The sequence below is a fragment of the Amblyraja radiata genome, unplaced genomic scaffold (assembly GCF_010909765.2).
Source record: "Amblyraja radiata isolate CabotCenter1 unplaced genomic scaffold, sAmbRad1.1.pri scaffold_420_ctg1, whole genome shotgun sequence".
NCBI lineage: Eukaryota > Metazoa > Chordata > Chondrichthyes > Rajiformes > Rajidae > Amblyraja > Amblyraja radiata.
In genome coordinates this window covers 53936-126024 of record NW_022630528.1, presented here as the reverse complement: position 1 = coordinate 126024, position 72089 = coordinate 53936, and the positions used below count along the sequence as shown (strand labels likewise).

At 48.1% G+C, this 72089-nt stretch overlaps 1 long non-coding RNA gene across 1 annotated transcript; it reads right to left on the bottom strand.

Annotated features, from left to right (window-relative positions):
• Positions 1-33980: 33980 nt before the first annotated feature.
• Positions 33981-48408, bottom strand: LOC116969933. The gene is made up of 3 exons (XR_004410963.1): positions 48399-48408; positions 47490-47494; positions 33981-34183 (listed from the first exon to the last, which is right to left on the bottom strand). It is a non-coding gene; the product is annotated as an uncharacterized LOC116969933 (long non-coding RNA).
• Between the last annotated feature and the right edge of the window lie 23681 nt (positions 48409-72089).

Sequence of the window (72089 nt, the reverse complement as noted above, 5' to 3'; positions counted from 1 at the left end):
ATAATGGACTAAGATGATGTGAAGGATGGAGGATTACTGGGTTTGATTACTCCACAAGCGTAATCCACGGAACACAGGGCATTGCTTTAAAATGAGAGGGGTGAAGTTTAAAGGAGATGTGTGGTGAAAGTTTTTACACAAAGGGTGGTGAATGCCTGAAATACGCTGCCTGGGGTAGTAGTGGAGGCAGATATAATCGTGGCATTTAAGAGACTTTTGGATAGGCTCATGGATATGTTGGGAATGGAGGGGTGTGGATTATGTGCAGGCAGATAAGAGCTGGCCTTGGCATCATTTCCGGCACAGATTTGATGGGCTGAAGGGCCGGTTCCTACTGTTTTATAAAGTATAATTACGTGGTATTTACAGGTTGGCACAGCGGGAGAGTAGCATCCTCAGAGCGCCAGAGACCCGGGTTCAATCTAGATTACGGGTGCGACTTGTCTGGAGTTTGTACCTCTCTCTATGACTGCGTGGGTTTTATTTCCGGGTGCTCTGATTTTCACATTCCAAAGTGGCACAGGTTTGTTGGTTAATTGGCCTCTATAAATAGCCCAGAGTGTGTAGGATACGAAACCAGGATAACATAGAACTAGTGTACGGGTGATCATTAGTTGGTGCGGACTCAGTGGGCCGAAGAGCCTAATTCCACAATGTTCCTCTAACATGGAAGCTTCCTCCCACCCTTCTTCACCTTGTTTTTACTTTCGAAAATAAACTTTTTCTCTTAAAAATATACATTGGAAATACTATACAATCAGTTCATTTCTATATTTGCATTAAACGTACCATCAAGCCAATACATTCTATTTGCAATGAATCAATTCCATTCGTGTGCACTCTTTAAAGAATACCCACAAAATGTTTGAAATGCCATTTTTTTTTTTTCATTTAAAAAATAAACTTTTTTATAAATATCCTCTACAAAAAAATACACTGCAAAGAGTTCTTGTCTTTACATTCCTGGTGTCAGAAAGTCTATGCATACATGGCATGATCCTGCCGCAGACTTCTGTATCTTACACAGTCGGGAGTTTATCATGAAGCCTTTAAATAAATCTCTGTTATTCATCATTGGGTGGTGTTGAAATTCACTTGCTCACAAGCTTTGCATGATTTTTTTGCAAGGTCAGTATCAGTAACGGTTCCCTGTGAAAGATATCACCTTTAGTGTAGGAACAAGTCTGTGTTGCTTTCCCTCTGATGGGTCTTGCGCACAGTTTATGCGCAGTGCCCTTGTGCACACGTGTAGCAGTCTGCACTCCTGCATGGGTGGGGAGTGGGATTAAGGCACTTTGTTTACTTTGGCACCACATGTCACAGTAGCACATTAGTTTAGAGATACAGCATGGAAACAGGCCCTTCGGCCCACTGAGCCCATGCCGGCCATCGATCATCATTTCACACATTCTATATTATCCCACTTTCAATTCACTCCCCACACAGTAGGGGCAATATGCAGAGACAAATTAAGCTACAAGCCCGAACGTCTTTGGGATGTGGGAGGAAACCTGAGCACCTGGAGCAAACTCACGCAGTCACAGGAAGAACGAACAAACTCCACACAGACAGCCGCTGACATTAGGATTGAACTCGAGTCTGGTGCTGTGCAGCAGCTGCTCTATCAGCAGCGCCATTGTTCTGCGCATTACCCACTGCAGTAATATATTAGTCCTGTGTTAGTCTGCTGCCAGGGTGGATTGAAGTTGGAATGGATAAAAGATGTGATTCAGATCGTAGAATACCTGTTAAGGCCTCTGGACCAGATTAGATTCAATCACTGCACTGAGCCGCTTGAGAATACATGAGACGTGAGCTGAAGGAAACGATGGATGGCGATCCATAAGAATGGATGTATGTGCAGTCAAATGTGTGGTTGGCGTTTCCATGACAACAAGGGGATATGGTCTAAAAATTAGAACCAGACCTTTCAGGAATCCAAAATCCAGAAACAAAAACTGCAGATGCTGGTTAGTACCAAAGATAGACACAAAGTGCAGGATTAACTCAGCGGGCCAGGCAGCATTTCTGGAGGAACAGGCCTTTTCCACTAGATATGTTGCCTGACCCGCTGAGGCACTCCAGCACATTGTGTCTTTCTTGTGCAAATCCAGTTGTGAAACATTTCTACATAGTGAAAGATGGCATTCTTTTACCCAAAATACCTTCTAAACTGCGCAAAATAACTTCTAAATCTGATTTTGATAGATTTCCCCCTCACTATTAGATGTTTTCTAATTGTGTTTTGCATTAATATCTTGTTTTTTGCTCTATTTTATCTCTTTTCTTACGGTATTTGCAGGTTTTATGTGTGGTTTATGTATAATTATGTTGTGTGTGTTGTCTGAGTCTATTGTGCCTGTGATGCTGCAGCAAGCAGTGTTTTTGTGGTACCTCTATCTCACGGTACCTGTGCACGCAACAATAAACTCAGCTTGATTGTTATGGGGTAGAGGCAGGAAAAGGGAGTTAGTTTGCATGTCCACTGTGGTCATAGGTTTACAGGGCTGAAGAGTCTCCCTCCTCCTGTTCCCATTTGCCACTGTAACATCCACACAGTCCGACTGAATGTCGGTGCACCTTGAATAGCTCCATCGACGTTGGACACAAAATGCCAAACTAACTCAGCGGATCAGGCAGCATTTCTGGAGAAAAGCAGTAGGTGACATTTCAGGTCGAGACCCTTCTTCAGACTCCACCTTCTTTGGTCTCGGCACGCAAATGTCACCTATTCCTTTTCTCCAGAGATGCTGCCAGACCTGCTGAGTTACTCTGGCATTTTGTGTCTGTCTTGGGTGTAAACCAGTATCTGCAGTTCTTGCTCACACAGAATATCTCCATCCTCAGCCTGTAATGACAAAAGTAATGCTTTGTGAATACCATAAAATGAAATGGAAGGATTGCACTCGAAATCCGTTGCTCCAAGAAACAGCTTTATATTCTACTTGAACTTTCAAAGTCCCTGCTCACTTGAGGCATTGAATTAACAATAACAGTCCTCCTGACCTGCATTTATTTATTCAGTTCCACCATTAGCAATTTCAACAGCTCAGAGGGAAGGGCAGTCTTTGCATTATTAAACTCCGTTAATCATAATTACAGCATATTGTGAAGCATTAGACGGCTATAACTACAGCTCGCAGACGTGCTACCGAAGATATATTCCTGCACCAAATGGCAAAAGCAGGCTGTTAAGAACCATCCAGAACCTTCTAATTGGAGCATAAGTTCGAGGAGGAGAAATTAAAGTCAGTTCTAACCTTTACAAAACTGAATGCAGCTCTGATCCATCCTGAAACCTCACCATTATTTAACGCTGAGATTGTCTCAATTCATCCTCCAATTTCACACTGCAACATATCTATAGAACGAGAGAGGCTGACAACAGGCTTTTCAGCCCACCTTGTCCAAACTGACCATCAAGCACCCATTTTCACTGGCAGATTAGCAAATAAAACACATTGAACAGTGCAACACTGGAACAGGCCCTTTGGCCCGCAATGTCCATGCTGATCATGATGTCGTTAACATATCTCCTCTGCCTGCATGTCATCCATATTCTCCACTCCCTGCATATCCAGGTGCTTATCTAGAAGCCTCTTAAATGCTATGATCATATCTGCCTCCACCACCACCCCTGGCAGCACAGAGTGTAGGAATGAACTGCAGATACTGGTTTACACCGAAGATAGACACAAATGCTGGAGTACCTCAACAGAACAGGCAGCATCTCTGAATAGAAAGATCAGGTGACATTTCGGGTTGAGACCCTTCTTCAGAGACGGTTTTGGTCTGAAGAAAGGTCTCGACCCGAAACATCACCATTCCTTCTGCCCAGAGATACTGCCCTTTCCTGTTGAGGTTACTCCAGCATTTTGTGTCCATGGCCATTATTATTGTTGTATTCTATTACAGAAAGGATTATTTTTGGTTGCCTCTATTATTAACATATTTATCATTGCTTTTATTTTTTAATAACTGCACCAGACTTTTAATTATGCCGTAGGTTTGAGGTTGTGGGTTTAAAAGGGAAGTTGTTCACAACAGGAGGATGGGTTTTTATCACATTTTTGTTACTTGGTCAACAGCTGTTTGTAGTTTGCTCCATGGGGATGGTTGACCCATAATCAGGATCAAGGTGGAAGGGTTAAGTGGTTGGGTCACAGTATTTCTGGCATTGCCACCTCCACCTAGCGGGAGCTTTCACAGCTCAAAATGGAATTGAATTCCGATATAAATAACATTGTGAGATTGTGCGTCAATGATTTGAAAGACAATGTCTGTGACTTTAGGCTTTAGTCTTTAGAGATACAGTGTTGAAACAGGCTCCTCGCTCACACAGTCCACGCCGACCAGCGATCCCCCCACCCCCCCCCCCGTACACGGACTCTATCCTGCACACTTGGGACAAGGTACAATTTACAGAAGCCGATTAGCCTCCAAACCTGAACGTCTTTGGAGTGTGCGAGGAAACCTGAGCACCTAGAGAAAACCCACATGGTCACAGGGAGAATGTACAAACTCTGTAACAGACAGCACCCGTAGTCAGGATCGAACCAGGCTGCTGGCGCTGTAATGCAGCAACTCTACCACTGTGCCGCCCCTTACTGTTTGGGTGGAACAGGTGATTTGCATGTGGTTCCTCAGAGTGCCTCACACCTGCTGGAGACTAATTGATGGAGATTGATAGCACTCATTAATCCCAGGACTTGATTACCCTTGGATTACATTTTATGTTCTGCCGGGATCGTATAAAGCCGTCACATAACCCTTGAACACGGGAACAAGAGTAAGGCTTCATCTCCCGTGAATCAGCCCCTAAATGAGCAGCTCACTCGAGAGTCAAACACAAAATAGCCTCGACCTAAATTGTAGTGCAGTCACAAAATAATGCCCCCTTTGACCCAACTCGTCCATGCCGACTAGGTTTCTACCCCATGTCCCTCTAACTCTTCCCTATCCATGTACCTGATTGAATGCCTTTTAAAAGTCGCCATTGTATCCACATCTACAGCTTCTTCCTGCAGCACCACCCTATTCATCAAAGATCTTTGCTATTCATGAAGAAATTGCCTCTCAGTCTCTTTTAATCTTTCTCCTCTCACCTCAAACATGTGGTCTCAAGTTCTGGACTCCTCTACGCAGGAAAAAGATTGAGCATTCACCTCATCCATTCCTCTTATGATTCTGTATGCTTCCATCAGGTGCCCCTCAACTCCTGCGCTCCAGGGTAAACAGTCCCCATCTATGCAGTCTCTCCTTGTAGCCCTTGCGTCCAGGTAATATCTTGGTGAATCTTTCCTGCACTGTTTTGAGCTCAGTGACATCCTTCTCATTGCGAGGCAACCAGAACTGCACAAAATGTTCCAAAGGTCTTATCAGCAAGGTATTGTACATGACATCCCGAACTCCGTACTCAGTATCCTGACTGATGAAGATAAGCGTGCAAAATGCCTTTCTCACCACGCTGTGTGCATCGTTCACTCTACTCCACACCACTCTCCAGGGCCCTGCCATTTACTGTTTAAGTCCAGCCCTGGCTTGATTTAACAAATGCATCACCTCACTTTTGCCTGAGGTAAACTCATCATCCATTACCCAGTTCATTCAGATTCCTTTTGGAAATTTAGATACCTTCCTCATTCTCCACTATGTCGCCAATTTTGATGCCATCCCACAGACTTGTCATCCAATGATTCATGTAGGTGAACAAACACCAGGCGATCCAGCACGGACCTCTGCGGCACCCACTGGTCACAGGCCTCCAATTAGAAAAATAACCTCCACCACCATCCCCTGATCCCGGTCCACCAAGCCAGTTTTGCATCCATTTGTCGAGCTTTGCCCTAGATCCATGGGATCCTTGCAGGTCCTTGCAAAGACCAGGCTGAAGTCCGCGTGGACAACATCCACCGCCCTGCCTGCTTTTGCAGTCCTCTTGGTGACCCATCAAAAAAGCTCTATCTGGTTCGTGAGACACGTTTTTTCCACACAAAAGGCCACTCCTGACTATCTCTAAACCAGTCCTTTTGTGATATGTAGAAAGGAACTGCAATACGGGTTTATACCAGAGATAGATGCTGGAGCAACTCAGTGGGTCAGGCAACATCTCTGGAGAAGGATATGGGTGACGGTTTTGGGGTGAGACTTATGTAGATGGGGCATGTTGGTCGGCGTGGGACTAGTGTTGATGGGGCATGTTGGTCGGGGTGGGACTTGTGTAGATGAGGTGTTGGTCGGGGTGGGACTAGTGTAGATGGGGCATGTTGGTCGGGGTGAGTCTGGTGTAGATGGGGCATGTTGGTCGGGGTGGGTCTGGTGTAGATGGGGCATGTTGGTCGGGGTGGGACTAGTGTTGATGGGGCATGTTGGTCGTGTTGGGACTAGTGTAGTTGGGGCATGTTGGTCGGGGTGGGACTAGTGTTGATGAGACATGTTGGTCGGTGTTACTAGTGTTTTACTTAATGCAAATTGAATTAATTTGATATAAAGTTGTTTGAAGCATTGTAATTGATTACCTTTAATAAAAAAATATATTAATAAAAAAAGAATTGTTTTGTGTTTCAACTCATCGTTGTCACTGATCAGTCCTACCACCGTGGTGTCGTCAGCAAACTTAATGATGGCGTTGGATCCGTACTTAGGGATGCAGTCGTGGGTGAAGAGGGAGTAGAGGTGGGACTAGTGTAGATGGGGCATGTGGTCGGGCTGGGACTAGTGTAGACGGGGCATGTTGCTTGGGGTGGGTCTGGTGTAGATGGGGCATGTTGGTCGGGGTGGGTCTGGTGTAGATGGGGCATGTTGGTCGGGGTGGGATTAGTGTTGATGGGGCATGTTGGTCGGGGTGGGACTAGTGTAGATGGGGCATGTTGGTCGGGGTGGAACTAGTGTTGATGGGGCATGTTGGTCGGGTTGGGACTAGTGTAGTTGGGGCATGTTGGTCGGGGTGGGACTAGTGTAGATGAGACATGTTGGTCGGGGTTAGCCTAGTGTAGATGGGGCATGTTGGTCGGGGTGGGACTAGTGTAGATGGGGCTTGTTGGTCGGGGTGGGACTAGTGTAGATGGGGCGTTGGCCGGGGTGGGACTAGTGTAGATGGGGCATGTTGGTCGGGGTGGGACTAGTGTAGATGGGTTGTGTTGGTCGGGGTGGGACTAGTGTAGATGGGGCATGTTGGTCGGGGTGGGACTTGTGTAGATGGGGCATGTTGGTCGGGGTGGGACTGGTGTAGATGGGGCATGTTGGTCGGGGTGGGACTAGTGTAGATGGGGCATGTTGGTCGGGGTGGGACTAGTGTAGTTGGGGCATGTTGGTCGGGCTGGGACTAGTGTAGATGGGGCATGTTGGTCGGGGTGAGACTAGTGTAGTTGGGGCATGTTGGTCGCGGTGAGACTAGTGTAGATGGGGCATGTTGGTCGGGGTGAGACTAGAGTAGATGGGGCATGTTGGTCGGGGTGGGACTAGTGTAGATGAGGCATGTTGGTCGGGGTGGGCAAGTGTAGATGGGGTTTGTTGGTCGGGGTGGGACTAGTGTAGATGGGACATGTTGGTCGGGGTGGGACCAGTGTAGATGGGGCATGTTGGTAGCCGGACCAACATGTCCCATCTACACAAGTCTCACCCTGACCAACATGCCCCAGATACACAGGCCCACCTCGACCAACATGCCCCGTCTACACTAGTCCCACTCCCACCAACTGGACCCATCTACACTAGTCCCACTCTGACCAACAAACCCCATCCACACTCGTCGCACCCCGACCAACATGCCCCAACTACACTAGTCCCACGCCGACCAACATGCCCCATCTACATTAGTCACACCTCGACCAACATGTCCCATCTACACTAGACCCATCCCGACCAACATGCCCCATCTACACGAGTCCCACCCCGACCAACATGCCCCATCTACACTAGTCCCTCCCCGACCAACATGCCCCATCTACACTAGGCTAAACCCGACCAACATGTCTCATTTACACTAGTTGGGGCTTGTTGGTCGGGGTGGGACGTGCCCCATCCCACCCAAGTCCCACCCCGACCTACAAGCCCCATCTTACAGCACCGCCCCGCGCGGCTTGGAATGGGGCATGTTGGTTGGGGTGGGACTAGTGTAGATGGGGCATGTTGGTCGGGGTGGGACCAGTGTAGATGGGGCATGTTGGTCGGGGTGGGACTAGTGTAGCTGGGACATGTTGGTCGGGGTTAGCGTAGTGTAGATGGGGCATGTTGGGAGCCGGACCAACATGTCCCATCTACACTAGTCTCACCCTGACTAACATGCCCCAGATACACAGGCCCCACCCCGACCAACATGCCCCATCTACACTAGTCTCACCCTGACTAACATGCCCCAGATACACAGGCCCCACCCCGACCAACATGCCCCATCTACACCAGACCCACCCCGACCAACATGCCCCATCTACACCAGACCCACCCCGACAAACATGCCCCATCTACACTAGACCCATCCCGACCACATGCCCCATCTACACTAGTCCCACCCCGACCAACATGCCCCATCTACACTAGCCCCACCCCGACCAACAAATCCCAACTATACTAGTCCCACCCCGACCAACATGCCCCATCTACACTAGTCCCACCCCGACCAACATGACCCATCAACACTCATCCCACCCCGACCAACATGCCCCATCTACACTAGTCCCAACCCCGACCAACACCTCATCTACACAAGTCCCACCCCGACCAACATGCCCCATCAACACTCATCCCACCCCGACCAACATGCCCCATCTACACTACTCTCACCGCGACCAACATGCCCCAACTACACTAGGCTAACCCCGACAAACATGCCCCATCAACACTAGTCCCACGCCGACCAACATGCCCCATCTACACTAGCCCCACCCCGACCAACTTGCCCCATCTATACTAGTCCCAGCCCGACCAACGTGCCCCATCTACACTAGTCCCACCCCGACCAACATGCCCCATCTACACTAGTCCCACCCCGACCAACATGCCCCATCTACACTAGTCCCACCCCGACCAACATGCCCCATCTACACTAGTCCCACCCCGACCAACATGCCCCATCTACACTAGCCACACCCCGCCCAACCTGCCCCAACTACACTAGTCCCACCCCGACCAACATGCCCCATCTACACCAGTCTCACCCCGACCAACATGCCCCATCTACACTAGTCCCACCCCGACCAACATGCCCCAGCTACACTAGTCCCACCCCGACCAACATGCCCCATCTACACTATAACCATATAACATAAAACCATATAACAATTACAGCACGGAAACAGGCCATCTCGGCCCTACAAGTCCGCGCCGAACAATTTTTTTCCCTTAGTCCCTGCATGGTGCCTGCACTCATACCATAACCCTCCATTCCCTTCACATCCATATGCCTATCCAATTTATTCTTAAATGATACCAACGAACCTGCCGCCACCACTTCCCCTGGAAGCTCATTCCACACCGCTACCACTCTCTGAGTAAAGAAGTTCCCCCTCATGTTACCCCTAAACTTCTGTCCCTTAATTCTGAATTCATGTCCTCTTGTTTGAATCTTCCCTATTCTCAAAGGGAAAAGCTTGATCACATCAACTCTGTCTATCCCTCTCATCATTTTAAAGACCTCTATCAAGTCCCCCCTTAACCTTCTGCGCTCCAGAGAATAAAGACCTAACTTATTCAACCTATCTCTGTAACTTAGTTGTTGAAACCCAGGCAACATTCTAGTAAATCTCCTCTGTACTCTCTCTATTTTGTTGACATCCTTCCTATAATTGGGCGACCAAAACTGTACACCATACTCCAGATTTGGTCTCACCAATGCCTTGTACAATTTTAACATTACATCCCAGCTTCTATACTCAATGCTCTGATTTATAAAGGCCAGCATACTAAAAGCTTTCTTTACCACCCTATCTATATGAGATTCCACCTTCAAGGAACTATGCACGGTTATTCCCAGATCCCTCTGTTCAACTGTATTCTTCAATTCCCTACCATTTATCATGTACGCCCTATTTTGATTTGTCCTGCCAAGGTGTAACACCTCACATTTATCAGCATTAAACTCCATCTGCCATCTTTCAGCCCATTTTTCCAAATGGCCTAAATCACTCTGTAGACTTTGGAAATCCTCTTCATGATCCACAACACCCCCTATCTTGGTATCATCTGCATACTTACTAATCCAATTTACCACCCCTTCATCCAGATCATTGATGTACATGACAAACAACAAAGGACCCAACACAGATCCCTGAGGCACCCCACTAGTCACCTGCCTCCAACCCGACAAACAGCCATCCACCATTACCCTCTGGCTTCTCCCATTCAGCCACTGCTGAATCCATCTTGCTATTCCTGCATTTATACCCAACAGTTTAACCTTCTTAACCAAGTCTTAACTAGTCCCAACCCGCCGAACATGCCCCATCTACACTAGTCCCACCCCGACCAACATGCCCCATCTACACTAGTCCCACCCCGACCAACATGCCCCATCTACACTAATCCCACCCCGACCAACATGCCCCATCTACACTAATCCCACCCCGACCAACATGCCCCATCTACACTAGCCCCACCCCGACCAACATGCCCCATCTACACTGGTCCAACCCCAACCACCATGCCCCACCTACACTAGTCCCACGCAGACCAACATGCCCCATCTACACTAGTCCCACCCCGACCAACATGCCCCATCTACACTAGGCTAACCCCGACCAACATGTCTCATCAACACTAGTCCCACCCCGACCAACATGCCCCAACTACACTAGTCCCAACACGACCAACATGCCCCATCAACACTAGTCCCACCCCGACCAACATGCCCCATCTACACCAGACACACCCCGACCAACATGCCCCACCTACACCAGACCCACCCCGACCAACATGCCCCATCTACACTAGACCCATCCCGACCACATGCCCCATCTACACTAGTCCCACCCCGACCAACATGCCCCATCTACACTAGCCCCACCCCGACCAACAAATCCCATCTATACTAGTCCCACCCCGACCAACATGCCCCATCTACACTAGTCCCACCCCGACCAACATGCCCCAACTACACTAATGCCACCCCGACCATCATGTCCCGTCTACACTAGTCCCACCTCGACCAACAAACCCCATCTACACTAGTCCCACCCCGACCAACATGACCCATCAACACTCATCCCACCCCGACCAACATGCCCCATCTACACTAGTCCCACCCCGACCAACACCTCATCTACACAAGTCCCACCCCGACCAACAAGCCCCATCAACACTAGTCCCACGCCGACCAACATGCCTCATCTACACTAGTCTCACCCCGACCAACATGCCCCATCTACACTAGGCTAACCCCGACAAACATGCCCCATCAACACTAGTCCCACGCCGACCAACATGCCCCATCTACACTAGTCCCACCCCGACCAACATGCCCCATCTACACTAGGCTAACCCCGACCAACATGTCTCATCAACACTAGTCCCACCCCGACCAACATGCCCCAACTACACTAGTCCCAACACGACCAACATGCCCCATCAACACTAGTCCCACCCCGACCAACATGCCCCATCTACACCAGACCCACCCCGACCAACATGCCCCATCTACACCAGACTCACCCCGACCAACATGCCCCATCTACACTAGACCCATCCAGACCACATGCCCCATCTACACTAGTCCCACCCCGACCAACATGCCCCATCTACACTAGCCCCACCCCGACCAACAAATCCCATCTATACTGGTCCCACCACGACCAACATGCCCCATCTACACTAGTCCCACCCCGACCAACATGCCCCAACTACACTAATCCCACCCCGACCATCATGTCCCATCTACACTAGTCCCACCTCGACCAACAAACCCCATCTACACTAGTCCCACCCCGACCAACATGACCCATCAACACTCATCCCACCCCGACCAACATGCCCCATCTACACTAGTCCCACCCCGACCAACACCTCATCTACACAAGTCCCACCCCGACCAACATGCCCCATCTACACTAGGCTAACCCGACCAATTTGCCCCATCTACATTAGTCCCACCCCAAAACGTCACCCATTCCTTTCCTCCAGAGATGTTGCCTGACCCACTGAGTTGCTCCAGCATCTATCTCTGGTATAAACCAGTATTGCAGTTCCTTTCTACATATCACAAAAGGACTGGTTTAGAGATAGTCAGAGTGGCCTTTTGTGTGGAAAAACGTGTCTCACGAACCAGATAGAGCTTTTTGATGGGGTCACCAAGAGGACTTGCAAAAGCAGGGCAGGGCGGTGGATGTTGTCCACGCGGACTTCAGCCTGGTCTTTGACAAGGACCTGCAAGGATCCCATGGGATCTAGGGCAAGCTCGACAAATGGATGCAAAACTGGCTTGGTGGACGGGATCAGGGGATGGTGGTGGAGGGTTATTTTTCTAATTGGAGGCCTGTGACCAGTGGTGTGCCGCAGAGGTCCGTGCTGGATCGCCTGGTGTTTGTTCACCTACATGAATCATTGGATGACAAGTCTGTGGATGGCATCAAAATTGGCGACATAGTGGAGAATGAGGAAGGTTATCTAAATTTCCAAAAGGATCTGAATGAACTGGGGAATGGATGATGGAGTTTAACTCAGGCAAAAGTGAGGTGATGCATTTTGTTAAATCAAGCCAGGGCTGGACTTAAACAGTAAATGGCAGGGCCCTGGAGAGTGGTGTGGAGTAGAGTGAACGATGCACACAGCGTGGTGAAGAAGGCATTTTGCACGCTTATCTTCATCAGTCAGGATACTGAGTACAGGAGTTTGGGATGTCATGTACAATACCTTGCTGATAAGACCTTTGGAACATTTTGTGCAGTTCTGGTTGCCTCGCAATGAGAAGGATGTCACTGAGCTCAAAACAGTGCAGGAAAGATTCACCAAGATATTACCTGGACGCAAGGGCTACAAGGAGAGACTGCATAGATGGGGACTGTTTACCCTGGAGCGCAGGAGTTGAGGGGCACCTGATGGAAGCATACAGAATCATAAGAGGAATGGATGAGGTGAATGCTCAATCTTTTTCCTGCGTAGAGGAGTCCAGAACTTGAGACCACATGTTTGAGGTGAGAGGAGAAAGATTTAAAAGAGACTGAGAGGCAATTTCTTCATGAATAGCAAAGATCTTTGATGAATAGGGTGGTGCTGCAGGAAGAAGCTGTAGATGTGGATACAATGGCGACTTTTAAAAGGCATTCAATCAGGTACATGGATAGGGAAGAGTTAGAGGGACATGGGGTAAAACCTAGTCGGCATGGACGAGTTGGGTCAAAGGGGGCATTATTTTGTGACTGCACTACAATTTAGGTCGAGGCTATTTTGTGTTTGACTCTCGAGTGAGCTGCTCAATTTAGGGGCTGATTCACGGGAGATGAAGCCTTACTCTTGTTCCCGTGTTCAAGGGTTATGTGACGGCTTTATACGATCCCGGCAGAACATAAAATGTAATCCAAGGGTAATCAAGTCTGGGATTAATGAGTGCTATCAATCTCCATCAATTAGTCTCCAGCAGGTGTGAGGCACTCTGGAGGAACCACATGCAAAATCACCTGTTCCACCCAAACAGTAAGGGGCGGCACAGTGGTAGAGTTGCTGCATTACAGCGCCAGCAGCCTGGGTTCGATCCTGACTACGGGTGCTGTCTGTTACAGAGTTTGTACATTCTCCCTGTGACCATGTGGGTTTTCTCTAGGTGCTCAGGTTTCCTCGCACACTCCAAAGACGTTCAGGTTTGGAGGCTAATCGGCTTCTGTAAATTGTACCTTGTCCCAAGTGTGCAGGATAGAGTCCGTGTACGGGGGGGGGGGGGGGGGGGGTCGCTGGTCGGCGTGGACTGTGTGAGCGAGGAGCCTGTTTCAACACTGTATCTCTAAAGACTAAAGCCTAAAGTCACAGACATTGTCTTTCAAATCATTGACGCACAATCTCACAATGTTATTTATATCGGAATTCAATTCCATTTTGAGCTGTGAAAGCTCCCGCTAGGTGGAGGTGGCAATGCCAGAAATACTGTGACCCAACCACTTAACCCTTCCACCTTGATCCTGATTATGGGTCAACCATCCCCATGGAGCAAACTACAAACAGCTGTTGACCAAGTAACAAAAATGTGATAAAAACCCATCCTCCTGTTGTGAACAACTTCCCTTTTAAACCCACAACCTCAAACCTACGGCATAATTAAAAGTCTGGTGCAGTTATTAAAAAATAAAAGCAATGATAAAATATGTTAATAATAGAGGCAACCAAAAATAATCCTTTCTGTAATAGAATACAACAATAATAATGGCCATGGACACAAAATGCTGGAGTAACCTCAACAGGAAAGGCAGTATCTCTGGGCAGAAGGAATGGGTGATGTTTCGGGTCGAGACCTTTCTTCAGACCAAAACCGTCTCTGAAGAAGGGTCTCAACCCGAAATGTCACCTGATCTTTCTATTCAGAGATGCTGCCTGTTCTGTTGAGGTACTCCAGCATTTTGTGTCTATCTTCGGTGTAAACCAGTATCTGCAGTTCATTCCTACACTCTGTGCTGCCAGGGGTGGTGGTGGAGGCAGATATGATCATAGCATTTAAGAGGCTTCTAGATAAGCACCTGGATATGCAGGGAGTGGAGAAATATGGATGACATGCAGGCAGAGGAGATATGTTAACGACATCATGATCAGCATGGACATTGCGGGCCAAAGGGCCTGTTCCAGTGTTGCACTGTTCAATGTGTTTTATTTGCTAATCTGCCAGTGAAAATGGGTGCTTGATGGTCAGTTTGGACAAGGTGGGCTGAAAAGCCTGTTGTCAGCCTCTCTCGTTCTATAGATATGTTGCAGTGTGAAATTGGAGGATGAATTGAGACAATCTCAGCGTTAAATAATGGTGAGGTTTCAGGATGGATCAGAGCTGCATTCAGTTTTGTAAAGGTTAGAACTGACTTTAATTTCTCCTCCTCGAACTTATGCTCCAATTAGAAGGTTCTGGATGGTTCTTAACAGCCTGCTTTTGCCATTTGGTGCAGGAATATATCTTCGGTAGCACGTCTGCGAGCTGTAGTTATAGCCGTCTAATGCTTCACAATATGCTGTAATTATGATTAACGGAGTTTAATAATGCAAAGACTGCCCTTCCCTCTGAGCTGTTGAAATTGCTAATGGTGGAACTGAATAAAATAAATGCAGGTCAGGAGGACTGTTATTGTTAATTCAATGCCTCAAGTGAGCAGGGACTTTGAAAGTTCAAGTAGAATATAAAGCTGTTTCTTGGAGCAACGGATTTCGAGTGCAATCCTTCCATTTCATTTTATGGTATTCACAAAGCATTACTTTTGTCATTACAGGCTGAGGATGGAGATATTCTGTGTGAGCAAGAACTGCAGATACTGGTTTACACCCAAGACAGACACAAAATGCCAGAGTAACTCAGCAGGTCTGGCAGCATCTCTGGAGAAAAGGAATAGGTGACATTTGCGTGCCGAGACCAAAGAAGGTGGAGTCTGAAGAAGGGTCTCGACCTGAAATGTCACCTACTGCTTTTCTCCAGAAATGCTGCCTGATCCGCTGAGTTAGTTTGGCATTTTGTGTCCAACGTCGATGGAGCTATTCAAGGTGCACCGACATTCAGTCGGACTGTGTGGATGTTACAGTGGCAAATGGGAACAGGAGGAGGGAGACTCTTCAGCCCTGTAAACCTATGACCACAGTGGACATGCAAACTAACTCCCTTTTCCTGCCTCTACCCCATAACAATCAAGCTGAGTTTATTGTTGCGTGCACAGGTACCGTGAGATAGAGGTACCACAAAAACACTGCTTGCTGCAGCATCACAGGCACAATAGACTCAGACAACACACACAACATAATTATACATAAACCACACATAAAACCTGCAAATACCGTAAGAAAAGAGATAAAATAGAGCAAAAAACAAGATATTAATGCAAAACACAATTAGAAAACATCTAATAGTGAGGGGGAAATCTATCAAAATCAGATTTAGAAGTTATTTTGCGCAGTTTAGAAGGTATTTTGGGTAAAAGAATGCCATCTTTCACTATGTAGAAATGTTTCACAACTGGATTTGCACAAGAAAGACACAATGTGCTGGAGTGCCTCAGCGGGTCAGGCAACATATCTAGTGGAAAAGGCCTGTTCCTCCAGAAATGCTGCCTGGCCCGCTGAGTTAATCCTGCACTTTGTGTCTATCTTTGGTACTAACCAGCATCTGCAGTTTTTTGTTTCTGGATTTTGGATTCCTGAAAGGTCTGGTTCTAATTTTTAGACCATATCCCCTTGTTGTCATGGAAACGCCAACCACACATTTGACTGCACATACATCCATTCTTATGGATCGCCATCCATCGTTTCCTTCAGCTCACGTCTCATGTATTCTCAAGCGGCTCAGTGCAGTGATTGAATCTAATCTGGTCCAGAGGCCTTAACAGGTATTCTACGATCTGAATCACATCTTTTATCCATTCCAACTTCAATCCACCCTGGCAGCAGACTAACACAGGACTAATATATTACTGCAGTGGGTAATGCGCAGAACAATGGCGCTGCTGATAGAGCAGCTGCTGCACAGCACCAGACTCGAGTTCAATCCTAATGTCAGCGGCTGTCTGTGTGGAGTTTGTTCGTTCTTCCTGTGACTGCGTGAGTTTGCTCCAGGTGCTCAGGTTTCCTCCCACATCCCAAAGACGTTCGGGCTTGTAGCTTAATTTGTCTCTGCATATTGCCCCTACTGTGTGGGGAGTGAATTGAAAGTGGGATAATATAGAATGTGTGAAATGATGATCGATGGCCGGCATGGGCTCAGTGGGCCGAAGGGCCTGTTTCCATGCTGTATCTCTAAACTAATGTGCTACTGTGACATGTGGTGCCAAAGTAAACAAAGTGCCTTAATCCCACTCCCCACCCATGCAGGAGTGCAGACTGCTACACGTGTGCACAAGGGCACTGCGCATAAACTGTGCGCAAGACCCATCAGAGGGAAAGCAACACAGACTTGTTCCTACACTAAAGGTGATATCTTTCACAGGGAACCGTTACTGATACTGACCTTGCAAAAAAATCATGCAAAGCTTGTGAGCAAGTGAATTTCAACACCACCCAATGATGAATAACAGAGATTTATTTAAAGGCTTCATGATAAACTCCCGACTGTGTAAGATACAGAAGTCTGCGGCAGGATCATGCCATGTATGCATAGACTTTCTGACACCAGGAATGTAAAGACAAGAACTCTTTGCAGTGTATTTTTTTGTAGAGGATATTTATAAAAAAGTTTATTTTTTAAATGAAAAAAAAAAAAATGGCATTTCAAACATTTTGTGGGTATTCTTTAAAGAGTGCACACGAATGGAATTGATTCATTGCAAATAGAATGTATTGGCTTGATGGTACGTTTAATGCAAATATAGAAATGAACTGATTGTATAGTATTTCCAATGTATATTTTTAAGAGAAAAAGTTTATTTTCGAAAGTAAAAACAAGGTGAAGAAGGGTGGGAGGAAGCTTCCATGTTAGAGGAACATTGTGGAATTAGGCTCTTCGGCCCACTGAGTCCGCACCAACTAATGATCACCCGTACACTAGTTCTATGTTATCCTGGTTTCGTATCCTACACACTCTGGGCTATTTATAGAGGCCAATTAACCAACAAACCTGTGCCACTTTGGAATGTGAAAATCAGAGCACCCGGAAATAAAACCCACGCAGTCATAGAGAGAGGTACAAACTCCAGACAAGTCGCACCCGTAATCTAGATTGAACCCGGGTCTCTGGCGCTCTGAGGATGCTACTCTCCCGCTGTGCCAACCTGTAAATACCACGTAATTATACTTTATAAAACAGTAGGAACCGGCCCTTCAGCCCATCAAATCTGTGCCGGAAATGATGCCAAGGCCAGCTCTTATCTGCCTGCACATAATCCACACCCCTCCATTCCCAACATATCCATGAGCCTATCCAAAAGTCTCTTAAATGCCACGATTATATCTGCCTCCACTACTACCCCAGGCAGCGTATTTCAGGCATTCACCACCCTTTGTGTAAAAACTTTCACCACACATCTCCTTTAAACTTCACCCCTCTCATTTTAAAGCAATGCCCTGTGTTCCGTGGATTACGCTTGTGGAGTAATCAAACCCAGTAATCCTCCATCCTTCACATCATCTTAGTCCATTATTTGGAACATTACTTGGTTATCAGGCTTACAACCCAGTGGTATCAAGTAACCCTTGCTTCCCCTCTCTCTCTCCGTCCCTCCCCCACCCTCGTTCTCTGACTAGTTTCACCATCCTCCTGAATAATTTTGCTGATTGCATACTTCATTGGGCACCTTCCCCTCATCTAACAATGATCTCCATTCTACATGTCCTTGGTTATCATCTGCTTTGATCAGTCACTTTCACGCCTTACGCTTCCACATATCTTTCATCTCTCTCTCTCCCCTGACTCAATCTGAAGACAGGTCTTGACCCAAAACATCACCCATTCCTTCTCTGCAGAGATGCTGCCTGTCCCGCTGAGTTACTCCTGAATTTTGTCTATTTCAGTGTAAACCAGCATCTGCAGTTCCTTCCTACCCATTATTTGGGATGTGGTTTAATAAAGAACAACAATCCATTTACCTGATTCCTATCCAACCACTGAAACTTACAGGGGTGCTTCTTAACCCAGTAATGTGTGCAGAGAGTGTAGGAAGGAACTGCGGAAGTTGGTTTCTATCGATGAAAGACACAAAATGCTGGAGTAACTCAGCGGGCCAGGTAGCATCTCTGGAGACGCGAGCTGACCTGAAACGTCGCCTATTTCATTTCTCCAGAGATGCTGCCTGACCCGCTGAGTTACTCCAGCATTTTGTGTCTAATGTGGTAAGAGAGAAAGTGTTAACACTGTTAATGAGACTTTACTTTAGATTCTAGAACATAGAACAGTATAGTACAGGAATTTACCCTTTGTCCCACAATGTCTTAAATGCCACTATTATATATGCCTGCACCACCAGCCCCGGCAGTGCATTAGAGTGATAGAGTGATACAGTGTGGAAACAGGCCCTTCGCCCAACCGGCCAACAAAGTCCCAGCTACCCTAGTCCCACTTGCCTGTGCTTGGTCCATAACCCTCCAAACCTGTCCTATCCATGTACCTGTCCATCTGTTTCTTAAACGATGGGATAGTCCCAGCCTCAACAACACCCACCTGTGTGAAAAAGTTACCTCTCAGATTCCTATTAAATCTTTCTCCCTTCACCTTGAACCTATGTCCTCTGGTCCTCGATTCCCCTACTCTGGGTAAAATACTCTGTGACATCTACCTGATCTATTCCTCTCATGATTTTGTATACCTGCATAAGATCCATACCTCATCCTCCTACACTCCATGGAATAGAGACCCAGCCTACTTAACCTCTCCCTATAGCTCACACCCTCTAGTCCTGGCAACATCCTCATAAATCTTTTCTCAACCCTTTCAAGCTTGACATGGTGCCCACAAAACTGAACACAATATTCTAAATGCGGCCTCACCAACGTCTTATACAACTGCAACATGACCTCCCAACTTCTATACTCAATACTCTGACTGATGTAGGCCAAAGTGCCAAAAGCGTTCTAAGCACATTCTAAATCAATTAGTTTTCTCTCTCTCTCCACTCCTGCGCCTATTGTCTATGTTTCTATGTATAACTATACAGACACACAGACAGAAACTCATTGTGAGGGGAGACGCTGAAGACGGCAGCTTCACCCCCGGCCTGCCAATGGGCACCAAGGTAGCGGGACGGGGACGGGGCCGCGGGGGGAGACAGAGACACAGAGAGGTACACACGTACACACACAGAGACAGAGAGGTACACACGTACACGTACACACGTACACACAGAGACAGAGAGGTACACACGTACACACGTACACACACACAGAGACAGAGGTACACACGTACACACACACGTACACACACACACACACACACACAGAGACAGAGAGGTACACACGTACACACGTACACACACACAGAGACAGAGAGGTACACACGTACACACACACGTACACACGTACACACAGAGACAGAGAGGCACACACACACACACACACACGTACACACACAGAGACAGAGAGGTACACACGTACATACGCACACACACACACACAGACTCACTGTAGCGTGGCCGGGTGGGGAGAGACACACACAGAGACAGAGAGGAACACACGTACATACGCACACACACACACACAGACTCACTGTAGTGTGGCCGGGTGGGGAGAGACACACACAGAGACAGAGAGGAACACACGTGCACACACAGACAGAGAGACAGAGACTCACTGTAGCGGGGCCGGGTGGGGAGGCAGAGACACACACAGAGACAGAAACTCACTGTGAGGGGAGACAGACAGAGCGGGGATATATATATATACACAACTATATAAACTATACACAGCCATTCACTGTGAGGGGAGACGACGGTGATGATGACGGCAGCTCTTCACCCTGGGGCCCCGGGCGGACACAGACAGTGAGGGGGATAGAAATATATATATATATACACAATTATATAAACTATATATAGGGGACACTCACTGTGAGGAGACGACGCTGAAGATGGCGGCGACTGCTTCACCCTGGGCCCTTGTAGCGGGGAGAGACACAGAGACAGAGGGGGGATCTATACACAACTATATATATATATACACACACACACACAACCACTCACTGTGAGGGGAATCTATACAACTATACACAACTATATTGTATTGTATTGTATTGTATTGTATATCTTTATTGTTATTTTCCTGAGTACTCGCATACCCAGAGGAAACAAAAAAACGTTACTCAAACCAGTGTCCATTCAGTGTGCAGTAAAAAATAAATAAATAGAAATAAAAATACATATATCATGAACAAGTTTAACACTACTCTCAACTAAACATCAATAGGCGTTCCGATCGGCAGCGGCACGACAGTGGCTCTGTCCAGGTTGGTGGTTGGTGTGCGATACTTTGGCAGGGGGCAAAGTCCGTTTAACAGTGTATATATATATATACACACACACACACACACAACCACTCACTGTGAGGGGGAGACGACGATCAAGATGGCCCCGGTCCCGGACGGCAAGGTAGGGGGACACGGGGTGAGACAGACACACACACAGTGAGGGTGTCTATACACAACTATACACAACTACATATATAACTCACTGTGGGGGGAGATGGCGATCAAGATGCTCCCTGGTCCCGGGCGGAGACAGACACACAGTGTGGAGATCTATATACAACTATATACACATATATACATACATACACACATATATAACTCACTGCGGGAGGGAGACGGCCCCGGTCCCGGGCGGGGGGTCTATACACAACTATACACAAATATATAAACTACACAAACTCTCAAGATGGCGGCGGTCCCGGGGCCGCGGGCGGACAGAGACCCAGTGGGGGGGGGGGGGGGCTATATACACAACTATATATAAACTACACAAACTCACTGTGGGGGGCCGGTCCCGGGCAGGGACACAGTGTGTGGGGGGGGGGTCTATATACACAACTATATATAAACTACACAAACTCACTGTGGGGGGCCGGTCCCGGGCAGGGACACAGTGTGTGGGGGGGGGTCTATATACACAACTATATATAAACTACACAAACTCACTGTGGGGGGCCGGTCCCGGGCAGGGACACAGTGTGTGGGGGGGGGGGGGGGGAGTCTATATACACAACTATGTATACTATGTCGGGGTGGGACTAGTGTAGATGAGGTGTTGGTCGGGGTGGGACTAGTGTAGATGGGGCATGTTGGACGGGTGAGACTAGTTTAGATGTGGCATGATGGTCGGGGTGGGACAAGTGTAGATGGGTCATGTTTGTCGGGGTGGGACTAGTGTAGATGGGGTTTGTTGGTCGGGGTGGGACTAGTGTAGATGGGACATGTTGGTCGAGGTGTGACTAATGTAGATGGGGCATGTTGGTTGTAGTGGGACTAGTGTAGATGGGGCATGTTGGTCGGGGTGGGACTAGTGTAGATGGGGCATGTTGGTCGGGGTGGGACGAGTGTGGATGGGGTTTGTTGGTCGGGGTGGGAGTAGTGTAGATGGGGCATGTTGGGGTGGGACAAGTGTAGACGGGGCTTGTTGGTCAGGGTGGGACTAGTGTAGATGGGGCTAGTTGGTGGGGGTGGGACTAGTGTAGACGGGGCATGTTGGTCGGGGTGGGCCGAGTGTAGATGGGGCATGTTTGTCGGGGTGGGTCTAGTGTAGATGGGGCATGTTGGTCGGGGTGGGACTACTGTAGCTGGGGCATGTTAGTCGGGGTGGGGCCTGTGTATCTGGGGCATGTTGGTCAGGGTGAGACTGGTGTAGATGGGACATGTTGGTCCGGCTACCAACATGCCCCATCTACACTAGGCTAACCCCGACCAACATGTCCCATCTACACTAGTCCCACCCCGACCAACATACCCCATCTACACGACTAACCCCGACCAACATGTCCCATCTACACAAGTCCCACCCTGACCAACATGCCCCATCTACACTAGTCCCACCCCGACCAACATGCCCCGTCTACACTAGTCCCACCCCCACCAACATGCCCCATCTACACTAGTCCCACATGTTGGCTGGTGTGGGACTAGTGTAGTTGGGGCATGTTGGTCGGGGTGGGATTAGTGTAGATGGGGCATGTTGGTCGGGGTGGGACTAGTGTAGATGGGGCATGTTGGTCGGGGTGGGGCTAGTGTAGATGGGGCATGTTGGTCGGGGTGAGACTAATGAAGATGGGGCATGTTGGTCGGGGTGGGACTAGTGTAGACGGGGCATGTTGGTCGGGGTGGGGCTAGTGTAGATGGGGCATGTTGGTCGGGGTTGGACTAGTATAGATGGGATTTGTTGGTCGGGGTGGGGCTAGTGTAGATGGGGCATGTTGGTCGGGGTGGGACTAGTCCCACCCCGACCAACATGCCCCATCTACACTAGTGCTAGTGGGACATGACTCACATGGCTATCTAGACGTCTTCCCACCCTGCCCCCTGTAAAGACTCCATCCCCTACTCCCAATTCCTCCGCCTACGCCGCATCTGTTCCCAGGATGAGACATTTCATACCAGGGCATCGGAAATGTCCTCGTTCTTCAGGGAACGGGGATTCCCCTCCGCCACCATAGATGAGGCTCACACCAGGGTCTCATCCATACCCCGTAACACTGCTCTCTCTCCCCATCCCCGCACACGCAACAAGGGCAGAGTCCCTCTGGTCCTCACCTTTCACCCCACCAGCCGGCAAATACAACACATAATCCTCCGCCATTTCCGCCACCTCCAACGTGACCCCACCACTCGCCACATCTTCCCATCTCCCCCCATGTCTGCCTTCCGCAAAGACCGCTCCCTCCGCAACTCCCTCGTCAATTCTTCCCTTCCCTCCCGCACCACCCCCTCCCCGGGCACTTTCCGTTGCAACCGCAAGAAATGCAACACCTGTCCCTTCACCTACCCCCTCGACTCCATTCAAGGTCCCAAGCAGTCGTTCCAGGTGCGACAAAGGTTCACCTGTATCTCCTCCAACCTCATCTACTGCATCCGCTGCTCTAGATGTCAGCTGATTTACATCGGTGAGACCAAGCGTAGGTTGGGCGATCGTTTCGCCGAACACCTCCGCTCAGTCCGCAATAACCTACCTGACCTCCCGGTGGCTCAGCACTTCAACTCCCCCTCCCATTCCCAATCCGACCTCTCTGTCCTGGGTCTCCTCCATTGCCAGAGTGAGCAACAGCGGAAATTGGAGGAACAGCACCTCATATTCCGTCTGGGGTCCTTGCGTCCTTATGGCATTAACATTGAATTCTCCCAATTTGGCTAGCCCGTGCTGTCTCCTCCCCTTCCTTAACCCTCTAGCTGTCTCCTCCCACCCTCCCATCTGCCCGCCCTCATGCTCCTCCTCCTCCTCCCCTTTTCCTTCTTTCTTTCCCCACCCCCCATCAGTCTGAAGAAGGGTTTCGGCCCGAAACGTCGCCTATTTCCTTCGCTCCATAGATGCTGCTGCACCCGCTGAGTTTCCCCAGCATTTGTGTGTACCGTAGATGGGGCATGTTGGTCGGGTTGGGACTAGTGTAGTTGGGGCATGTTGGTCGGGGTGAGACTAGTGTAGATGGGGCATGTTGGTCGGGGTGGGACTAGTGTAGATGGGGCATGTTGGTCGGGGTGGGACTAGTGTAGATGGGGCATGTTGGTCGAGGTGGGACTAGTGTGGATGGGGCATGTTGGTCGGGGTGGGAGTAGTGTAGATGGGGCATGTTGGTCGGGGTGGGACAAGTGTAGATGGGGCTTGTTGGTCAGGGTGGGACTAGTGTAGATGGGGCATGTTGGTGGGGGTGGGACTAGTTTAGATGGGGCATGTTGGTCGGGATGGGCCTAGTGTTGATGGGGCATGTTTGTCGGGATTGGTCTAGTGTAGATGGGGCATGTTGGTCGGGGTGGGCCTAGTGTAGATGGGGCATGTTTGTCGGGTTTAGTCTAGTGTAGATGGGTCATGTTGGTCGGGGTGGGACTACTGTAGCTGGGGCATGTTAGTCGGGGTGGGGCCTGTGTATATGGGGCATGTTGGTCGGGGTGGGACTAGTGTAGATGAGGCATGTTGGTCGGGGTGGGTCTAGTGTAGATGGGGCATGTTGGTCGGGTGGGACAAGTGTAGATGGGGCTTGTTGGTCAGGGTGGGACTAGTGTAGATGGGGCATGTTGGTGGGGGTAGGACTAGTGTAGATGGGGCATGTTGGTCGGGATGGGCCGAGTGTTGATGGGGCATGTTTGTCGGGGTGGGGCCTGTGTATCTGGGGCATGTTAGTCAGGGTGAGACTTGTGTAGATGGGACATGTTGGTCCGGCTACCTACATGCCCCATCTACACTGGTCCCACCCCGACCAACATGCCCCATCTACACTAGGCTAAACCCGACCAACATGCCCCATTTACACTAGTCCCACCCCGACCAACATGCCCCATCTACACTGGTCCCACCCCGACCAACATGCCCCATCTACACTGGTCCCACCCCGACCAACATGCCCCATCTACACTAGTCCCACCCCAACCAACATGCCCCATTCCAAGCCGCGCGGGGCGGTGCTGTATGTTGGGGCTTGTAGGTCGGGGTGGGACTAGGGTGGGATGGGGCACGTCCCACCCCGACCAACAAGCCCCAACTAGTGTAAATGAGACATGTTGGTCGGGTTTAGCCTAGTGTAGAACCAACATGTCCCATCTACACTAGTCCCACCCCGACCAACAAACCCCATCTACACTAGCCCACCCCGACCAACATGCCTCATCTACACTAGTCCCACCCCGACCAACATGCCCCATCTACACTAGTCCCACCCCGACCAACATGCCCCATCTACACTAGTCCCAACCCGCCGAACATGCCCCATCTACACTAGTCCCACCCCGACCAACATGCCCCATCTACACTAGTCCCACCCCGACCAACATGCCCCATCTACACCAGTCCCACCCCGACCAACATGCCCCATCTACACTGGTCCCACCCCGACCAACATGTGCCATCTACACTAGTCCCATGCCGACCAACATGCCCCATCTACACTAGTCCCACCCCAACCAACATGCCCCATCTACACTAGGCTAACCCCGACCAACAAGCCCCATCTACATTAGTCCCACCCTGACCAACATGCCCCATCTACACTAGTCCCACCCCGACCAACATGCCCCATCTACACTATGGACTAGGTGAGAGATTGTGCCCTCTCCTCTATCCTCTCCTCTCTTGGTTCTTGGTTTCTTGGTCCTCCAAAATATTCCAACGGGAATTTAAACTGGAGGTGGTGAAGGGAGGGGTTAAGCCAGAAAGGGTTATTGGGAAGAAAGTGCTACTTTAAATTTATTTGCATCTGGTTGGGTAACTATAGTTTGGTGGAGATTATTCCATGCTTTAATTGTGCGTGGGAAGAATGAATTGTTGTACACATCTGTCTTTGTAGCTGGGATCACAAATTGGATCGAATGCCTTGAATCTATTCTCATCTCCTCCCCTCACATTTCCTCCACATACCCTCCTCTCTCCCCTCCTTTCCTCTCTCCTCATTTCCTCTCCTCTCCTCTCCTCTCCTCTCCTCTCCTCCCCTCTCCTCTCCTCCCCGCCCCTCCCCTCTCCTCGCTTCCCCTCTCCTCTCCTCTCCTCTCCTCTCCTCTCCTCTCCTCTCCTCCCTGCTTCTCTTGTAAATCCTGGCCATAATAGAGCCAAAATAGAGCAGAGGATTCATGCATTCAAAAGGCGTTTTAGCCATTTGTGTATAAGAAGCCACATGCTGCTAGCTGGTGCCAGGAAGTCTAGGTCCCAGATCAGTAGCTCACATGAGGAAGGTCCAAGAATCTTTGTAATTGTTAGTATGTATGAGAATCTTGCAGAGGAACTCCAATGTATTGTAAATGCATGAATTTGATTGGACTGCTGCAAAGGGATTGTAAATAATGTAAATAATGTTGCAAGACAGTTACTCTGCTGTTTGTTGCTTGACCAGAGTGTTAAAACCTGGCAGAATTGTTTTGTGTTTCAATTCAATTCAATTCAATTCAATTCAACTTTAATGTCATTGCACAAATACTGAGTATGGGTACAACGAAATGCAGTTTTGCGTCAGTCCGTAGTACAGGTGCACAACCTTTTATCCGAAAGCCTTGGGACCAGACACTTTTCGTAATTCAGAATTTGTCGGTCTTCGGAATGGAATTTTTTTAGCGTAGATTTTAATGGCTGGCTCAGTGGTAGAGTGCTCGGCTCATATCCGCAAGGTCGCGAGATTGCGCCTTGATCCTGGCAGTTACTCGATCGCGAGTTTGAGTCTTCAATGTCGTTTTTTCTTGCAGAATAAATGTTTGTATGAAATACTGTGTAGGAGAGGTGTACTGACTGTGTGGGCAGAACTTTGGAAGTGATTGCCCACCAGTCTAAAAAGCCGCTGTGTCTCCCTGTCCCTGGGATAGCAGGGGGCGATCAAACAGCACAATACCCCCCTCCCCCTCCAACTCCAGAGGAATCCGCTCCCCGATGGGCCGCTACCAAAGATCATAGAGGAGCTCCTCTATGATCTTTGGCCGCTACAGCGACAAGTGGCAGTTCGCCCACAGCCCGAGCTGCGCCCCCTCATCCGCCACCCCAAGAACAAGACGTACCTTGCACACCATCAGCTTCTGCCCCTACGTGTTCCTCTGGAGTTGGAGCGGGGCTGGGCTGGAGTTGCTGCTGGCTGTGGGTCTCTGGGATCTCCGTGCTTGCAGTGGGCCTGGGGGTCGGTGGGCGGCGGTGGGAGCTGTGGACCTACGGAGCTACCTCCGTGGAGCTAGCCAGCTTCGGAGCCTGGAGAGTTGCGGGGGTGAGCTGCTGCGACCCGACTCCGGTGGATGGTGACACCGGGAGCTCGCGGGGCTCCGGTGGGAGACTGCTTTGCGGGGCACCGGCAGCGGCGACTTCTCCCGCCCGAATTACGGGGTTGAGAGCAAACATCATAGAGGTTGAGAGTGACCTGGAGGGGGGGCTTACAACGCCCGGCGCGGCTGTAAATTGCCGCGGACTTGCTAGCGCCCGCCGGGGGCTCCAACATCAAGACCCGGGGCAGGGCCCTACATCTCCCGGCGTGGCTTTGAGTGGCCGCTCCCCGATGGGCCCCTACGACGCCCCGAGCTGCGCCCCGTCATCCGCAACCCAGGTTCCTCTGTAGTTGGAGTGGGGCTGGGCTGGGCTGCTGTTGCCTGTGGGTCTCTGGGATCTCCGTGCTTGCGGTGGGCCTGGTGGTCGGTGTCTAATTGGTCCTGACACGGTCCTGCTGCAATCGCCGCTGTGAAGACAGTGCAAAGCCCCCGCGCCGGTGCAATGGGCGGGGAGCTGGAGAGGGGAGGGAAGGGGTCACACACATGGCCGGGAAGCAGAGGGGTGTAGGTGGGGTGATACTGAAGCGAGCGACAATCTGCTGCTGCCTGCCCCGCTGAATTAAAAAGTTCCCACGCAAGACTCACGAAACACTGTATATCGTGAGTCCACCGTGGGAACTTTTTAATTCAGCGGGCAGGCAGCAGCATATTGTCAATTATTAACCCTCCCGCGCAATATACCCTCATCTTCTCTTTTATGAATGGGGATTTAGTTCCCCTTTCTTCGAGGACCGACCGGAGGTTCCGCTGTCACCTCTGCGGGCCGCCCTCGGTGAACGTTTTCAAGGACCTTTCTTCAAGGACCGAAAAAATGGCCGCTATTCGGAGGTTTTCGTTATTTGGATCTTCGGATAAAAGGTTGTGCACCTGTAGTGCAATATAGAAAATTAAATTAAAAAAAGAGGATACAGAATAATAAAAAAATACAGAATAATTAAACAATGGGGACGGAGGGACCGGAGGAATCTATTGGCGGGACTCCGAGTTCAGCAATGCGACGGTATGATTGTAGAAGCTGTTCCTCATCCTACTGGTACGAGACCTGAGGCTCCTGTACCGCCTCCCTGATGGGAGGAGGGCAAACAGTCCATGGTTGGGGTGGGAGGGGTCTTTAATGATCTTCCCAGCTCGTTTCAGACACCGTTTTCGGTGGAGGGCATCCATGGCAGGGAGCGGGGCACCGTTGATGTGCTGCGCGGTTTTCACCACCCGTTGTAGTGCCTTCCTGTCCGCAACAGTGCAGCTGCTGTACCATACCGTGAAGCAGGCGGTCAGGATGCTCTCGATGGTACACCTGTAGAAGTTGGTCAGGATCTGGGGGGACAGGTGGGCTTTCTTGAGCCTCCTCAGGAAGTAAAGGCGTTGCTGTGCCTTTTTGATCAGCTTGGAGGTGTTGAGGGACCAGGACAAATCCTCCGAGATGTGTACCCCGAGGAATTTGTAGCTGGAGATGCGCTCCACCTCAGTCCCGTTTATGTGGATGGGGGTATGTCTGCCCCCTCTGACCTTCCTGAAGTCGACAATAAGTTCCTTCGTCTTCTTGGAGTTGAGGACGAGGTTATTATTGGCACACCAGGTTGTCAGGTGCTGGACCTCCTCTCGGTAGGCTGACTCATCGTTGTCACTGATCAGTCCTACCACCGTTCTTAGGGATGCAGTCGTGGGTGAAGAGGGAGTAGAGGTGGGACTAGTGTAGATGGGGCATGTGGTCGGGATGGGACTAGTGTAGATGGGGCATGTTGCTTGGGGTGGGTCTGGTGTAGATGGGGCATGTTGGTCGGGGTGGGTCTGGTGTAGATGGGGCATGTTGGTCGGGGTGGGATTAGTGTAGATGGGGCATGTTGGTCGGGGTGGGACTAGTGTAGATGGGGCATGTTGGTCGGGGTGGAACTAGTGTTGATGGGGCATGTTGGTCGGGTTGGGACTAGTGTAGTTGGGGCATGTTGGTCGGGGTGGGACTAGTGTAGATGAGACATGTTGGTCGGGGTTAGCCTAGTGTAGATGGGGCATGTTGGTCGGGGTGGGACTAGTGTAGATGGGGCTTGTTGGTCGGGGTGGGACTAGTGTAGATGGGGCGTTGGCCGGGCTGGGACTAGTGTAGATGGGGCATGTTGGTCGGGGTGGGACTAGTGTAGATGGGTTGTGTTGGTCGGGGTGGGACTAGTGTAGATGGGGTTTGTTGGTCGAGGTGGGACTAGTGTAGATGGGACATGATGGTCGGGGTGGGATTAGTGTAGTTGGGGCATGTTGGTCGGGGTGGGACTAGTGTAGATGGGGCATGTTGGTCGTGGTGGGACTAGCTTAGATGGGATTTGTTGGTCGGGGTGGGGCTATTGTAGATGGGGCATGTTGGTCGGGGTGGGACTAGTGTAGATGGGGCATGTTGGTCGGGGTGGGACTAGTGTAGATGGGGCATGTTGGTCGGCGTGGGACTAGTGTTGATGGGGCATGTTTGTTGGGGTTAGCCTAGTGTAGTTGGGGCATGTTGGTCGCGGTGAGACTAGTGTAGATGGGGCATGTTGGTCGGGGTGAGACTAGTGTAGATGGGGCATGTTGGTCGGGGTGGGACTAATGAAGATGGGGCACGTTTGTCGGGGTGAGACTTGTGTAGTTGGAGCACGTTGGTCGGGGTGGGACTAGTGTAGATGGGGCATGTTGGTCGGGGTGAGACTGGTGTAGATGGGGCATGTTGGTCGGCGTGGGACTAGTGTTGATGGGGCTTGTTGGTCGGGGATGGGACTTGTGTAGCTGAGGTGTTGGTCGGGGTGGGACTAGTGTAGATGGGGCATGTTGGTCGGGGTGGGATGAGTGTTGATGGGTCATGTTGGTCGGGGTGGGACTAGTGTAGATGGGGTTTGTTGGTCGAGGTGGGACTAGTGTAGATGGGACATGATGGTCGGGGTGGCATTAGTGTAGTTGGGGCATGTTGGTCGGGGTGGGACTAGTGTAGATGGGGCATGTTTGTCGGGGTGGGACTAGTATAGATGGGATTTGTTGGTCGGGGTGGGGCTAGTGTAGATGGGGCATGTTGGTCGGGGTGGGACTAGTGTAGATGGGGCATGTTCGGCGGGTTGGGACTAGTTAAGACTTGGTTAAGAAGGTTAAACTGTTGGGTATAAATGCAGGAATAGCAAGATGGATTCAGCAGTGGCTGAATGGGAGAAGCCAGAGGGTAATGGTGGATGGCTGTTTGTCGGGTTGGAGGCAGGTGACTAGTGGGGTGCCTCAGGGATCTGTGTTGGGTCCTTTGTTGTTTGTCATGTACATCAATGATCTGGATGAAGGGGTGGTAAATTGGATTAGTAAGTATGCAGATGATACCAAGATAGGGGGTGTTGTGGATCATGAAGAGGATTTCCAAAGTCTACAGAGTGATTTAGGCCATTTGGAAAAATGGGCTGAAAGATGGCAGATGGAGTTTAATGCTGATAAATGTGAGGTGTTACACCTTGGCAGGACAAATCAAAATAGGGCGTACATGATAAATGGTAGGGAATTGAAGAATACAGTTGAACAGAGGGATCTGGGAATAACCGTGCATAGTTCCTTGAAGGTGGAATATCATATAGATAGGGTGGTAAAGAAAGCTTTTAGTATGCTGGCCTTTATAAATCAGAGCATTGAGTATAGAAGCTGGGATGTAATGTTAAAATTGTACAAGGCATTGGTGAGACCAAATCTGGAGTATGGTGTACAGTTTTGGTCGCCCAATTATAGGAAGGATGTCAACAAAATAGAGAGAGTACAGAGGAGATTTACTAGAATGTTGCCTGGGTTTCAACAACTAAGTTACAGAGATAGGTTGAATAAGTTAGGTCTTTATTCTCTGGAGCGCAGAAGGTTAAGGGGGGACTTGATAGAGGTCTTTAAAATGATGAGAGGGATAGACAGAGTTGATGTGATCAAGCTTTTCCCTTTGAGAATAGGGAAGATTCAAACAAGAGGACATGAATTCAGAATTAAGGGACAGAAGTTTAGGGGTAACATGAGGGGGAACTGCTTTACTCAGAGAGTGGTAGCGGTGTGGAATGAGCTTCCAGGGGAAGTGGTGGCGGCAGGTTCGTTGGTATCATTTAAGAATAAATTGGATAGGCATATGGATGTGAAGGGAATGGAGGGTTATGGTATGAGTGCAGGCACCATGCAGGGACTAAGGGAAAAAAATTGTTCGGCGCGGACTTGTAGGGCCGAGATGGCCTGTTTCCGTGCTGTAATTGTTATATGTTTTTATGTTATATGGTTATAGTGTAGATGGGGCATGTTGGTCAGGGTGGGACTAGTGTAGCTGGGGCATGTTGGTCAGGGTGGGACTAGTGTAGATGGGGCATGTTGGTCGGGGTGGGACTAGTGTAGTTGGGGCAGGTTGGGCGGGGTGGGGCTAGTGTAGATGGGGCATGTTGGTCGGGGTGGGACTAGTGTAGATGGGGCATGTTGGTCGGGGTGGGACTAGTGTAGATGGGGCATGTTGGTCGGGGTGGGACTAGTGTAGATGAAGCATGTTGGTCGGGGTGGGACTAGTGTAGATGGGGCATGTTGGTCGGGGTGAGACTGGTGTAGATGGGGCATGTTGGTCGGGGTGGGACTAATGTAGTTGGGGCCGGTTGGGCGGGGTGGGGCTAGTGTAGATGGGGCATGTTGGTCGGGGTGGGACTAGTGTAGATGGGGCATGTTGGTCGGGGTGGGACTAGTGTAGATGGGGCATGTTGGTCGGGGTGGGACTAGTGTAGATGGGGCATGTTGGTCGGGGTGGGACTAGTGTAGATGGGGCATGTTGGTCGGGGTGGGGCTAGTGTAGATGGGGCATGTTGGTCGGGGTGGGACTAGTGTAGATGGGGCATGTTGGTCGGGGTGGGACTAGTGTAGATGGGGCATGTTGGTCGGGGTGGGACTAGTGTAGTTGGGGCACGTTGGTTGGGGTGGGACTAGTGTAGATGGGGCATGTTGGTCGGGGTGGGGCTAGTGTAGATGGGGCATGTTGGCTGGTGTGGGGCTAGTGTAGATGGGGCATGTTGGCTGGTGTGGGACTAGTGTAGATGGGGCATGTTGGTCAGGGTGAGACTAGTGTAGATGGGATTTGTTGGTCGGGGATGGGCTAGTGTAGGTGGGGCATGTTGGTCGGGGTGGGACTAATGAAGATGGGGCATGTTGGCTGGTGTGGCAATTTGGGCCGAAGGGCCTGTTTCCACGCTGTATCACTATGTCTCTCTCTCTCTCTCTCTCTTTCTCTCTCTGTATGCCTCTCTCTCTGTCGAGGTGGGACTAGTGTAGATGGGGCATGTTGGTCGGCGTGGGACTAGTGTAGATGGGGCATGTTGGTCGGGGTGGGACTAGTGTAGATGGGGCATGTTGGTCGGGGTGGGGCTAGTGTAGATGGGGCATGTTGGCTGGTGTGGGACTAGTGTAGTTGGGGCATGTTGGGCGGGGTGGGACTAGTGTAGATGGGGCATGTTGGTCGGGGTGGGACTAGTGTAGATGGGGCATGTTGGTCGGGGTGGGACTAGTGTAGATGGGGCACGTTGGTCGGGGTGGGACTAGTGTAGATGGGGCATGTTGGTCGGGGTGGGGCTAGTGTAGATGGGGGATGTTGGTCGGGGTAGGACTAGTGTAGATGGGGCATGTTGGCTGGTGTGGGACTAGTGTAGATGGGGCATCTTGGCGGGGTGGGGCTAGTGTAGATGGGGCATGTTGGTCGGGGTGAGACTAGTGTAGATGGGGCATGTTGGTCGGGGTGAGTAGTGTAGATGGGGCATGTTGGGCGGGGTGGGGCTAGTGTAGATGGGGCATGTTGGTCGGGGTGGGGCTAGTGTAGATGGGGCATGTTGGTCGGGGTGGGGCTAGTGTAGATGGGGCATGTTGGCTGGTGTGGCAAGTTGGGCCGAAGGGCCTGTTTCCACGCTGTATCACTATGTCTCTCTCTCTCTCTCTCTCTCTGTCTCTCTCTCTGCCTCTCTCTGCCTCTGTCTCTCTCTGTCTCTCTCTGTATCTCTCTCTGTGTCTATCTCTGTCTCTCTATCTCTCTCTCTGCCTCTCTCTCTGTCTCTCTATCTCTCTCTCTGCCTCTCTCGCACTCTCTCTGTCTCTCTGTCTCTCTCTCTGCCTCTCTCTGCCTCTCTCTGTCTCTCTCTGTCTCTCTCTGTTTCTCTCTGTGTATCTCTCTCTGTGTCTATCTCTGTCTCTCTGTCTCTCTCTCTGTCTCTCTCTGTCTCTCTGTCTATCTCTGTGTCTATCTCTGTCTCTCTGCCTCTCTCTGTCTCTCTGTATCTCTCTCTGTCTCTCTCTGTCTCTCTCTGTATCTCTCTCTGTGTCTCTCTCTGTCTCTCTCTCTGCCTCTCTCGCACTCTCTCTGTCTCTCTGTCTGCAAGTGGGGATTTGGGCAAACATAGACCCGATTCAGTCAATGCCAACTGCGGGCTGGCAGGGAGGAATGGGCCGAAGGGACTCCACGCCGTTGACCCGCAAAGTCGGCTTGGTGAGTTTGGGGCGGGTTTGGGGCAAATGGTTTGGAAATGAGACAGGAATTGGCCAGAAGGGCCACATTAAGTGTGAATATGGGGTGAATTATAAAATGCGGGGATCGGCCTGCAAGCGCCTGTGCATGCTTCCGCTTCTGCATTAATGGGAATGCATGCATCACTGGCTGCATTGCTGCTTCTCCCGCTGCATGGCAGCGCTTTTACCCTTATCTGGTTTTTATTGCAGCTGGATTCCAGCACCACTTCCGGTTGAATGGCGAAACTCTCGTCCACAGAGGCGCTTCCGGAGGCAGGGGGGACTCTTTAGAGCGGCGCACTTCCGCTGGCAAAGCGGGACGGCGGGTCTCAGGCTTCCGGGTGGAGCGCGAAACCCGCAATTGTGCTTCCGGGGCTTTTTTATCCTTGTTTTTGGTGCAGTGATGGTGGGATGGAGAGAAAAAGGGAAAGGAGGGAGGGAGAGGGGGAAGGAGAGAAGGAGGGAGAGGGGGAAGGAGAGAAGGGGGGAGAGGGGGAAGGAGAGAAGGGGAAGGAGAGAAGGAGGGAGAGGGGGAAGGAGAGAAGGAGGGAGAGGGGGAAGGAGAGAAGGGGGGAGAGGGGGAAGGAGAGAAGGGGGGAGAGGGGGAAGGAGAGAAGGGGGGAGAGGGGGAAGGAGAGAAGGAGGGAGAGGGGGAAGGAGAGAAGGAGGGAGAGGGGGAAGGAGAGAAGGGGGGAGAGGGGGAAGGAGAGAAGGGGGGAGAGGGGGAAGGAGAGAAGGAGGGAGAGGGGGAAGGAGAGAAGGAGGGAGAGGGGGGGAGGGAGCGGGGGGGGGGAGGGGGAGAGGGAGTAAGTGGAGAGAAAGTCTAAGAGAGTTGGAAAGTTTTGAGAATGTTTTGAGAATGTTTTGGAGAGAGAGAGAAAGGGTAAAATATCGGATGGTGAGGGAGAGAGCGGAGGAAGGAGAGAAGGAGGAGAGAGATAAGAGGAGGGGAGAAGGGGGAGAAAATGAGAGAGAGAGAGAGAGAGAGAAGGGGTGGGAATTTTGGAGAGTTTTGAGGAATGAGTCAGACTTCTTTCATCGCTCTCTTCCACTCTCCTTCCTTCTGTCCCACCTTCCCTCCCTCTGTGTGTGTATGTGTGTGTCGGAGAGAGAGAGAGAGAGAGAGAGAGGAAGGGAGAGAGAGAGGAAGGGAGAGGGATAGAGGGAGGGATAGAGAGAGAGAGATAGAGAGAGAGGTGGGGAGAGAGAGGTATGAGGGAGAGAGAGAGGGAGAGAGAGAGGGAGGGAGAGATAGAGTGGGAGAGAAAGAGAGAGAGAGAGAGAGGAAGGGAGAGAGGAAGGGAGAGAGAGAGAGAGGGAGGGAGAGAGAGGAAGAGAGAGGGATAGAGGGAGGGATAGAGAGAGGGAGATAGAGAGAGGTAGGGAGATCGGGAGAGTATTCACCTCTGGTCATCACGTGGCCCAGCGGTAGAGTTGCCACCTCACGGTGCCAGAGACCACGGTTCGATCCCGACCACGGGTGTTGTCTGTACGGAATTTGCACGTTCTCTCCCCGTGACCTGTGTGGGATTTCTCCGGGCACTCCGGATTCCAACCACACTCCATAGATGTATGGGTTTGTAGGTTAATTGGCTTCTGGTAAAGATTGTAAATTGTGCCATAGTGTGTGTGTGTGCGTGTGTAGGATAGTGTTAGTATGCGGCGATCGCTGGTCGGCACGGACTCGGTGGGCCGAAGGGCCTGTTTCCGCGTCGTATCTCTGAACTAAATTAGCGTGTGAACAAGCGATCGTTGGTCAGCACGGACTCGGTGGACCAAAGGGCCTGTTTCCACGCTGTATCTCTAAACTAAACTGGTTGAAGAACATAATTCAAACATCGAATTGTCCACAAAGTGTAAAAGATGTTTTCATTTTATTTGTAAAGGACACTGAAGAAAACAGAGAAAGAGTTGAGTACAGGAGCAAATATGTCCTTCTGCAGTTGTACAGGGCCCTGGTGAGACCACATCTGGAGTATTGTGTACAGTTTTGGCCTGTTGGCCTTCATAACAAGAGGAGTTGAGTAGAGGAGCAAAGAGGTCCTTCTGCAGTTGTACAGGGCCCTGGTGAGACCACACCTGGAGTATTGTGTGCCCGCACACACGCACGCCCTTCACTCGCGCACGCAAGACCGCCACCACGCTGAAGTTAATTAACAAGTTAATTTAATAGGTGGTAGACACAAATGCTGGAGAAACTCAGCGGGTGAGGCAGCATCTAAGGAGAGAAGGGAAATAGGCAACGTTTTGGGTTGAGCCCCTTCTTCAGACGCTGGGGACAAACTTGCAAATCTGCTCCGAAAGTGAAAACTGCAATTCCTTAAAATTCATCCCTCTCTCTCCCATCCCTCTCCCTCTATCTTTCCCTCTCCCTCCTCTCTCTCTCCCCTCCTCTCTCTCTCCTTTATCTTCCCTCTCCATCTCTCTCTGCCCTCTCCGCTCCTCTCCTCACCTCTCTCCCTCCATCTCTCTTCTCTATCTTTCCATCTCCCTCCCTCCTTTCTCTGTTCTCTCTCCTCTCTCCTACTTCTACCTTTCCCTCTCCTTCTCTCCTCTCCTCCCTCCTCCCACCTTCTCACTCAATTCTTTCACTCAATCTCATTTCCTCAATTTTCACTCAATTCTTCATTTCTCCTCAATTTTCACTCAATTCTTCAATTTCTCTCCTCAATTTCTCTTTCCCTCCTTCCCGTCCCTCCCCCAGCCCACACTCCTCTCTCTCCCTCTCCCTCCTCTCTCTCCCTTCTCCCCCTCTCTCACTCCTGTCTGCAACGCGGACCAGAGAGAGACAAGGGGGTGGGTTGTATGGTTGGGGGGAGGGACTCAAATAGGGAAAGCTAGCAGTCAGTGTGTGAGGCAGGAGGCAGAGAATGGTAGCACTCTGACCTAAAATGTAGGGGAGAGAGAAAAAAAGACAATAAACAGAGAATAGAGAGGGTGGGTTTCTTAAATGTGTATATTTTAATGCTAGGAGCATTGTAAGAAAGGTGGATGACTTAGAGCCTGGATTGACACCTGGAAGTATGATGTTGTGGCGATCAGTGAAACATGGTTGCAGGAGGGATGTGATTGGAAACTAAATATTCCAGGATTTTGTTACTTCAGGTGTGATAGAATTGGAGGGGCAAGAGGTGGAGGTGTTGCATTGCTTATCAGGGAAGATATTACAGCAGTGCTTTGGCAGGTTATATTAGAGAGCTCGTCTAGGGAGGCTATTTGGGTGGAACTGAGAAATGGGAAAGGGGTAGCAACACTTATAGGGGTGTATTATAGACCGCCAAATGGGGATCGAGAATTGGAAGAGCAAATATGTAAGGAGATAGCAGATATTAGTAGTAAGCACAAGGTAGTGATTGTGGGAGATTTCAATTTTCCACACATAGACTGGGAAACACATTCTGTAAATGGGCTGGATGGGTTGAGGTTTGTAAAATGTGTGCAGGATAGCTTTTTGCAGCAATACATAGAAGTACCTACTAGAGAAGGTGCGGTGCTGGACCTCCTGTTAGGAAATGAGACGGGTCAGGTGGCAGAGGTATGCGTTGGGGAACAGTTCGGGACCAGTGATCACAATACCATTAGTTTCAATATAATTATGGAGAGGGTCAGAACTGGACCTAGGGTTGAGATATTTGATTGGAGAAAGGCTAACTTTGAGGAGATGCGAAAGGATTTAAAAGGAGTAAATTGGGACAGTTTGTTTTATGGGAAAGATGTGGAAGAGAAATGGAGGACATTTAAAGGTGACATTTTAGGAGTACAGAATCTGTATGTCCCTGTTCGGTTGAAAGGAAATAGTAAAAATTGGAAAGAGCCCTGGTTTTCAAGGGAAATTGGACACGGTTCGGAAAAAGAGAGAGATCTACAATAATTATAGGCAGCATGGAGTAAATGAGGTGCTTGAGGAGTATAAAGAATGTAAAACGAATCTTAAGAAAGAAATTAGAAAAGCTAAAAGAAGATATGAGGTTGCTTTGGCAAGTAAGGCGAAAGTAAATCTAAAGGGTTTCTACAGATATATTAATAGCAAAAGGATAACGAGGGATAAAATGGGTCCATTAGAGAGTCAGAGTGGACAGCTAGCTGCAGAGCCAAAAGAGATGGGGGAGATATTGAACAATTTATTTTCTTCGGTATTCACTAAGGAGAAGGGTATTGAATTATGTGAGGTATGGGAAACAAGTAGAGTAGCTATGGAAACTATGAGATTCAAAGAAGAGGAAGTACTGACACTTTTGAGAAATATAAAAGTGGATAAGTCTCCAGGACCAGACAGGATATTCCCAAGGACATTGAGGGAAGTTAGTGTAGAAATAGCAGGGGTGACAGAAATATTTCAAATGTCATTAGAAACGGGAATAGTGCCGGAGGATTTGCGTACTGCGCATGTTGTTCCATTGTTTAAAAAGGGGTCTAAGAGTAAACCTAGCAATTATAGACCTGTTAGTTTGATGTCAGTGGTGGGCAAATTAATGGAAAGGATAATAATATATAAGCATCTGGATAAACAGGGTCTGATTAGGAACAGTCAACATGGATTTGTGCCTGGAAGGTCATGTTTGACTAATCTTTTTGAATTTTTTGAAGAGGTTACTCGGGAAATTGATGAGGGTAAAGCAGTGGATGTTGTCTATATGGACTTCATAAGGCCTTTGACAAGATTCCTCACGGAAGGTTGGTTAAGAAGGTTCAATTGTTGGGTATTAATGGTGGAGTAGCAAGATGGATTCAACAGTGACTGAATGGGAGATGCCAGAGAGTAATGGTGGATGGTTGTTTGTCAGGTTGGAGGCCAGTGACTAGTGGGGTGCCTCAGAGATCTGTGTTGGGTCCACTGTTGTTTGTCATGTACATCAATGATCTGGATGATGGTGTGGTAAATAGTAAGTATGCAGATAGAAACATGGAAACATAGAAATTAGGTGCAGGAGTAGGCCATTCGGCCCTTCGAGCCTGCACCGCCATTCAATATGATCATGGCTGATCATCCAACTCAGTATCCCGTACCTGCCTTCTCTCCATACCCTCTGATCCCCTTAGCCACAAGGGCCACATCTAACTCCCTCTTAAATATAGCCAATGAACTGGCCCCGACTACCCTCTGTGGCAGAGAGTTCCAGAGATTCACCACTCTGTGTGAAAAAAGTTCTTCTCATCTCGGTTTTAAAGGATTTCCCCCTTATCCTTAAGCTGTGACCCCTTGTCCTGGACTTCCCCAACATCGGGAGCAATCTTCCTGCATCTAGCCTGTCCAACCCCTTAAGAATTTTGTAAGTTTCTATAAGATCCCCTCTCAATCTCCTAAATTCTAGAGAGTATAAACCAAGTCTATCCAGTCTTTCTTCATAAGACAGTCCTGACATCCCAGGAATCAGTCTGGTGAACCTTCTCTGCACTCCCTCTATGGCAATAATGTCCTTCCTAAGATTTGGAGACCAAAACTGTACGCAATACTCCAGGTGTGGTCTCACCAAGACCCTGTACAACTGCAGTAGAACCTCCCTGCTCCTATACTCAAATCCATGATGATACTAAGATAGGTGGGGTTGTGGATAATGAAGTAGATTTTCAAAGTCTACAGAGAGATTTATGCCAGTTGAAGAGTGGGCTGAAAGATGGCAGATGGAGTTCAATGCTGATAAGTGTGAGGTGCTACATCTTGGCAGGACAAATCAAAATAGGACGTACATGGTAAATGGTAGGGAATTGAAGAATGCAGGTGAAAAGAGGAATCTGGGAATAACTGCACAGTTCCCTGAAAGTGGAATCTCATGTAGATAGGGTGGTAAAGAAAGCTTTTGGTGTGCTGGCCTTTATAAATCAGAGCATTGAGTATAGAAGTTGGGATGTAATGTTAAAATTGTACAAGGCATTGGTGAGGCCAATTCTGGAGTATGGTGTACAATTTTGGTCGCCTAATTATATGAAGGATGTCAACAAAATAGAGAGAGTACAGAGGAGATTTAGTAGAATGTTGCCTGGGTTTCAACAACTAAGTTACAGAGAAAGGTTGAATAAGTTAGGTCTTTATTCTCTGGAGCGCAGAAGGTTAAGGGGGGACTTGATAGAGGTCTTTAAAATGATGAGAGGGATAGACAGAGTTGACGTGGATAAGCTTTTCCCCGTGAGAGTAGGGAAGATTCAAACAAGGGGACATGACTTGAGAATTAAGGGACAGAAGTTTAGGGGTAACACGAGGCGGAACTTCTTTACTCAGAGAGTGGTGGCTGTGTGGAATGAGCTTCCAGTGAAGGTGGTGGAGGCAGGTTCTTTTTTATCATTTAAAAATAAATTGGATAATTATATGGATGGGAAATGAATGGAGGGTTATGGTCTGAGCGCAGGTGTATGGGACTAGGGGAGAATACGTGTTTGGCACGGACTAGAAGGGTCGAGATGGCCTGTTTCCGTGCTGTAATTGTTATATGGTTATATGGTTCCTTCTCCCTACCTCTGACTGACGTACCTCTCCTCCAATCACCCGCCGCTTCCGGCCATCTGCAAGTCCCGCCTCATCGCCCGGTTGAGCAACGTCTCTCTACGCCAATAGGAACGTCTGATCCTTGCAGATAATGTGCAATGGGCTATTAATGTTCAGAGTTTGTTTGAGTTGAGTTCAATATCATGATGGCTGTGGGGAAGCGGCTATTCCTGCACCTGGATGTTGCAGATTTCAGGCTCCTGTACCTTCTACCTGAAGGTAGCGGGGAGATGAGTGTGTGGCCAGGATGGTGTGGGTCCTTGATGATGCTGGCAGCCTTTTTGAGGCAGTGACTGCGATAGATCCACTCGATGGAAGGGAGGTCAGATGCGATGATGGACTGGGCAGTATTTACAGCTTTTTGGAGTCTTTTCCTCTCCTGGGCACTCAAGTTGCCGAACCAAGCCACGATGCAACTGGTCAGCATGCTCTCTGCTGTGCACCTGTAGAATTTAGAGAGAGTCCTCTTTGACAAACCGACTCTCCGTAATCTTCTCAGGAAGTAGAGGCACTGATGAGCTTTCTTTATGATTGCATCAGTGTTCTCAGGACCAGGAGTGATCCTTGGGAATTTGCACGCCCAGGAATTTGTAGCTCTTGACCCTCTCCAACTTCGACCCGTTTAATGCATTTAACTTTGTGGGAGTGTGCAAAGGAGGGGAGTGGGGTTTGCAATATTACTTGAATATTACTTGAATGCAACGCATTTGCTGCATTTAACTTTGTGGAAGTGTGCAAAGTTATTCCAATGCGATGCATTTGTTGCATTTAACATCTGAGCTGTTTCACCCGATCTGAACCCAATGGAACATGCCTTTTATATGCTGAAGAGAAAGGTGAAGGGGACTAGCCCCCAAAACAAGCATAAGCTTAAAGATGACTGCAATGCAGGCCTGGCAGAGCATCACCAGAGAAGACACCCAGCAACTGGTGATGTCCATGAATCGCAGACTTCAAGCAGTCAATGCATGCAAAGGATATGCAACAAAATTCTAAATATGATAACGCTCTAAATGGCGTCGTTGGGAAAAGGGGAAGTACAACAGGATCTGGGGGTCCTTGTTCATCAGTCTATTAAAGTAAGCATGGGGGTACAGCAGGCAGTGAAGAAAGCGAATGGCACGTTTGCCTTTATAATAAGAGGAGTCGAGTATGGGAGCAAAGAGGTCCTTCTGCAGTTGTTCAGGGCCCTGGTGAGACCTCATCTGGAGTATTGTGTACAGTTTTGGTCTCCAAATTTGAGGAAGGCCATTCTTGCTATTGAAGGAGTGCAGCGTTGGTTTACAAGGTTAATTCCTGGGATGGCGGGATTGTCATATGCTGAGAGAATGGAGCAGCTGGGCTTGTATACTCTGGAGTTTGGAAGGATGACAGGGAATCTTATTGAAACATATAAGATTTTTAAGGGTTTGGACACGCTAGAGACAGGAAACATGTTCCCGATGTTGGGGGAGTCCAGAAGCAGGGGCCACAGTTTAAGAATAAGGGGTAAACCATTTAGAACAGAGATGAGGAGAAACCTTTCCTCCCAGAGAGTTGTGAATCTGTGGCCATTTAGGACTGAGATGAGGAGAAACATTTCCGCCCAGAGAATTGTGAATCTGTGGCAATTTCGGACTGAGCTGAGGAGAACATTTTTCACACTGAGAGTTGTGAGTCTGTGGAATTCTCTGCCTCAGAGGGCGGTGGAGGCAGGTTCTCTGGATGCTTTCAAGAGAGAGCTAGATAGCGGAGTCAAGGGATATGGGGAGGACAGGAACGGGGTACTGATTGGGGATGACCAGCCATGATCACAAAGGGCCGAATGGCCTCTACTCCTGCACCTATTGTCTTTTGTCTATTATTGAGTACTTTCATTGACATGACATTGCTGTGTCCCAAATATTATGGTGCCCTGAAATGGGGGGGGGGGGACTAGAATAAACACAGCTGTAATTTCTACATGGTGAAACCAAAAGGTATAAAAATCGAAGGTAGACACAAATGCTAGAGAAACTCAGTGGGTGAGGCAGCATCTATGGAGCAAAGGAAATAGGCCATGTTTCGGTTCGAAACCCTTCCTCAGACTGATGTGAGGGTGGGGGAGGTGGAAGAAGATAGGAAGAGGTGGAGCCAGTGGGCTGAGGGAGAGCTGAGAAGGGGAGGAGAAAGTAGGGACAACCTGAAATTGGAGAAGTCAATGTTCATACCGCTGGGGTGTAAACTACCCAAGCGAAATATGAGATGCTGCTCCTCCAATTTACGGTGGTGCTCACTCTGGCCATGGAGGAGGCCCAGGACAGAAAGGTCGGATTCGGAATGGGAGGGAGAGTTGAAGTGCTGAGTCACCAGCAGCATCAACTCGATGAAAGACGCTCTCTGGTCTACCCGAGCGTTGTTCACCACCCAGCAGAGCGAGATGTCCGTCAGGGAATGTTGCCGACTGGCCCGCTGCAGACTGCAGGAGTACGTGCTAAGGGACTCGCTGAAGCTTGGTGCAGCCAACGCCAAGGCTCGGTGTGGGAGGACCATAGTCTACGGTCCTTCCGCTGCTGGACATGGGGGGCAGGGTTTGGTGGAGACACCCCTCATAACAAGGGAAGGTATCCCACGCCAGGGGGCCACATGAGTGGCACGGGTGGGGGACAGACTTGTGGAATTTGAAAAATGAATAAACTGTATTGAACAATTTGTGTAGCCTCCAAAAATGTCGGATGAATTTTTTGCACGGTTCACGTATTGTATATATTTATTACTTGAATAAAGTCTATTTTGAAATAAAAAAAATAAGGCGGACCGAGCGGAGGTGTTGGGCGAAGCGATCGCCAAGCCTACACTTGGTCTTACCGATGTAAATCAGCTGACATCTGGAGCAGCGGATGCAATAGATGAGGTTAGAGGAGGTGCAGGTGAACCTCTGTCGCACCTGGAACGACAGTCCTTGAATGGAGTCAAGGGGGGAGGTAAAGCGACAAGTGTAGCATTTCTTGTGGTTGCAAGGGAAAGTGCCCGGGGAGGGGGTGGTTCGGATGGGACGGGAAGAATTGACCAGGGAGTTACGGAGGGAGTAGTCTCTATGGAAAGCCAACACGGGGGGGGGAGATGGGAAGATGTGGCGAGTGGTGGGGTCACGTTGGAGGTGGCGAAAATGACGGAGGAATATTTGTTGCATGTGACAGCTAGTGGGGTGAAAGGTGAGGACTAGGGGGACTCTGCCCTTGTTGCGAGTGGGGGGATGGGGAGAGGGAGCAGTGTTACGGGGTATAGAAGAGACCCTGGTGCGAGCCTCATCTATAGTAGGGGTGGGGAACACCTGTTCCCTGAAGAATTAGGACATTTGCGATGCCCTAGTATGGAACACCTCATCCTGGGAGCAGATGCGGCGTAGATGGGGGAATTGGGAGTAGGGGATGGAGTCCTTACAGGAAGCAGGGTGGGAAGAAGTTTAGTCCAGATAGCAATGGGAGTCAGTGGGTTTATAGTGGATGTCGGTCAGAATATCACCTGCAATGGAGATAGTGAGGTCAAGAAATGGTAGGGAAGCGTCGGAAATGGTCCAGGTGTATTTGAGTGCCGGATGGAAGTTAGTGGTAAAGTGGATGAAGTCAGTCAGTGTGTAGGTGCAGGAGGTGGCACCAAAGCAGTCGTCGATGTAGCGGAGATAGAAGTCAGGGATGGGGCCCTGGTACGTATGGAACAAGGATTGTTCAACGTACCCGACAAAGAGGCAGGCGTAGCTGGGGCCCATGCGTGTGCCCATAGCTACGCCTTGTATTTGGAGGAAATGGGAGATTCAGATTCAGATTCAATTTTAATTGTCATTGTCAGTGTACAGTACAGAGACAACGAATAGGGAGGAGTCAAACGTGAAGTTATTGAGGGTGAGGACCAACTCCGCTAGGCGGAGGAGAGTGTCAGTGGCTGGGTATAGGTTGCTCCTCTGGTCGAGGAAGAACCGGAGGGCTTTGAGACCATCCTGGTGGGGGATGGAGGTGTAGAGTGAATGGACGTCCATGGTGAAGATGAGGGGGTGAGGGCCTAGAGAATGGAATGGCCGGAGATGACGGAGAGTGTCAGGTGTCTTGAACATAGGTGGGAGGGATTGGACCAGGCGGGATCGGATGGAGTTAAGGTATGTGGAAATAAGAGATGCTACACTTTTCACTCGTAACATAGAAACAGAAAATAGGTGCAGGAGAAGGCCATTCGGCCCTTCGAGCCTGCAACGCCTTTTAATATGATCATGGCTGATCATCCAACTCAGTATCCTGTACCTGCCTTATCTCCATAACCCCTGATCCCTTTAGCCACAAGTGCTACATCTAACTCCCTCTTAAATATAGCCAATGAACTGGCCTCAACTACCTTCTGTGGCAGAGAATTCCACAGATTCACCAGTCTCTGTGTGAAAATTGTTTTTCTTATCTCGGTCCTAAAAGATTTCCCCCTTATCCTTAAACTGTGACCCCTTGTTCTGGACTTCCCCAACATCGAGAACAATTTTCCTGCATCTAGGATGTCCAACCCCTTAAGAATTTTGAAAGTTTCTATAAGATCCCCTCTCAATCTTCTAAATTCTAGCGAGTACAAGCCGAGTCTATCCAGTCTTTCTTCATATGAAAGTCCTGACATCCCAGGAATCAGTCTGGTAAACCTTCTCTGTACTGCCTCTATGGCAAGAATGTCTTTCCTCAGATTAGGAGACCAAAATTGTACGCAATACTCCAGGTGTGGTCTCACCAAGACCCTGTATAACCAGTAGAACCTCCCTACTCCTAGACTCAAATCCTTTTGCTATGAATGTTAACATACCATTCGCTTTCTTCACTGCCTGCTGCACCTGCATGCCTACTTTCAATGACTGGTGTACCATGACACCCAGGTCTCGTTGCATCTCCCCTTTTCCTAATCGGCCACCATTCAGATAATAGTCTACATTCCTGTTTTTGCCACCAAAGTGGATAACCTCACATTTATCCACATTATACTGCATCTGCCATGCATTTGCCCACTCACCCAACCTATCCAAGTCACCTTGCAGCCTCCTAGCATCCTCCTCCAGCTAACACTGCCCCCCAGGTTCGTGTCATCTTTGTATTGTATTGTATTGTATTCAATTTATTGTCATTGTCTCAATTAGAGACAACGAAATGAATTTTCCTTACAGTCAGTATCATAAAAATAAATAAATAATAAATAATAAAACATATTAAAAAATAAAATTGAATTAAAAACAAAGCACAAACACAGAACGTCCACGACACAACATAACACAGTGGCACCAAGGTGAGGAAGGCACCATAGTCCAGCCAGCCTCCCCTCCGATCTTCCCAGTTGTTCCCCGTGGTCGGGGCCTTCCGAGCACCCGCAGTCGCCGCCCCGGGTGGCCCGATGTTCAGGCCCTCACGCCGGGCTGGTGGAACGCCGACGCCGATCCCCGACGGTGAACATCCTCCTCCTCAGCGGCCCGGACCTCCCGATCAGCCGCCTCCCGCAGCCGGAGTCCGCAGCTCCCGAGTCCGCAGGCCGAGCCGGGCAGAGTCACAGGACCCCGCGCTGTTAATCAGCGCCGCCCGTGTTGGGAGCAAAGCTCCACAAACCGCAGCTCCAGGATGTTGATGCAGCAGCTCCAGCAATCCTGGCTCCAGACGGTGACCCCCGGTAAGGCATCGCCAGCCCCGCGATGTTTCAGCGCTGTCCCGCCGCTGCTGGAGCTCCGGTCGATCCCGGCAGGAAAGGCCGCGCCAATCCAGGTAGGTAGGCTGCTGGGGGGGGGGGGGGGGGGGCGAGGACGCATCGCATCCTCTCCAGGAAGCGGCTGAAGGACGGTATCCCCCGCACCGTGCCCTCTTCCCCCACATAAAGACACCAAAAAAACACAAAAAACACACATCAACATAACTAAATAAACAAAAAGATGGAGGCTGTAGGTGGAGGCTACTGGCACCAGTGCCACCGGAAGTACAATACAACTTGGAGATGTTGCATTCAATTCCCTCGTCCAAATCATTAATATATATTGTAAATATCTGGGGACCCAGCCAGCGCTGAGCCTTGTGGTACCCCACTAGTCACTGCCCGCCATTGTGAAAAGGACCCGTTTACTCCTACTCTTTGCTTCCTGTCTGCCGCACAAACTAGCGATCACCTCACACTAACACTAGCTGTACCTGTAGACACAACAGCACTTGCTGGAGTTTAGAAGAATGAGGGGGGACCTCATTGAAACGTGAAAGGCTTGGATAGAGTGGATTGTTTTTATTGTTAATATGTGTGAAATGTTTTAAGTTTCATGTGCGATGCTCTGGGAAACGTCTTCTCATTTTGCACTGTACAACTGTTGCTTTGCAAGATGACAATAAAGGTTGATTTGATTTGATTTGATTTGATATGGAGAGGATGTTTACAATGGTGGGAGATTCTAGGACTAGAGGTTATAGCCTTAGAATTAAAGGCTAAAAACATTCCTTTAATTCTACGCACCCTCACCCCGACCTCACCCCCAACCTCACCCCGACATCCACACACCCTCACCCACAACCTCACCCCCAACCTCACCCCGACATCCACACACCCTCACCCCCAACCTCACCCCCAACCTCACCCCGACATCCACACACCCTCACCCCCACCCTCACCCAGACACTCACCCCCATCCTCACCCCCAACCTCACCCCCAACCTCACCCCGACATCCACACACCCTCACCCCCACCCTCACCCAGACACTCACCCCCATCCTCACCCTGACCCCACCCCAACCTCACCCCAACCTCACCCCCATCCTCACCCCGACATCCACACATCCTCACCCCGACCTCACCCCGACATCCACACACCCTCACCCCCAACCTCACCCCAACATCCACACACCCTCACCCCGACCTCACCCCAACCTCACCCCGACTTCACCCCCAACCTCACCCCGACCTCACCCCCAACCTCACCCCGACATCCACACACCCTCACCCCCGACCTCACCCCCACCCTCACCCCCACCCTCACCCCAACCTCATCCCCACACTCACCCCCACACTCACCCTGACCTCGCCCCCACCCTAAACCGCACCCTCACCACAACACCCACCAATCTTCACCCCGACACTCCCCCCCAACCCCCCCTCCCCGCACCCCAGTCCTTCCACAGTGCAGTGCTCCCTCACCACCCCTCCAGACTTTACATGGCATTACAGTTAGATAGGGTGGTCAAAAAGGCTTTCAGCACATTGACCGATGAAGGCCAGCGTATTGAGTTTAGAAGTTGGGAGGTCATGTTGCAGTTATATAAGATGTTGTTGAGGACACATATTTACAATAATGCATTCAGTTTAGTTTCCCACATCATATGAAACATGTTGCAAGCTGGAATGCGTACACAGAAGATTTACTGGAATGTTGCCCGGGCCCGAGGGCCTAAGCTATAGAGAGAGGTTGAGCAGGCTAGGACTTGATTCCTTGGAGCGCAGGAGGATGAGAGGTCATCTTATAGTGGTGTATAAAATCCAAAGAGGAATAGATCAGGTGAAAGCCCAGAGTCTTTTGCCCTGAGCAAGGGAATCAAGAAACAGAGGACATAGGTTCAAGGAGAGGGGGAAAAGATTTAATAGAAACCTGAGTGTGTCTTTTTCACACAAAGGCCTGTGTCTACAATAGTTACATGCATTAGAGTCCAGGAACTGGTCTGTGGCTGGTGCACGTTTGCAATGGGAGGTGTGAATCCATCTTCCTTAGCCATTAAAGTCAGTAAAAAGGTAAAACTGTCACTCAGATGCTTAGATAGACACAAACTGCTGGAGTAACTCAGTGGGACAGGCAGCATCTCTGGAGAGAAGGAATGGATGACGTTTTGGGTCGAGACCCTTCTTCAGACCTTCTTTCCGACACAAGCCTAGGATGCTTGTAGGCTGGGAGAGGATAAAATGTTATCTACATATTACACCAGCACTGATCCTTCAGGAAACACAAACGTTATCAGATCTTCCTGTAATGTCATTTGAAGTGTCTGTTCCACTAGAATGTGATGTTTAAAAATCATTCACACTTAATAGGTTGAGTATCTAATCTGAAAGCATTTGCGGGTAGAACTGATTGACAGATTTTACTTCGGAGTCAGGTGAGTGACTACGTGAAGAACCCCGCTTACGACGCATACGTGTCATGTCGCTACACGCATTGCAACGAGTCACACCTGGGGAGGACGTCCCCTTGAATGGGAGAAGAGAAAAGCCGACGAGCTAGCGGCAGGTAAGTGACTCTGCATTTCTAACTTTTTGTAGGAAGAAATGGACAGAGTGACACGAAGGAAGGCTGCGAAGAAGGTGCAGGAAGTAAGTCGGGAAGGAGCCGAGGACCTGCAACAGCAGCCGACGGCACAGGAGTCACGGATGGAGGAGTCAGCTGTGTCCGACTTTAATCCCGCGCCGGCAAAATCTACTTCTCGGCCGGGCGGGAAGGTAAAACAAAAGTCGCATCACTGTGAAAGTGAGTCAGAAGTGGAGCAGCCGCGAGCGGCCAGTACTTACTCGTACCGGAGCAGGTTCAAGCGGCTGCGGGATATCGAGCAGCCAGGAGCGGCCAGTTTTATACATTTGGAGAGCCGGTACAAGTGGCTGCAGGATGAAGGAGAACTGCCGCCAGCGACAGGTGCCCGTGAGTCCCGGGGCCGGGATGAGCGGCAAAAATATAGCGAGCAGCCGGGAGCGGCCAGTGCCCGTAGGCATTGCGACCGGTTGGACCGGCTGCACGACAAAGGGAAACCGCAAGCGACCAGTGCCCGAGAGCATGGAAGTCGGTTGGAGCGGTTGCTGCAGGAAATTCTCCAAAGTGGCAGGCTCCGGGAGATGGAGGATAGCCACAGTGGGCGTGAGATAAGTCCCACAGCAGATTCCCGTAGAGGGCTGCAAGATGTATCATACTCCTCTGAGGAGGGTATCGAAGACCAAACTTGGTCAGAACCCGAGCAGGGTATGGAGTCACCTTCCCCCATAGGAGTGGGGGGAAAAGACAAGCTGCTGGACATGGTTGGCCAGTATTTCCAGCAGCAGCAAACCGGGGAGGATCTCGAGGCCAGGATGGCTGCCAGCATCGATTATATGTCGGGCCGTCAACTACAGGCGAATACTTTTGTTGAAGTATTGGCAAGACATTAGCCCCCGGGCAATTGTAGTTCGCTCAATGTACCCAGTGTCAACCGTTGTATTTGGAGGCATGTGGGGTCAGCCATCAGGACTCGGGATCTTAAAATCCAGAATGCTCTGAAAGGACTCACAGCGGGCATAACAGCCTTTGCCCGCACTTTAGAGAAAGTGGACATGTCAAGTGACCACAAAGAGGCTCTAGCGCTATGCTGCAATGTGCAGTTTGAACCAAATAACATCAGAAAGGGGGCCATTCAGCCAGCTTTGGACCCAAAATTTGCTGTTCTATGTAAACAGAGGGCTGTTAAACCTCAAACTCTTTTATTTGGGGGAGACCTGTCTAAACAGGTAAAAAAATTAGATGAAGAGGCAAAGACTTTGGGGCTAATTAGAGCGTCAAAAGCTTATTTGGGGAAGAGATATCAGCTTTATGGGCTTCCTAGGAGAGGAAGTTATAATACTGGGAGTACAAGGCATTGGAGGGAGGTTAGAGGTACCCAACAGCGTCCTTTTTTAGGGTTTGGCCCGGGACGACCGCCCTAGAAGATGCGAAAGCCTCTACATCAGCATCAACCCCAACCTCAACCTCATGGCCCTCAGCAACAAAGAATTACAAAAACAAGAAAATAACTCAGTTACCACCGATAACCATGGAGGTAGGTGGGTCTGGGTCTCCGGAGTTAAAAGGGAGCACGGAAGTTGGAGGGAGATTGCAATTTTATTGGGAAGCATGGTGTAAAATAACTATGGACAGATATGTCCTTAGCAGTATTCAGGGATATCTGATAGATTTTATACACAAACATAATCCTCCAGTGCAACATACACCGGACAGGAAATACATGCTTACTAAATTAGAACAATATAAAGCTCACATAGAATTACAAAGATTACACACTAAAGGAGTGATTGAACAAACTAAACATGAACAACAGGAGTTTGTATCGAATATATTTATTAGAAATAAGAAAGATGGGGGTTGCCGTATTATTATTGACCTATCAACGCTTAACAATTCTGTGCAATATGTTCATTTTAAAATGGATACCTTTATCATTGCTAAAGAGTCAGTTTCAGCAGGCTACTATATGGCAAGTATTGATTTAAAAGATGCTTACTATACAGTACCCATCAGAGGAGAACACAGACGGTATTTGAAATTTAACCGGATGGGACAGATATGGCAATACAAGGCGCTACCAAATGGGCTAACGTCAGCCCCCAGATTATTTACAAAAATTATAAAACCAGGTCTGGCATTGCTGCGACAACAAAAACATAGAGTAATGGCATATTTGGATGACATTCTTATTGTTGGAGAAACTTATGATTTGGCTAGTCAGGCAGTAATCGCCACAAAACAATTGTTTGAAGAACTGGGATTCATTATCCATCCAATTAAGTCAAAGTTAACACCGTCAACTAATATTGATTACTTGGGGTTCACCATTAACACGGTTAATATGTTAGTGACTTTACCAATAGGGAAAGCCACAGAGTTACAAAAGGATTGCAGAGAGCTTATTAACACCTTTAAACCATCCATTAGACGGGTAGCCAGGATAATTGGGAAAATTGTGGCCACATTTCCTGCCATACAATTTGGACCATTACATTATCGAAACTTGCAGAGAGAGAAAATTAGAGCACTCAAAATTAACAGAGGCCATTTTGATAGGCCCATGGAGCTAACAATTGAAGCCATAAAAGAATTACAATGGTGGGAACACAACATTAAGTATTGCTCCAACCCAATAGTTATTGACAACCCGTCTATGGTGTTACAAACAGATGCCAGTGCCACTAATTGTGGTTAGGTTGGGGAGCCACTAATGCCATTTAAAGCTGTGGGGGAAGATGGAATACACAAGAAGTAAACCTACTTAACACACGGGGTATAAATTACCTAGAAATGTTAAGTGCGTTTTATGGGCTAAAATCATATTGCTCAGGAATGGAGCAGCAGCATGTTAGGTTGCAGATAGATAATACCACAGTGGTGGCATATATAAATCATATGGGTGGGAATATATCAACATCCTGTGATGAATTGGCAAAGTCAATTTGGCAATGGTGCATCCAAAGGAATATTTGGATATCGGCTACATATCTACCAGGGATATTAAATTCAGTGGCAGGCACCAGGTCACGAAAATTTAATGAAAACATTGAGTGGATGTTGGATAAAACGGTATTTGCTGAGATTACAACAAAGTATGGAATGCCGGATATTGATCTTTTTGCATCCAGGTTAAATCACCAGTTACCGAGATATGTATCATGGGAACCAGATCCGGGGGCAGAAGCTACAGATGCATTCTCACTGCATTGGGGGAAATGGTTCATTTATGCATTCCCTCCTTTCTGCCTCATCAATCGGGTACTAAGGAAAATTCAACAGGATTCGGCATCTGGGATTCTCATAGTACCTGATTGGCCTACACAACCATGGTTCTTGGTGATACAGGACATGGTGCTGGAACCATGTATGTCTATAAGACATAGACCTAAGTTGCTGGTGCATCCAGTGACTCAGGATAGTCACCCATGCCATAAAACTATTAATTTGTTGGTTTGTAGAGTTTAAAAGATCCGCTACGGGACATGGGACTTTCACAAAGAACTATGGACATGATTACATCGGCACAGAGAATGTCTACACAGAAGCAGTATTTAGGACATATTAAAACATGGACGAAGTACTGCCATGATAACAATCTTGACCACAGAAATAAGGATGTTCCAGCTGTGTTAGAGTTTTTGACCAGCCTGCATTAATAAAGGACTGAGTTACAGTACCATAAATAGTGCCAGAAGTGCTCTGTCAAATTATTTGTAGCAAGGAACAGAGCGACAGTCTGTGGGATCGCATCCGCTGGTAGTCAAACGTTTGAGAGGCATTTTTAACACAAAACCTCCCAAAACAAGGTATAACCAAATCTGGGACGTAAGTGTGGTTTTGACCATGCTGAGGAACTGGTCGCCAGCTACAGCATTGACACTGGAAAAGTTAACAATAAAGATGGTTATGCTGATGGCGCTGGTCACAGCGCAAAGGGTCCAGTCATTACAAAAATTAAGACTGGATTGCTTGACGATGTCGGCCGGAAGCTTGGTGTTTGTGATTCAGGATCTAATAAAACAGAATAGACCAGGATCAGCGGGGCAGATTATAGAGTTTATGGCCTACCCGGATGACGAACGCCTCTGTATAGTTAAGCATATTTTACTATACATCGAGTGTACAAAGGCTATCAGAGGGAAGGAAATGGCTCTTTTAATTAGCCATAAGAAGCCACACAATAGAGTGTCAACTCAGACCATCTCGCGGTGGCTGAAATGTGTGTTAAGGAAGGCGGGAGTGAACACTAACATATTTAAATCTCACTCCACCAGGGCTGCAGCTACATCCGCAGCAAAACACCTCAACGTATCCATGGACCAAATCCTCAGGACGGCAGGATGGTCGTCGGAGAAAATGTTCCAAACGTTTTATAACAAACCAGTTAGAAAAATAGGAACATTCTCGGAGAAACTTTTAAGTTCTGTATTATGATTTATCCCTGAAGAATACAAGGGTTATGATTTCAATTTAATAAAATATTATTTTGTGTTACATCAAATAATTGATATGGATGTTTTGAAAATCATTGACAATATTTCTCCCAAACAATCAAGGCAGTTGTGAAGCATGGATTTGTTCCACGGCATGAGGCCACAGAGCTTTGAAATCTTCACGTAGTCACTCACGTGACTCCGAAGTAAAATAGTAAGATTAAACGAGAACTTACCAGTTTGAAGTTTGATCTTTATTTTATGAGGAGGAACGTTGAGGGAATACGTGCCCTTCGCTCCCACCCTCGAATTGTCATATCTTAAACTGGTATCTCTTTGATAATCTTACTATGTTAGGTCATTATAGTGTATCTGTGACCTCACACCGCTGCTTTGAAGGATGACACGCATGCGTCGTAAGCGGGGTTCTTCACGTATTCCCTCAACGTTCCTCCTCATAAAATAAAGATCAAACTTCAAACTGGTAAGTTCTCGTTTAATCTTACTATTCTTGATTAGTGAATATGTCATCGGTTATGGGGAGAAGATAGGAGGGAAAATAGATCATATAATATAATATAACAATTTCAGCACGGAAACAGGCCATCTCGACCCCTCTAGTCCGTGCCGAACACATAATCTCCCCTAGTCCCATATACCTGCGCTCAGACCATAACCCTCCATTCCTTTCCCATCCATATAACTATCCAATTTATTTTTAAATGATAAAAACGAACCTGCCTCCACCACCTTCACTGGAAGCTCATTCCACACAGCTACCACTCTCTGAGTAAAGAAGTTCCCCCTCATGTTACCCCTAAACTTCAGTCCCTTAATTCTCAAGTCATGTCCCCTTGTTTGAATCTTCCCTACTCTCAGTGGGAAAAGCTTTTCCACGTCAACTCTGTCTATCCCTCTCATCATTTTAAAAACCTCTATCAAGTCCCCCCTTAACCTTCTGCGCTCCAAAGAATAAAGCCCTAACTTGTTCAACCTTTCTCTGTAACTTAGTTGCTGAAACCCAGGCAACATTCTAGTAAATCTCCTCTGTACTCTCTCTATTTTGTTGACATCCTTCCTATAATTAGGCGACCAAAATTGTACACCATACTCCAGAATTGGCCTCACCAATGCCTTGTACAATTTTAACATTACATCCCAACTTCTATACTCAATGCTCTGATTTATAAAGGCCAGCACACCAAAAGCTTTCTTTACCACCCTATCTACATGAGATTCCACTTTCATGGAACTGTGCACAGTTATTCCCAGATCCCTCTGTTCACCTACATTCTTCAATTCCCTACCATTTACCATGTACGTCCTATTTTGATTTGTCCTGCCAAGATGTAGCACCTCACACTTATCAGCATTAAACTCCATCTGCCATCTTTCAGCCCACTCTTCCAACTGGCATAAATCTCTCTGTAGACTTTGAAACTCTTCTTCATTACCCGCAACCCCACCTATCTTAGTATCATCTGCATACTTACTAATCCAATTTACCACACCATCGTCCAGATCATTGATGTACATGACAAACAACAGTGGACCCAACACAGATCCCTGTGGCACCCCAACACAGATCCCTGTGGCACCCCAGGGATCTGTCATGATGAGGCCTAGGGTGATGGGCTGGTGGTATTTGCCTTTAGTTTACTCATTGGCATGGAATTCGAGAAGGGTCAGTTGGGGTACGAGTATCCCCACCCCCAGATCAATTTCCTCAGATGCTTGGACTGGGACAAAGAGCAGTCCAGTTGGTGAAGATATTGGGTGCATTAATTGTCTCAATCCTCGTCGCTTTGCAGCTAAAATGTCCAATGTCTCCTCACCTGTGCCATTCTATGTCAGCTCAGAGAGCAGGTTCAGACGCAGCCACAAGCCATCATCTCTCATGGGAACAGAGAGGATATACGAGGAATTTGGCAGGACTAGAGGGTTTGGGCTATAAAGAGATGTTGAGGAAGCTGGGACTCCATTCCTTGGAGTGCAACAGGATGAGGGGTGATCTTATAGTTGTATAAAATCATGAGAGGATTAGATTGGGTAAACGCACAGAATCTCTGGTGAATCGAGGACCAGAGGACATAGGTTTATGGTGATGTGGAAAAAATTTAACTGGAATCCGAGGGGTAACTTATTCCACACAAAGGATGGTGCGTGTATGGAACAAGCTGCTAGAGGAGGTACTTAAGGCTGTGACTAACCCAATGTTTAAGAAACAGTTAGACTGATACATGGATTGGACAGGTTTCGAGAGATATCATAAGGTCAACAGTGATGGGAGAAGAATTAGGCCTTTCGGCCCATTAATTTTACTTCACAATTTAATTATGGCTGATCTATCTTTCCCTCCTAACCCCATTATCATGCCTTATCTCCATAACCTGACATCCATACTAATCAAGAATCTATCTATCTCTGCATTAAAAATATCCACTGACTTGGCCTCCACTGCCGTCTGTGGCAATGAATTCCACAGATTCACCACCCACCGACTAAAGAAATGTCTCATCTGTTTCCTGGAGGAATGTCCTTTAATTGTGAGGATGTGTCCTCTGATCCTAGACTCTCCCACTAGTGGAAACATCCTCTCCACATCCACTCCCTTCAGACCTTTCACTATTTGGTGAGTTTTAATGAGGCCCCTCCCCACTTCTAAACTGCAGGGAGTGGGGGCCGAACGCGGGCATGTGGGGACTCTAGAGTAATTTCACAGTTGACACTTGACCCTTAGTGTTGCCATACAATGCCTTCTGGAGGACAAGCAGTTGATTGTAGGCAAGCACGAGTGTATTGATTACTATGGTTGCCGGTACAGCAGCCATTGAATGACCGCAATATTAAAGATTTTGATCTGTGCAGAGTTAATTAAGCATGAGTATGCTCCCTTTTGGCATTGGGTCTGTTGTCTTGTAATTTAAAAATATAACAACGATATTAAAAAAAAAGAGATACCAAAGTAATTTGAGTGTGCTCTCTATAATTATAAACAGCGCTTTCTTTGATTTTAATGTGCTGTTTAAGAAAATATGGTATTATATTTGCTTAAGTAAATTATAGATGTATGTGTGCTTTTGTTGAAGTGGTAGATTAATGGTGTTTTTTTAAAAGTATGAACTAAGTGCCAAAGGTACATCAAGTGTGTGCTGTTGAGGTAAACCGCACTTTCTTTCAAGTGTGTGAAAAAAAGACAACTGGCAATTGGTATAAAATGTGTGCTTTCTAAGAAAAATGGGATAAAAAAATGCTTCCTTTCAAGTGTGCTTGTTGATTGAATTGAATTTCTTTCTTTGTCATTCAAAAACAAGTTTGAATGACATTTTCTGGCCATGCAGTCATAACTAAGAAAACAACAAAACACACCATTAACCCAGTTTAACACAAACATCCATCACAGTGAATCTCCTCCAGGCACCTCCTCACTGTGATGGAAGGTAAAAAGTCTTATCTCTTCCTTGCTTCTTCTCCCATGGTCAGACAGTCAATCTGCTGCATCGAGGTGATCAAGGCTCAGATGTTGAAGACCCCGCCGGTCGATGGTAGATCCCGCGGCCGATTTCAAACCGCGCCAAGCGATGAAAGGCCCCGCGAACGGGTCGATTCAAGCTTTACAATTCTGGACGGACAAAGCTGCTGTTGCGGGAGCTTCTGAAAATCGGTCACCAACCAGGGACCTGCGAGCTCCCGATGTTACGGTCCACAGGGCCTGAGGCCGAAGCTCCGAAGCCGGGTCACAGCCACAGCGCCATCACAGCCTCCAATGTCAGCCAGCGCCTCTGGAGAGAAGGAATGGGTGGCGTTTTGGGTCGGGACCCTTCTTCTGATGATTACTATCCAAAGAAAGGTCTTGACCCGAAACATCGCCCATTCCTTCTCTCCAGAGATGCTGCCTGTCCCGCTGAGTTACTGCAGCACATTGTGTCTATATCTTGAGGAGCAGGATGTCGTGTTCAGCCCGGGCATGATACGGCCTTCTAGTAAGTCGACAGCTCATGATAATTCACTTTCTCTATCTGTATTAGAACTGGGTATTGTTGTTCGAAGTCATCCATCCTTAATATTGGTTTAATCCCAATCCCACGTTAGCAATTCGGCCCTTCGAGCCAGCACCGCCATTCAATATGATCATCCACAATTACTGCCCCGTTCCTGCTTTCTCCCCATCTCCCTTGATTCTGTTAGCCCTAAGAACTAAATCTAGCTCTCTCTGAAACCATCCAGTGAATTGGCCTCCACTGCCTTCAGTGACAGACAATCCCACATGATTTCCCCATCATAAATTCATGCTGACATTGACCGATCCTGTCACTGCTTTCCAAATGCACTGTTATTACATCTTTAATAATTGACTCAAGCATCTTCCCCACTATAACTAACTGGTTTATAATTCCCCTGTTTTCTCTCTCCCTCCTTCCTTAAAAAGTGGGGTTACATTAGCTACCCGCCAAATCCACAGGAACTGATCCAGAGTCAATAGAACATTGGAAAATTATCACCAATGCATCCACAAATTCCAGGGCCACCTCCTTGAGTACTCAGGGATACAGGCCATCATGCTCTGGGGATGTATCTGCGTTCAGTCCCAACAGTTTACCCAACTGTCAGCATTTCCTGACTATTGTGGATTCCCCTCAGTTCCTCCCTCCCACTAGATCCTGAGTCCCTTAGTAATTTGGGGAGATTGTTTGTGTCTTTCTTAGTGAAGACAGAACCAAAGTACTTATTTAACTGGTGTGCCATATCTTTAGTTAAGGTAGTTACAACCCAAACGTTGAGACACAAGTAAACATGCAGGTACTGAAAGTTACATAGAAACATAGAAACATAGAAATTCGAGCCTGCACCGCCATTCAATATGATCATGGCTGATCATCCAACTCAGTATCCCGTACCTGCCTTCTCTCCATACCCTCTGATCCCCTTAGCCACAAGGGCCACATCTAACTCCCTCTTAAATATAGCCAATGAACTGGCCTCGACTACCCTCTGTGGCAGGGAGTTCCAGAGATTCACCACTCTCTGTGTGAAAAAAGTTCTTCTCATCTCGGTTTTAAAGGATTTCCCCCTTATCCTTAAGCTGTGACCCCTTGTCCGGGACTTCCCCAACATCGGGAGCAATCTTCCTGCATCTAGCCTGTCCAACCCCTTAAGAATTTTGTAAGTTTCTATAAGATCCCCTCTCAATCTCCTAAATTCTAGAGAGTATAAACCAAGTCTATCCAGTCTTTCTTCATAAGACAGTCCTGACATCCCAGGAATCAGTCTGGTGAACCTTCTCTGCACTCCCTCTATGGCAATAATGTTCTTCCTCAGATTTGGAGACCAAAACTGTACGCAATACTCCAGGTGTGGTCTCACCAAGACCCTGTACAACTGCAGTAGAACCTCCCTGCTCCTATACTCAAATCTTTTTGCTATGAAAGCTAACATACCATTCGCTTTCTTCACTGCCTGCTGCACCTGCATGCCCACTTTCAATGACTGGTGTACCATGACACCCAGGTCTCGCTGCATCTCCCCTTTTCCTAGTCGGCCACCATTTAGATAATAGTCTGCTTTCCTGTTTTTGCCACCAAAATGGATAACCTCACATTTATCCACATTATACTGCATCTGCCAAACATTTGCCCACTCACCCAGCCTATCCAAGTCACCTTGCAGTCTCCTAGCATCCTCCTCACAGCTAACACTGCCCCCCAGCTTCGTGTCATCCGCAAACTTGGAGATATTGCCTTCAATTCCCTCATCCAGATCATTAATATATATTGTAAATAGCTGGGGTCCCAGCACTGAGCCTTGCGGTACCCCACTAGTCACTGCCTGCCATTGTGAAAAGGACCCGTTTACTCCTACTCTTTGCTTCCTGTTTGCCAGCCAGTTCTCTATCCACATCAATACTGAACCCCCAATGCCGTGTGCTTTAAGTTTGTAAACTAATCTCTTATGTGGGACCTTGTCGAAAGCCTTCTGGAAGTCCAGATACACCACATCCACTGGTTCTCCCCTATCCATGCTACTAGTTACATCCTCGAAAAATTCTATAAGATTCGTCAGACATGATTTACCTTTTGTAAATCCATGCTGACTTTGTCCAATGATTTCACCACTTTCCAAATGTGCTGCTATCCCATCTTTAATAACTGACTCTAGCAGTTTCCCCACTGCCGATGTTAGACTAACTGGTCTGTAATTCCCCGTTTTATCTCTCCCTCCCTTCTTAAAAAGTGGGGTTACGTTTGCTACCCGCCAATCCTCAGGAACTACTCCAGAATCTAAAGAGTTTTGAAAGATTATTACTAATGCATGCACTATTTCTGGAGCTACTTCCTTAAGTACTCTGGGATGCAGCCTATCTGGCCCTGGGGATTTATCGGCCTTTAATCCATTTAATTTACCCAGCACCACTTCCTGGCTAACCTGGATTTCACTCAATTCCTCCAACTCCTTTGACCCGCGGTCCCCTGCTATTTCCGGCAGATTATTTATGTCTTCCTTAGTGAAGACGGAACCAAAGTAGTTATTCAATTGGTCCGCCATATCCTTGTTCCCCATGATCAACTCACCTGTTTCTGACTGCAAGGGACCTACATTTGTTTTAACTAATCTCTTTCTTTTCACATATCTATAAAAACTTTTGCAGTCAGTTTTTATGTTCCCTGCCAGTTTTCTTTCATAATCTATGTTTCCTTTCCTAATTAAGCCCTTTGTCCTCCTCTGCTGGTCTCTGAATTTCTCCCAGTCCCGGTATGCTGCTTTTTCTGGCTAATTTGTACGCATCATCCTTCGCTTTGATACTATCCCTGATTTCCCTTGTTATCCACGGATGCACTACCTTCCCTGAGTTATTCTTTTGCCAAACTGGGATGAACAATTTTTGTAGTTCATCCATGCAGTCTTTAAATGTCTTCCATTGCATATCCACCGTCAACCCTTTTAGAATTAATTGCCAGTCAATCTTGGCCAATTCACGTCTCATACCCTCAAAGTTACCTTTCTTTAAGTTCAGAACCATTGTTTCTGAATTAACAATGTCACTCTCCATCCTAATGAAGAACTCAACCATATTATGGTTACTCTTGCCCAAGGGGGCACGTACAACAAGACTACTAACTAACCCTTCCTCATTACTCAATACCCAGTCTAAAATAGCCTGCTCTCTTGTTGGTTCCTCTACATGTTGATTTAGATAACTATCCCGCATACATTCCAAAAAATCCTCTTCCTCAGCACCCCTGCCAATTTGATTCACCCAATCTATATGTAGATTGAAGTCACCCATTATAACGGTTTTGCCTTTGTCGCACGCATTTCTAATTTCCTGTTTGATACCATCTCCAACTCCACTACTACTGTTAGGTGGCCTAACACCCACCAGCGTTTTCTGCCCCTTAGTGTTTCGCAGCTCTACCCATACCGATTCCACATCCTGCAAACTAATGTCCTTCCTTTCCATTGCGTTAATCTCCTCTCTAATCGGCAACGCTACCCCACCTCCTTTTCCTTTCTCTCTATCCCTCCTGAATATTGAATATCCCTGGATGTTCAGCTCCCAGCCTTGGTCACCCTGGAGCCATGTCTCCGTGATCCCAACTATATCATAGTCATTAATAGCTATCTGCACATTCAACTCATCCACCTTATTATGAATGCTCCTTGCATTGAGACACAAAGCCTTCAGGCTTGTTTTTACAACACTCTTACCCCTTATACAATTTTGTTGAAAAGTGGCCCTTTTTGATTTTTGCCCTGGATTTTCCGGCCTGCCACTTTTACTTTTCACCTTGCTACCTATTGCTTCTACCCTCATTTTACACCCCTCTGTCTCTACGCTCACACATTTAAGAAACCCTTTCCCTTTAACTCCATCCTCCACTAGCCCATTCGACACCCCACCCCCCTTATTCAGTTTAAAACCACCCGTGTAGCAGTGGCAAACCTGCCTGCCAGAATGCCGGTCCCACACCTGTTAAGATGCAATCCGCCCCTTTTGTACAGTTCCCCCTTACATGCAGGTACAGCAGGCGGTGAAGAACGCTAATGGCATGTTGGCCTTCAAGTTCAAGTTTGCGTTTATTGTCACATGCACAATTAAGGTACAGTGATATTTGAGTAACCAGACAGTCATAATAAGTGAAAAGCAACAATACACAGCCACATGAAATAAAATGTAACAAAAACATCCACCACAGTGGAATCAACATTCCTCCCTGTGATGGAAGGCAATAAAGTTCAGTCCTCTTCTGCCTTAGTTCACCCGTGGTCGGGGCCGACGGTCCGATGTCCAAGATCTCTCGTCGGGATGATTGAAACTCCGACGTTGGTCGGATCAGAACAAAATGGATCAGAACAGCATGGAGCTCCTGAGTCAGCCTGTTCGTACCGGAGACCGTGGGCATCACAGTGTTAAAGTCCACAGGCCCCACGGTCAGAGCACATTCGCTGGTGAACCTCAGCAAAGGATCGCAGGCTCTGAGATGGTAAGGCTGCACCCGCAGCTTGAAGCTCCGGGCCGGTCTTCAGGAAAGGCCGCACCACTCCACGGTGTTAGGCCGCATTGGTGGTAGGGGTGGGGGGGGGGGGGGGGTGGAGACAAATCGCATCTCCGTTGAGGTAAATGACTGTAAAAAATTTCCCCCAACCCCCACATTAAACATACTATGAAACCCTAAGACATACTTGAAATAATAAAAACAGAGAGAAGACAGACAGACTGTGGCGATAGGTTCATAACCAGAGGATTTGAGTCTGGGAATAAGGAGGTCCTTCTGCAGTTGTACTGGGCCCTAGGTAGACCACACCTGGAGCGATGTGTGCAGTTTTGGTCTTCTAGTTTGAGGAAGACATCCTTGCTATTGAGGCAATGCAGCGTAGGTTAATGAGGTTAATCTCTGGAGTGGCAGGACTGTCATATGAGGAAAGATTGGAAAGACTGGGCTTGTATTCACTGGAATTTAGAAGGATGAGAGGGTTTCTTATAGGTGCATAAAATTAAAAAAGGACTGGTCACGCTAGATGCAGGAAAATTTTTCCAATGTTGGGCGAGTCCAGAACCAGGGACCACAGTCTAAGAATAAAGGGGAGGCCATTTAAAACATAGATTTTCTTTTTCACCCAGAGAGTTGTGAATTTGTGGAATTCCCTGCCACAGAAGGCAGTGGAGGCCAATTCACTGGATGCATTTAAAAGAGAGTTAGATAGAGCTCTTGGAGCAAGAGTAATCGGGATATGGGGTGAACGCAGGCACGGGGTACTGATTGTGGATGATCAGCCATGATCACAATGAATGCCGGTGCTTGCTGAAAGGGCCGAATGGCCTCCTCCTGCACTTATTAGTTATGTTTCGATGAACTGTAGCTTGTGCTTCTGCATCCTGCAAATTATTCTTTGTCATTTTACTCACCACTGGCCACATTTTCATTCCTCCTTCCATCCCTTTCTGCTTTCCATTGTGGATTCCCTTCTCCATGAATAGGAAGGAACTGCAAATGCTAGTTCAAACCGAAGGTAGCCTCAACGTGCTGAAGTAACAGCATCCCTGGAGAGAGGGAATGGGGGATGTTTCCCCATTCAAGTGGATGCATTAGTGAAATTTTTCAAAACTCTTTAGATCCTGGAGTAGTTCCTGAGGATTGGAGGGTAGCTAATGTAGTGGGGAAATTGTACGGTAGTGGGGAAACTGTTAGCGTAAATTATTAAAGATGGGATAGCAGCACATTTGGAAAGTGGTGAAATCATTGGACAAAGTCAGCATGGATTTATGAAAGGTAAATCATGTCTGACGAATCTCATAGAATTGTTCGAGGATGTAACTAGTAGAGTGGATAAGGGGGAACCAGTGGATGTGTTATATCCGGACTTTCAGAAGGCTTTCGACAAGGTCCCACAAAAGAGATTAGTATACAAACTTAAAGCACACGGTATTGGGGATCAGTATTGATGTGGATAGAGAATTGGCTGGCAGACAGGAAGCAAAGAGTAGGAGTAAACGGGTCCTTTTCACAATGGCAGGGAGTGACTAGTGGGGTACAGCAAGGCTCAGTGCTGGGACCCCAGCTATTTACAATATATTTTAATGATTTGGATGAGGGAATTGAATGCAACATCTCCAAGTTTGCGGATGACATGAAGCTGTGAGGAGGATGCTAGGAGGCTGCAAGGTGACTTGGATAGGCTGGCAAATGCATGGCAGATGCAGTATAATGTGGATAAATGCAGGTGCAGCAGGCAGTGAAGAAAGCAAATGGTATGTTCATAGCAAAAGGATTTGAGTATAGGAGCAGGGAGGTTCTACTGTAGTTATACAGGGTCTTTGTGAGACCATACCTGGAGTATTGCGTTCTGTTTTGGTCTCCAAATCTGAGGAAAGACATTCTTGCCATAGAGGGAGTACAGAGAAGGTTCACCAGACTGATTCCTCCCCATATCTGCCTTCTGTAAAGATCGTTCCCTCTGTAACACACTTGTCAAGTCTCCTCTTCCCTACCGTACCACCCCCTAGCAGTTTCCCCACAACCGATGTTAGACTAACTGGTCTGTAATTCCCCATTTTCTCTCTTCCTCCCATTTAAAAAAGTGGGGTTACATTACCTACCTCCAATCCTCAGGAACTACTCCAGAATTTAAAGAGTTTTGAAAAATTATCACTAATGTATCCACTATTTCCGGGGCTACTTCCTAAAGTACTCTGGGATGCGCCTATCTGGCCCTGGGGATTTATCGGCCTTTAATCCATTCAATTTACCTAACACCACTTCCCAGCTAACCTGGATTTCACTCAGTTCCTCCATCTCATTTGACCCCCGGTCCGCTGCTATTTCCAGCAGATTAATTAAGTCTTCCTGCGTGAAGACAGAACCAAAGTAGTTATTCAATTGGTCTGCCATGTCCTTGTTCCCCATCATCAATTCACCTGTTTCTGACTGCAAGGGACCTACGTTTGTTTTAACTAATCTTTTTCTCTTCGCATATCTATAAAAATGTTGCAGTCAGTTTTTATGTTCCCTGACAGTTTTCTTTCATAATCTATTTTCCCTTTCCTAATTAAGCCTTTGGCCTCCTAAGCTGGACTCTGAATTTCTCCCAGTCCTCTGGTAGGCTGCTTTTTCTGGCTAATTTGTATGCTTCATCTTTTGTTTTGATACTATCCCTGATTTCTATTGTTATCCACAGATGCACTACCTTCCCTGATTTATTCTTTTGCCAAACTGGGATGAACAATTGTTGTAGTTCATCCATGAAGCCTTTAAATGTTTTCCATTGCGTATCCACTGTCAATCCTTTAAGAATCAATTGCCAGTCTATCTTGGCCAATTCACGTCCCATCCCCTCAAAGTTACCTTTCTTTAAGTTCAGAACCATTGTTTCTGAATTAATTATGTCACTCGCCATCCTAATGAAGAACTCAACCATATTATGGTCACTCTTGCCCAAGGGGCCACGCACAACAATATTGCTAACTAACCCTTCCTCATTACTCAATACCCAGTCTAGAATAGCCTGCTCATTTGTTGGTTCCTCTACATGTTGGTTTAGAAAACTATCCCGCATACATTCCAATAAATCCTCTTCCTCAGCACCCCTGTCAATTTGATTCACCCAATCTATATGTAGATTGAAGTCACCCATTATAACTGTTTTACCTTTGTTGCACGCATTTGTAATTTCCTGTTTGATGCCATCCCCAACTCCACTACTACTGTTAGGTGGCCTGTACACAACTCCCACTAGAGTTTTCTGCCTCTTAGTGTTTCGCAGCTCTACCCATATCGATTCCACATCCTCCAAGCTAATGTCCTTCCTTTCTATTGCGTTAATCTGCTCTCAATCCAGCAACGCTATCCCACCTCCTTTTCCTTTCTGTCTATCCCTCCTGAATATTGAATATCCCTGGATGTTCAGCTCCCAGCCTTGGTCACCCTGGAGCCATGTCTCCGTGATCCCAACTATAACTGAGTCATTAATAGCTATCTGCACATTCAACTCATCCACCTTATTACGAATGCTCTTTGACACAAAGCCTTCAGGCTTGTTTTTACAACACTCGTACCCCTTTGTTGAAAAATGGCCCTTTTTGATTTTTGCCCTGGATTTGTCTGCCTGCCACTTTTACTTTTGACCTTGCTACCTATTGCTTCTACCCTCATTTTACACCGCTCTGTCTCTCTGCTCACATATTTAAGAACCCCACCTCCTCTTATCCTCTGTTTATTATCTTTTTCTTCTTTCCCCCCTACATGCTGGGTCTGAGTGCTTCCCTTCTCTGCCTCCTGCCTCACACACTGTCTACTAGCTTTCTCTATTTGAGTCCCTCCCCCCAACCATTTTAGTTTAAAGTCTCGCCAGTAGCATTTGCAAATCTTCCTGCCAGGATATTGGTCCCCCTCAGGTTCAAGTGCAACCCGTCCTTTACGTACAGGTCACACCTTCCACAAAAGAGGTTCCAATGATCCTGAAACTTGAATCCCTGCCCACTGCACCAGTCCCTCAGCCACACATTTATCCTCCACCTCGCTCCATCGCTACTCAATACTACTTTGGCCATCTCCTGTAGCTCCACATGTGAATGGCTGCTCTGCCCTATTCTCCCCCCAGTTAGCCAATTCCCCCTTAATCTCTTCTCTTCTCTATCTCTATATCTCTATCTTCTCTATATCTCTACATCACTTATTCTGCTCTTCTCTATATTATTACTAAAACTCTCATCTTGTCCTCTTCCGGTTTGCGTTGTTTTTAAATCTGTGCAAAAACCATCCCCATAGTGCTACAATTCTTCGCCATCGTACTGGCCATTCTCCTGTGCTGCAATTGCATACAGTTTTTTTAAGATCAGTGAAATATTTTAAAAGTTATTGTTATTATTATTATTATGTTTGTGGGCGGGGGCTGCTGTGTTTGTGGGCGGGGGCTGCTGTGTTTGTGGGCGGGGGCTGCTGTGTTTGTGGGCGGGGCTGCTGTGTTTGTGGGCGGGGCTGCTGTGTGTGCGGGCGGGGGCTGCTGTGTTTGTGGGCGGGGGCTGCTGTGTTTGTGGGTGGGGGCTGCTGTGTTTGTGGGCGGGGCTGCTGTGTTTGTGGGCGGGGGCTGCTGTGTTTGTGGGCGGGGCTGCTGTGTTTGTGGGCGGGGGCTGCTGTGTTTGTGGGCGGGGGCTGCTGTGTTTGTGGGCGGGGCTGCTGTATTGGCGTGCAGGGGTGGCGACCACCACGACGAGCCGAGTGCAGCCGGGGCTGGGAGTCACTGAGTGGGACAGGCGACGGAATTCGTAGCCGGGGCCACTGAGCCCACAAACCACCCCCCACCCCCCCAACACCCCACCCCTCCCCTTCCCCCCTAACACACCGCATCATATTTGTTTGTGAGATATCATCTGTTTGTTACATTTTAGATAGGTTGGATCCCACCCCATAGGAAGATGCACCAAGAGGCTTTGGATAGACACATTGATATGCAGGGAATGGAGGGAAATGGATTACATTCAGGCAGATACTTTGATCAGTTTCAACGGCTTCAGGTCGATACGAGCGGACAGGGACACCGGAGCGAGCGGTAAGCAGAAAGGTGGGGGGCTTTTACTGCTCGTCAATAACAAGTGGTGTAACACTAATCACGCTACTATCAAAGAACGGATATGCAACAAGGACATTGAACTTTTAGCGGTTAGTTTAAGACCTTATTACCTACCCAGGGAGTTCACTGTGGTGGTAGCCATTGTTGTTTATATTCCTCCATCTGCCAAGGCGGAAGTCGCGTGTGACGTGCTGCACACCACTATAGCGGGACTCCAGTCCAAGTACCCAGAGGCGTTCATTGTTGTGTCTGGAGATTATAACCATGTCTGTCTCTCTAAGACTTTGCCCACTTTTAAACAGTATATTGACTGTACAACCAGAGGTGATAAAACGCTGGATCTCTTGTATGCAAATGTGAAATATGCATACAAATGTACTGCACTGCCCCCTCTTGGTCGATCAGACCACGACATGCTACATCTCTCTCCCTCCTACACACCAGCTGCCAAGAGGCTGCCTGTCACCATCAGAACATCAAGAGACTGGTATCCTGAGGCAGATGAAGCCCTGAGGTATTGTTTTGAGACAACAGATTGGGATGTGTTCTGTGAGGAGTATGGGGAAGACATTGACGGCCTAACAGAATGCATTACCCATTACATCAATTTCTGTTATGATGACATCATGCCACCCAGGGTAATTCGTTGCTACCCTAATAACAAACCTTGGATTACCAGCAGCCTGAAGGCCTTACTAAATGAGAAGAAAAAGGCTTTCAGGGAGGGCGACAGGAATAAAATCAAAGAACTTCAAAAGGAACTGAAGGTGAGGATTAAGGAGGGGAAAGAAGCCTATAGGTTCAAATTGGAACGACAGCTGCAGCAAGATGGTGTGAAGCAGGTATGGGCTGGAATGCGAAAGATCACGGGCATGAAGCAGAATGGTGGTACACTGCCTGATGGTGAACAGAGTCTGGCTGATGATCTGAACAGATTCTTCAACAGATTTGACTGACCCACACCACCCCAGCCTCCCCCACCTGGTCTGCTGACCATTGCTGCTTCCTCTCCACCTCCCATCCCTCTCTCCATCACTCCTGAGATGTCACCTGTACGGAGTCCCCTCTTTCCACCTCCCACTCCACCGGCAGCCCCACCCATGACTCTTCATACTGCTCAGGTCAAGGTGATGCTGGACAGACTGAAGCCAGGGAAAGCAGTGGGGCCTGATGACACCAGCCCAAGGCTACTGAAGACTTGCTCTTCAGAGCTGTGTGGTATTCTAACACACCTGTTCAACCTGAGCTTGCGTCTACAGAGGGTTCCAAGGCTGTGGAAAACATTTTGCCTGGTACCTGTCCCAAAGAAGACCCATCCCACTCTCCACAATGACTACAGACCAGTAGCGCTCACTTCACATATAATGAAGACATTTGAGAGACTTGTCCTTTCCTACATCAGGACTAGTGTGTCAAATCAAATGGACCCTTTACAGTTTGCATATCAGCCTAACATCAGTGTCGATGATGCCCTCATTTACATGCTGCAGAGGGTGTACACACATTTGGACACTACTGATGCATCTGTAAGGATTACTTTTTTTGACTTCTCAAGCGCCTTCAACACAATTCAGCCCCGACTGCTAGGGGAGAAGATGGAGAAGATGAAAGTGGATCCATCACTGGTACTGTGGTGTTTGGATTACCTTTCCCTCAGACCACAGTACGTGCGCCTACAGAACAGTGTCTCGGGCACCATCTTGAGCAGCACAGGGGCTCCACAAGGAACTGTGCTGGCTCTGTTCCTGTTTACCATCTACACAGCGGATCTCCAATGGAACACCAACAGCTGCTTTTTGCAGAAGTTTTCGGATGATACAGCTGTTGTCGGCCTCATTAAAGGGGGCAATGAGGAGGAGTATAGAGACATAATAAGTAACTTTGTGGAGTGGAGTGCACACAATAACCTCCATCTTAACACCAAAAAAACAAAGGAGATAGTTGTGGACTTCAGGAGGGGGAGGAGGAGGACTCAAGCAACACCAATCACCATTAAGGGCACTGAGGTGGAGGTGGTCGCTAATCACAGGTACCTTGGGGTGCAGCTTGACAGTGAGCTGAACTGGAAGTGTCATATGGAGGCGGTGTACAGGAAGGGACAAAGCCGACTGTATTTTTTAAGGAGGCTGAGGTCATTTAACATCTGCCAACCCCTACTGTGCAGTGTCTACCATTCAGTGGTGGCCAGTGCTCTGTTTTTTGCTGTGGCCTGTTGGGGAGATGGCGCCCGTATAGCGGATAAAAACAGACTGGACAAGCTAATCAGGAAGGCCGGCTCAGTGGTCGGAGCTGAGCAACGAACGGTCCAGCAGGTGGCAGAGGCCAGAACTCTGAACAAACTAGGTTCTATAATGACCAACCCCACTCACCCACTCCATGCCCTGAAGGTGATCAAGAGCAGCATCTTCAGTCAGAGGCTGATTGCACCAATGTGCAAAACTGAGAGACATAGGAAGTCCTGTTTACCAGCTGCTATAAGATTATATAATGCGCATAAATAACTGCACTTTTTTTTTAAATTAATTGTATTTTAACTTGTATTTTAACTTGTATTTTAACTTGTTAAGTATGGAAGCCATTTGAGGAAATGTGTGGTGTTATGTCTGTCTTGAAGCTGTCGTGGCACTGTAATTTCCTGTAAAGGATTATTAACGGTATAATCAATCAATCAATCAATCAATCAATCAATCAATCAATCAATCAACCAATCAATCAATCAATCAATCAATCAGACAGAGGAGATTAGTTTACTTTGGCAATATATTTGGCACGGACGTTGTGGGCCGAAGGGCCTGTTCCTTCATTACTGTTCTCTGTTCATTGTTTGCACACAGCTTTCACACAGAGGAAGAAACACACGTGTGTGTGTGCACACGCAGAGACAAAGAATACACAAGCATAAACAAAGATGGCGCCTACCTACAGCGACATTTTGCGAACCGCACAAAGACCAACAGTAAGATACAGCATTTATGAACTCACCTGCATCATGAAATCCACTGGAATCAACGCCGTAAGTAGCGAGATGCCAATGAATTTAAATGCATTAGCGCTACTAAGAACTCCCGCTGGTAGCGCCGGTATGGGAATCCCCGGGTAGAGGGGATTCCCCAACCTGGCGGAGGCACGCAGGTACATAGAAACATAGAAAATAGGTGCAGGAGTAGGCAATTCGGCCCTTCGAGCCTGCACCGTCATTCAATATGATTATGGCCGATCATGCAACTCAGTATCCTGTACCTGCCTTCTCTCCATACCCCCTGATCCCTTTAGCCACAAAGGCCACATCTAACTCCCTCTTAAATATAGCCAATTAACTGGCCTCAACTACCTTCTGTGGCAGAGAGTTCCCAAAGATTCACTGGGAAAATGTGTGAAATTTTTTTTCCTATCTCGGTCCTCAAGGAATTCCCCTTTATTCTTAAACTGTGACCTCTTGTCCTGGACTTCCCCAACATCGGGAACAATCTTCCTGCATCTAGCCTGTCCAACCCCTTAAGAATTTTGTAAGTTTCTATAAGATCCCCCCCTCAATCTTCTAAATTCTAGCGATTGCAAGCCAAGTCTATCTAGTCTTTCTTCATATGAAAGTCCTGACATCCCGGTAATCAGTCTGGTGAACCTTCTCTGCACTCCCTCTATGGCAATAATGTCCTTCCTCAGATTAGGAGACCAAAACTGTACGCAATACTCCAGGTGTGGTCTCACCAAGACCCTGTACAACGGCAGTGGAACCTCCCTACTCCTATACTCAAATCCTTTTGCTATGAATGCTAACATACCATTCGCTTTCTTCACTGCCTGCTGCACCTGCATTCCTACTTTCAATGACTGGTGTACCATGACACCCAGGTATCTTTGCATCACCCCTTTTCCTAATCGGCCACATCAATGATCTGGACGATGGTGTGGTAAATTGGATTAGTAAGTATGCAGATGATACTAAGATAGGTGGGGTTGCGGGTAATGAAGTAGAGTTTCAAAGTCTACAGAGAGATTTATGCCAGTTGGAAGAGTGGGCTGAAAGATGGCAGATGGAGTTTAATGCTGATAAGTGTGAGGTGCTACATCTTGGCAGGACAAATCAAAATAGGACGTACATGGTAAATGGTAGGGAATTGTAGAATGTAGGTGAACAGAGGGATCTGGGAATAACTGTGCACAGTTCCATGAAAGTGGAATCTCATGTAGATAGGGTGGTAAAGAAAGCTTTTGGTGTGCTGGCCTTTATAAATCAGAGCATTGAGTATAGAAGTTGGGATGTAATGTTAAAATTGTACAAGGCATTGGTGAGGCCAATTCTGGAGTATGGTGTACAATTTTGGTCGCCTAATTATAGGAAGGATGTCAACAAAATAGAGAGAGTACAGAGGAGATTTACTAGAATGTTGCCTGGGTTTCAGCAACTAAGTTACAGAGAAAGGTTGAACAAGTTAGGGCTTTATTCTTTGGAGCGCAGAAGGTTAAGGGGGGACTTGATAGAGGTTTTTAAAATTATGAGAGGGATAGACAGAGTTGACGTGGAAAAGCTTTTCCCACTGAGAGTAGGGAAGATTCAAACAAGGGGACATGACTTGAGAATTAAGGGACTGAAGTTTAGGGGTAACATGAGGGGGAACTTCTTTACTCAGAGAGTGGTAGCTGTGTGGAATGAGCTTCCAGTGAAGGTGGTGGAGGCAGGTTCGTTTTTATCATTTAAAAATAAATTGGATAGTTATATGGATGGGAAAGGAATGGAGGGTTATGGTCTGAGCGCAGGTATATGGGACTAGGGGAGATTATGTGTTCGGCACGGACTAGAGGGGTCGAGATGGCCTGTTTCCGTGCTGTAATTGTTATATGGTTATATGGTTATTCAGGTGATAGGCTACTTTCCTGTTTTTGCCTCCAAATTGGATAACCTCACATTTATCCACATTATACTCCATCTGCCATGCATTTGCCCACTCACCCAGCCTATCCAAGTCACCTTGCAGCCTCCTAGCATCCCCCTCACAGCTAACACTGCCCCCCAGATTAGTTTCATTCGCAAACTTGGAGATGTTGCATTCAATTCCGTCGTCCAAATCCTTAATATATATTGTAAATAGCTGGGGTCCCAGCACTGAGCCTTGTGGTACCCCACTAGTCACTGCCTGCCATTATGAAAATGACCCGTCTACTCCTACTCTTTGCTTCCTGTCTGCCAACCAGTTCTCAATCCACATCAATACTGAAACCCCCAATACCGTGTGCTTTAAATTTGTATATTAATCTCTTATGTGGGACCTTGTTGAAAGCCTGAAAGAAATGTGCTGCTATCCCATCTTTAATAACTTATTCTAGCAGTTTCCCCACTACCGATGTTAGACTAACTGGTCTGTAATTCCCCATTTTCT